A 72,089-nucleotide genomic window follows, 5' to 3' on the forward strand; every position below is an offset into this window, starting at 1 on the left:
CAATATTTTTCCAATATTGTGGAGCAAACGCGAAGAACATTGAAGGAGAAATAATGAAACTATTGATCTTCAAACATCTACGATGTAATGCGAAAACTTGGTTATCGACGAAACCGGAGTTGTTCAAGATGAGTTACCGAGAAGTTATCAATCAAATGAAGTTGACGTTCATGGTGTACACAAGCTCGTTTGAAACAAAAAAAAAACAACTAGAATTTCGCCAATGGAGTCCTGGAGAAACATTTCTGGAATATTTTGTGTCAAAAAGGAATCTAGCCATGCCGTTGAAGCTACATGAAACTGAATTGATTGACTACGTAATAGATGGGATTCCAGATGAACGTTTAAAGAATCAAGCCAAAATAAGTGGATTTTCGACAGTTGCAAGTCTGCTGAAAGCCTTTCAAGCAATCCAGCTTTCCACGCTCGCCATAATGGCGGATGCTATAAAACAATTTGACAATATCTGTGCCCCAGCTAACGTAACGACTTATTTCATCCATAGCAACCGCTGATAAACAATTATTTTCCTTGTCAACGAAAAAAAAACAAACTCTGAATTTCATTATCATCACCAGACAGAATTGAAACTTTTAAATAATCATCGTTAAAATACCACTTCGTAAGGTAATGGATTTATTGATCCTCTTTTAATGTTCTCTGCATATCTCTAAAAAAATCATTTTTTAAACATCTATTTATCTTCCAGCCTGAAAACTTGCCATATGTCCACATCATTATGTTGTTCCCGTCTAACAGTTTTGGTGGGAGACCTTTAGCCGACCGGCTATGTCGAGGGTAATGACTTTGAGGCGTCGGAAGCCGCGACCGGTGGATGATCGGGAGCCAGCGACGACAGTGGCTCGAGATCATCCGGATGCTGTAATGGCGGCTCGTTATGTGGTGTTTAGTGTTACGGACAGTCTCGTCGGTACGTCGCGATACAACCAGCCTTCGTCAGGGGGGGGGGGGAGTTTTTCGTGGAGCCTGCGACGTGGCCAAAGTTAGGAATTGACCAACAATATGACTTTCAAAAAGCAACATGGCATGTGGATTCGGAGATGATGTATGCTATGAGCTGTTGCCTGTCGCAACAGTGGGCCAGTATGCCAGCAGCGGTGCCCACGAGCGGCCATCAGGCGGTCTGCAATGGCGATTCACAGGAGAGAGGATCAATACCGAGGTTACGAGCACAGCAGAAACAAGCGGGAAACTCTCCGGTGATTAGCCAGGGCTATTCCTGATCGTCGTGAACAGGAATTCGGCAAACAGTTTCGGATGTCCCGGAGCTAGAGCAATTACCTTGAGACAAGATACTAGTGGCAATGTATCAAAGTCTATATTCAATCTTTACCACATAAATATAATCATAACTTGTGTACCCCGAAGAAATTTCTACCAGTTTACTCTGCACCTCATAAAAAATAGTTAATTTGTTTAGATTGTTTATTGCATTTCAATGAACGACTTCGCAGTACTAACCCAGGGCTATATTTTACCACAGGGAAGATTCAAAAATTACGTCCATCGTTTTTCGGGATTTCTAGACCCCCCCTCCCCCCTCTGTCACGCAATTTTCCTATACCCAATACACGTACTGTCACACTTTTCTAGACCCCCCCCCCCCTCCCCCAAATGTTGGACGTAATTTTTGAACGTTCCCACAGACAAACATACGTAACACTAATCATTCCCATCTTACACCGATTTAATGACCGATTCTAAAATTTGATAGTTGGCCAATTGTCCACCCGCGGCGCTCGCATAGGTTTTGTTCGAATTTGACGTTTGCTTGCTAACGCAACTTAGTTCATGGTTGGCCAAACACACGCTTAAAGATACACCGCGATGGGTGGCGGTCTCCATTGAACTACAATTGAGTGTAGGCGGAATAGGCTGACCCAAGAGAGTGAGCGCCCCTTCGAAGGGGTGTTAGGCTTGACGAGAAAAATCATCGAGACAATTTAAAGATAGTCGTAAAGGGAAAAACGATACAGATTGAATACCACTGTACTACATAAATCCGCCAAGTTTTGAACGGATAGGAGTTTGTTTGACCTTCCAAAGCCAGTTAGTTGCCCATCCGTTGATTTAGCGATTCGGCTGGATACCCGTCGCAACCCTTGAACCACGATCGAGAACGGATTCAGGATTTTGCCAGGTATCGTATTGTTAAGAATAGGATTTGTCAATTTCGGATCACCCTAGTTTTAAGCCAGTCACCTCCAACTTCTCTGCATAACACGATCAGCCTCTCTGATCATCCAGCCGATAGGTGAGCGAAAGCTCTTGTGTGTACTCAATTTTGCTCTGTACCTATAATAGATCTCTTGTAGAATAGCCAGACCAGCCAGTTCAACCCCGATCACCGAACCGCTAAGATCATTTGTATTTTCTCGCTAATAAACGTACCCTTTTCAAATCAGATACCGAGCTAATCGAGTTTCATTTCGCATACACGTATTTCGGCGCAATCCCAAACCTCGTGACTCGTAATCACGACCGGCTACTCTAGTTGTCAGTGTACACCAACGGCCGTTCAAAGTCCCAAGAAATCGACGCACCTCAGCCGCCCAGCCTCTACGGTCCACTGCACGAATTTATGCTGGCCTGCTTAGTCTCACGCGAAATTTGACGTTTGAGCGGTGTCGGCACCGCTCAAACGTCAAATTTCGCGTGAGAGTAAGCAGGCCAGCATAAATTCGTGCAGTGGACCACAGGTCATCTTCCGGACGGTCCTCGCGAAGTGCACGACAGAATGTATGATTAAGTCTTATAGATAACCTTTGTGGAAGTGCGTAAGCGAATATACCATTTCGTCGGTTTCCGGCCATGGCAAATATATTTCAAGTTTTCAGGCTAAAAGAAAAATAAATGTTATAAAACTGTTTAATTTTGTGTAGATAGGATAACGAAACGCAAAAGTTTTGCCTCTTTCGTTTTCCGTTGGCAGGAGAGACATGTGTTTATAAAAGGTTGCTATGGATGAAATAAGTCGTTGCGTTAGCTGGGGCACAGATACTGTCAAACTGTTTTATAGCATCCGCCATTATGGCGAGCGTGGAAAGCTGGATTCATCTGCCAAACCGAAGATTCGTCCGTACTCCTGTTTGTTATAACTGTGGTTTTCCTGGGCATATCTCAACAAACTGCCGGAAGTCGAGAAATCAACGTTCAGAAGCCTTTAGAGAAGAAGCATTCGGAAGGATCCCTATTCATAAGAAAACAACTAGCAAAGAGAAATCGACGGAAATTTCAATAGTTGAAACTAATCAAAAATTAACAAAAAAGACTACAGACGTAGAGCATGACGGACTAGTAGCTATACAATTAACAGATTTAAACATTGATTTGAAAGCACTTTTCGACACAGGCAGTCCAGTTTGTCTTAAACGCCTTGGTTTGGTAAAACATGGAAATATTTTTCCTTATAATTCTAATAGATCTTTCAAGGGTATCCAGCTTTTTACGCTATGCTGAGGGGTGATTCAACTTTGACAATTCTTGCCGACAGCCCTTGCAGCATCAGAGCACATCAGAGTAGCCAAAAAAATTTCAGTTCAATTCTATCAAAACGTCAAAAATTTTCACCATTGTTGTTGGCTTGTGTTTTTTCTGCAGGACTTAATTCTTTTCTCTAACTTTCTTTTAATTTTAGGTTCATAATTGCCGTCACCATTTGGGGTACCGAAATTAATGGAATCGTAGATGGGCAAAACCATGAGCTGACTTTAATGGGAAAAATGATTTTGTTAAAATGACCGGAACATCCATCCATTCACTCGGCAGTGCATGCTACATTATGAACCATAAATATTATCTGCAACGTAGGGCTAGACGTAGGGAGTATAAAAAATATTTTGATTACTTAAAAACCTGAAGCACAAAACTCGTCCGAATTTTTTTCTCCCCTCTCGAGAGGGGAGATCTCCCCTCTCTCTTCAGAACCCTTTTTTTTCTATGTTTTGATTCAGAGAAAAAGGATTCCATAATAGATTAATTGCATTGACCAATTACATTCTGGATCAGCGAAGAAAAGGATTATAAGGAAACGTTGAATATGCATAATGTAATGATATACACAATTTCTTTGGAAACCTTTTTCAAATGCGTTGCGTGGCTGAAGTGGTTATGTCGTTGGTGTGTTCGACTGTATTTGGAAACTAATGTTTTGTGGCTTCTCAGTCTTGACAAAATCAAAACACTGTTATGTTATTTTGTCCGACGTTTCGGTCCGTCGGAAGAAGGACCCAAACGGACCGAAACGTCGGACAAAATAACATAACAGTGTTTTGATTTTGTCAAGACTGAGAAGCCACAAAACATTAGAAGTGGTTATGGTATAGAAGACAGAGTGACCACTTTTTGTGACCTTGAACAATAAGTATGGTTTATTTTCAATAACTTAATCCTACCTTCCAGCCTTTTCCAGCAAGCTAGAGCTAGAGCTTTAGAAAAATCATTCCATTTTTGTAGGATTTCACCACATAATAACGGTTTTATACTTTCATGCATTCATTTGAAACATCGACCTAGAATTTCTGGATAGGTAAACTGGCAGGGAAAACGATACAAGTTTAGATATTTTTTTAATTGCAGAGCAAGTTGGATATGTCTTTTTGGATGATAGCCCATTAATGTCAGCTCATGGTTTTGCCCTTCTACATGTTCGATTCCATTAATTTCGGTACCCCAAATGGTGACGGCAATTATGAACCTAAAATGAAAAGAAAGTTAGAGAAAAGAATTAAGTCCTGCAGAAAAACACAATCCAACAACAATGGTGAAAATTTTTGACGTTTTGATAGAATTGAACTGAAATTTTTTTGGCTACTCTGATGTGTTCTGATGCTGCAAGGGCTGTCGGCAAGAATTGTCAAAGTTGAATCACCCCTCAGCATTGCGTAAAAAGCTGGATAGGAGGATCTGAACTAAAGATTGTGGGTAGATTTGTTTCTAATGTAAAAATTCAAAATCTATTTTTCAGAATTCAATTTTTGGTGGTTCCTGATTCGACGGTTCTCTCATATGACGCAATAATTGGCAGATGTTGTTTTCGATCCTGGTATGAAAACGATTAGCCAAATTCACATATTTCAATCTCCTTCAATCAATGCTATGGAAAGTGATTCAAGTGGAGTTGAAAATAAGGTAAACATTATGGATACGATTTGCAATTTGAAATCAATAGAAAATGTAGGTGACATCGGTAACGCTCATTTGGCAACTTTGAATAATATTTTGGAAGAGAATTATTTTAACTTTAATCGACCAACCCGTCCTGTAATTGATTATGAAATGAAAATTATGTTAAAGTCTGGCGCACCATTTCACTTTAAACCAAGACAACTTTCACATAATGATAAAACTAAAGTTAACAAGGAAGTTGATAAATTACTTAAATCAGGAATTATTAGAGAATGTGATTCACCTTTTGCTAGCCCCATAGTAGTTATTCCAAAGAAAGGCGATGATATAAGATTATGTGTGGATTACCGAAAATTAAATAAAGATACTTATCGCGACAATTATCCTTTACCGTTAATAGAAGACATATTTGATAGACTTAAACATAAGTCAGTATTTACCATTTTGGATTTGAAAGCTGGTTTTCATCAAATTAAAATTGCTTCTGAATGTACCAAATATACTTCCTTCGTAACACCAAGTGGGCAATATGAATATTTGCGAGTTCCTTTCGGTCTGTGTAATGCACCAGCTGTGTTTCAGAGGTACGTTAATAAAATTTTCAAACCTCTTATTGATGAAGGCAAAATTGTTGTTTATATTAAAGATATTTTAATTGCTTCAGAAACAATGGAAGAACATTTTGAAACATTAGGTAGAGTACTGAAAATTTTGAGTGATAATTTATTGGAGTTAAATCTTGAAAAGTGTAAGTTTTGTTTGGATGAAATAGATTACTTAGGTTATACGATCAATGAATTTGGCAGAAAGCCAAGTAAGTCACACATTGAATCCATTTCAAATTTTCCATTACCGAAAAATTCAAAGGATGTTCAACGGTTTTTAGGATTAACAAGCTATTTCAGAAAATTTATCCAAAATTTTGCATCGATTGCTAGACCATTGTACAATTTGTTGAGAAAAGATGTCGAGTTTATTTTTAATGAAACTGAAATCAATGCGTTTGAACTTCTTAGAGATAAATTGTTATCAGCTCCAGTTTTGGCGATTTATGATCCAAAAGCTGAAACTCAATTACATTGCGATGCGAGCTCTTACGGATTTGGTGCAATTTTGCTACAAAAACAAAAAAGTGGAAGTTATCATCCAGTTAGTTTCTTTAGCAAGAAAACAGATGAGTATGAGAGCAAGTTACATAGCTTTGAGCTAGAGACTTTAGCAGTAGTTCATTCTGTAAAGCGATTCCATGTATATTTGTCAGGTATAAAATTCAAAATTTTTACAGATTGTAATGCTTTGGCACAAACGTTAGCTAAAAAAGAAATAAATCCTAAAACAAGTCGTTGGGCAATGTTTTTGGAAAATTATAATTACAGTTTAGAATACAGAGATGGAGTTAAAATGCAGCATGTTGATGCTTTGAGCAGATTGGCAATGGGTGAGGTTGCAAAGCATACAGTAACACAAAAGCCAATGCAAACTAACCAAAATGAAGTATGCTTGCTAGATACAGAGGACATTGAAAGGAATGTAATTTTGGCACAAGAACAAGATGAAAAGATAAGAAATATCAAAATTCATTTAGAATCTAATACATTTCCAAATTTTGAACTAAAGAATGGAATACTATTTAGAAACAATAATAGAAAGCTTTTATTGGTTGTACCAAAAACAATGTATGACAATATTTTGCGAATTTGTCATGATAAGCTAGGTCATATTGGAATTGAGAAAACCATGATAGAAATAAGGAAATTTTACTGGTTTTCCGGTATGAGAAAAATAGTAAAGAAATATATAAGTAACTGCTTGAGTTGCATATTTTCTAGTCCGTTAGATTCAAAGAAGGAAGGATATCTAAAAAATATTGACAAAGGACAAAATCCATTTCACATAATTCATATAGATCGTTATGGCCCAATTCAGCTCCAATCATCAAAAAAATTCAAATTTATTCTATTGATTGTTGATGCGTTTACAAAATATGTCAAATTTTAGGAGGCGAACCAGCTCTCAAGCTGAAAACCTCTTAAATAAAGATAAAAAAAAAAAAAAAAAAAATGTCAAATTTTACCCTACTAAAACAACCAATACTAAGGAAGTTATTGAAAATATTCTTTTATATATGAATCACTACAGTAAATCATTGAGGATCATAACAGATAGAGGTAGTTGTTTTACATCTACAAGTTTTAAAAAGTTTTGTGCGGACAGATATATTGAGCACATTAAAACAGCATCATATACTCCTGAAGCTAATGGCCAAGCTGAAAGAATGAATAGAACTCTTACTCCGATGCTAGCTAAGTTAATTGATGATACAAAACTCAAATGGGATAATTTGCTTCCAAATTTAGAATATGTTTATAACAATACGTATAACAGAGCAATCAAAAACTTTCCAAGTATATTGCTTTTTGGTACACATCAGAACAATATTAATAACTAGCTGTCCCGGCAAACTTTGTCTTGCCAAGCTGTGGTGGTTTGACAACTGTTGAGGTCATAACGTCACCGCACTCTAGATTGGTTTCATTTCAATCTTGTTGATTTCCTTCCCAGCTCACAAAAATCAGTACTTTATCAATTTTCCAACTTTTCGAGTTGATTTTCGTAACTTTTTATACATATAAACACAGCCACCATGAATACGAATCGAAACGTGCAAGGGTCATGCTGATCGGTTCGGTCGTTCGTGAGTTTTGTTGCCTCAAAGAAGCTAGAAACTCATTTTTATATATATAGATGAAACCAATAACTTAGAAGTATTTGTAAAAAATAATCAGCTTCCTTCAGAAAATTTAGGTCTATCAGAAATAAGAGCACAAGCTAAAGATAATATTCTAAAACTGCAGGCTTATAATAAAGGAATGGTGGACAGAAAACGGAAAGCAGTTTAGATTATAAAGAAGGCGACTTTGTAGTTATAAAATGTAATGTTGATAATAAATTGTCTAAGAAGTTTAAAGGTCCTTATGTTATAAAGAAAATTTTGCCAAATGATCGATACCTTGTTGTCGACATTGACGGGTTTCAAGTTTCAAATCTTCCATTCAGTTCCGTTTGTTCACCGAATAATATGAGAAAATGGCTCACAGATACCAGATTACTCTCTAATTATAGTGTCGATGAGGGCATCGACGAGTCAGGATGACCGAATGTAGTATGAAGAAGTGTACAATGTTGAGTACCTACATTAATTACTAAGCTACTCCCAATCTTAAGTAGGCCATGACTTAGGAAAGACTTTGACAGTTGACTTAAGCCGTTCATACCGTAATAAACGTTCAAAGAGATAACACGTATTTTACTAAAGCAACTCATTAGTTGATGAAGAAGAGATGAAGAAGACTGAAGCGACTCCTGTAAAAATCCCTGAAAAATTCTCCTGTAGGAACTCCTGGGAGAATCCCTGAAGGTGTTCCTGATGGAATCCATGGATTACTTCTTGAAGAATCACCGAAGGAACTCCAGAAGAAAGGCATCGTACACAAATTACGTAACGCTATAGGGGGAGGGGGGGAGTCTAGCTTAGCGTTACGAGCCATACAAAATATTTTTGGTGTCCATACAAAAAGCGTTACATGGGGGAGGGGGGGAGTCTGAAATCGCTGATTTTTGCGTTACGTAATTTGTGTACCATGCCAAACCACAAGCGGAATTTTTGAAGAAATCATAGAAGAAACTTCAGAAGGAATCCCTGATACAACTCCTAGAGATATCACAAAAAAAAATCGGATAAAATCGCTGGATTAGCTTCACGAGGAAGCTTTGAAGGAACTCCTGGAAGAATTCCTGAAAGAATCCCTAAAGGCGTTTTTGGAAGAATCTCTAAAGCAACTACATGAAAAATCTCTCCACCAATTGGGAAATGTCTCTGAAGGTATTTCCGTAGGAATCCCTAAAGAAACATCTAAAGAAATTCTTGAATGAACTCCAGGAAACACCCCAAGGGAATCCCTGCAGGAAAACCTGATGAATTCCAGTGGAAATTGCTGATGAACTAAATCGCTCAAAAAAAGTTCCCTGAAGATGTTTCTGGAGAAATCCCTGAAACAGCCCTTGAAAAAATTTCCTGGAAAAATCTCTCCAGGAGAAATTTTTCAAACACCTGAGAAAATCACTGAAACAGCCCTTGAAAAAAATTCCTGGAAAAATCTCTCCAGGAAAAATTTTTCAAACACCAGGGAAAATCACTGAAGATATTCATAAAGAAATCCTTGAATAACATCTAGAGGAATCCCTGAATGAATTCCGAGGGAAACCGCTGATGGATCTCTTCCAGAGGGAGGCCTGAAAAAACTCCTGAATAATTTCAAAGATAAATCCATGAAATACTTCCAGGGTGAATCAATGGAGAAAATCCTGGAGAATTCCTTGAAGGAATAGCTCAAGGATTTACAGAAGAAATTGTTCAAAGAACTTCAGAAGAAATCTCTCAATTCCAGTAAGATTCCCTGAAGGTATTCCTGGAGGGATCCCTCAACGAATTTCTTGAGGAACCTCTGAAGAGTTCCTGTAGGAGTTCCTGATGTAATTACCGGAGAAATTCCTGAAAGAGTTCATGGAAAAACTCCTGGAGGATTTCCTGGAAAAATCACTCGATTAATTTCTGGAAAAATCCTAAAAGGAGTTCCTAAAACAATTCTTGAAAAAATCATAAGTGAAATCACAGCAAGAGTTCTTGGGTGAACCTGTGAAACAATCTCTGGAAAAATCTCTCCAGCAATTACAGGAGAAAATTCTCCAGCAACTTCAAGAGAAATCTCTCATACAATTCTAGGAAAACCTCTGAAGGAAAATCCTTCTAAAAATTCCAGGAAATGCTCCGCAAAATTCCTAGAAGAATTCCTACAGAAATCATCAAAGGGTGAATCTCTGCAGGAGTTTCTGAAGGAATCCTTCTTGGGTTTCCAGGTAAATCCCACAAAGAATGCTAAGAGAAATCCTTGAAGGAGTTCCTGGAGAAATTCCTGGAGGAGTCTCAGGGGAAATCTCTGACGAAAATACTGGCGAAATTCCTTGAGAAATCCCTCAAGAAATACAAGAAGAACTCTTTTAAGTAACTCTAATAGAATTTCCTCAAAGAATTTTCAGGAGAAATCTCTGAAGGGAATCCTGGAGGAACCCTTGATGAAATTCTGAGAGGAGTCTGAAGGAGGAGACCACGATCCTGGATGGAAACCAAGATTAAATTCCTGGGTGAATATATGGGATCTCCAATTAGCCTTGTGGTGAGGGCTTTGGATCGCCAATCTGAAGACGGCGGATTCGATTCCTGTTTCAATTGGGAACTTTGCTCGACTTCACTAGGGATAGTGTATAATTGTATATGCTTCACAATATTAATAGCTGTGAAAGTGCTCAAGGAAGACAAAGTTAAAGTACACAAAGAGAGACAGGCCAACTTCCAGTGAGAACGAAGAATCACAAAGAATAAGAAGAACCCAACAAACAGAGATAGCTGAATAACAGTTTCTTATGCTGAAGTTTGCTTGAGAGTTGATGATGATTAACCTGGGCTTGTTAGGGAAATATCTGTAAATACAAAGAAAATCGGGTTAAGTAAGGTTCCTTTGAATTCCACTAAGAATTTGCATCCTTTGACAGATACGTATTTCGACCTCAACTGTAAGGTCGTCTTTAGTGTCTTGTCAAGTACAAGACACTGAAGACGACCTTACAGTTGAGGTCGAAATACGTATCTGTCAAAGGATGCAAATTCTTAGTGGGATTCAAAGGAACCGTACTTAACCCGATTTTCTTTTTATTTGCTTGAGAGTTGTTTGTTCTTTCTATAATACAGCTAAATCAATAAATCAACTCTTATTCAGCTTAAATATTTGTTGGGAAGAGATAGAGAAAAAGGAAGAAGAAGTAGAAGAAAAAACCTGGAGGCATCAATGAAGGAAATTTGAATGAATTCCAGGAGAAATTTCAGATGGAACTCCTAGAAGAATGTCTTAAAGAATTTCTGAATGAATCTCTGAATAGATTCCTGAAGGAATTGAGCTGAAGGAGTTCCTGGAAGAATCCTTCACGAAATTCCAGAAAACAACTCTCAAGAAACTCCAGGCGAAATACCCATAACAATTCCAAGAGAATTTTTTGAAGGAGTTCCTGAAGAAGTTCCTGAAGGAGTTCCTGGTGAAATCCCTGAGAGAATTTCCCAGAAGAAATCCCAGAAGAAGTTCCTGGAGGCATCCTTGAAAAAGAAATCCCTTATAAAGAATGCCAGGAAAAATCCCTGCCGCAATTTCTAGACAAATTCCTCAAATAATTTATGGATAAATCACTGATGGAGCTCCTGGAGGAATCCCTTAGGGAGTTTATAAAGAAACTTTTTTGTTTTAATGGTTTAAAAAACAGACAAACGATCGTGTGCAAAGTACGATCCTTACAAGCTGATTAAGATCGAGCCCTGAGGAAGATCGAACCCAAGGATCGAAACGTTGGTAATGATATAAAATTATCAACACTTTCCCCGTGACTGAAAGCCAAAAAATGCCATAGCTATTTATAAAGAAATCTCTTAAGGAATTCCGGGAAAATTCCATACAAAGTTTCAGAATTTTGGAGGAATACCAGGATAATTCCTTGACAAAATATGGGAAGTAATTTCGAAGCTTTGCTAAATTCTAGCAAGAAGCAAGTAAGAAATTCCGAGGCTAAAAATCTTTAAGAGAGTTCTTGCAAAAACATCTCTTTTTTTTTAAAGAAGGAATTCCTAGAAGAATCCCCATAGAATCCATGGAGCAATCACTGAAAGAGTTCCTGAAGGCATCTCTGGAGGAGTTTATGAATAAATCCCTCAAAGAATTCTAAGAGAAATTGATGATGAGTTCCTGAAGAAATCCCTGGAGAAGTCCCCGGAGAAATCCCTGAAGGAGTTCCTGAAAAATTTCCTAAATTAAAACGTCCGAAATGTTTGATGGAATTGATGAATTCATGAATTGAAGAAATTTCTCAAAGATTTCCTGGACAAGCCATGAAGAAATTTTTGGAGGAATTCAAGAAGAAATGTCCAAAGGAATCCTCTAAGAATTCCTGAAGAAATCACTGTAGGTGTTTCTGGAAGAATCCATGAAATATAATATGAAGAAATCCCTCAAGGAATCCTGGAAAAAATCTCATAAGGAATTCTAGCACAAATTCCTGAAGAATTCTCTGAAGAGTTCATGTAAAAATCCCTGGAGAAATCTCTGAAGAAATTCCTGGATGAATCTGTATAGAAATTTGTTGAGGAATTTCGGAAATAAATATTAGCGGAATCCCTGAAGAAATCCTTGAGGAAGCTCTGAATGAACTTTTAGAAGAATCCGTTCGTAACGCCAAGAAAAACCTCTAACATAACTACTAGAGGAAGGTTTGAAACTCTTGAAATTCCTGGAACCAAAATCACTGAAGAACTTCCTGTATCAATGTCTTATGGAATTTCTGGGAAAATCATTGACGAGATTTCTGAATGAATTACTGAATGATCTCTACGAGAAAGATCAGCAATCCCTGAACGAAACTTGTCGAGAAATCCGAGAATAAAATCACGGAAGAATCTCTCAAAGAACTGTGACAGAAATCTTTGAAGTACCTTCAGTAAAATTTTATGACGGAACATCAGGATAAAACCGTGAAGGAATTATCGCAAGATTGGCAGGATTTTCTTTTGGAGAAGCCCAAAGTAACCAAAAGTTCCGAAAAGAGTGTACTTTTTTAGCTAAGCAGCTTGTTCGAGGTTGCTCATTAGCCTTTTAAGCAGCTTCGTTTTTTAAATAATTTTGGAACTTGAAAGTCCACATAAGATTGCTGGATAGCCTTCTAAGCAGCTTCTGACAGAACTGTGACAAAACAAACCCGCTGTTCGCACGATCGAAATTGTAGTACTGTGGTAAAGCATAGGGCACGCACGCAGCTGCTATCGGTTCAAATCCGGTGAGCGGCATATTTTTTTTTGTTCGAGCCTATTATTCATTGATTTGATAAATTCAAATGTGTCTTCTATTCGTGCTTCAACAGTTATTTTCTGCAAAATGATATTTAATCTTCATTGAAGCACAATGCTAGCTACTGAACTGAACTTCTATGAACTTGATGTTCAGAGTAGCATGTTAAGCAGCTTTCAAGCTGAAGGGTAACAATGAGTGTTGCTGGAACTTGTGTCTGAAGCTCCAGCAAGGCTTATCGTTAGCTTCTTAAACAACCAGAATAAATGTTGAATTTGTCAACACGCTAAAACCGCTCAGCACTAAAGTGCATAATTTCCAGACTACACCACACATTCACAAAACCAACTCCTGCGTCCACAAAATCGTGAAATTCGCAAATAAAAATTGTACCGTAATCTAGCAAGGTTTACTAGTGACATTGGTAAACAAAAAAATATCGACATTTCGCATCTAGAAGAGTATACGAGCTTTTTTTGTGAAGGTGTAACTGTTACACATTTTTGGTGTGGTCTGAAAATTATGCACTTATAGTAGGTTTTACACATTCTAGGTGCTGAGCGGTCTTAGCGTGAATGATGATTACTTCGACTATGCGATGAAGCGTCGCTGTTCTGCATCGGCTACACTTTTCTTCATGGTTGCTGAGGGGTTGCTCACACTAGCATAGGTGCCAACTAGCTCTCCAAAATTGGACAATATTCAACTTTTTTCAGCTCAATGTACTAGCACAGAGAAACAGACGTCACACTCTCATCGGTTCCCATCGATCACCTTTTTAAAGTTGATTCAAATATTCAGTAGTAGGTTGATTGACCACTCGCGGCGGTGGTATCGTTTTAGCTCCTGTTTGACGTTTGCTCACTACCGCCATCTAGTGGTGGCCCGGCCAAGCACAGTACATTTAGCATTGAGCGATTAAGTTTCCGTGACGATGTTTTTTAATGAAATTTGTTCCAAGTGTTACGTCTGGTTCTCTGTGGTACTAGTTTTCATGTTAATATGCGTAAACAATATAAACTGCGTTGACATTTTCCGAATATCATTGATTTTCTGAGGCCTCCCCCCCAACTACGTCACAAGTTGGCGCGTATGCACACTAGTGAAAAAAAATACTAGTTGATCTGCACAAACTTGCTAGCTGTCATTGGGTTTTTCAATATGGCGGATTATACAATCTGGCAGATTGTATTACCTCCCTTGGGCAGCGTAGTCGGTATTGTAGAGTCTAGGAACACATTGCCCCTTTGGATAAGCAGATCAGGTGTGACAACCATGTCAAGAGTAGATCGACAGTGTGTGAGATACGTGTCTACAGTAGACCGGCTCACATTTGTAGGCGTTGCGTTGCGTGGTAACGGAGTAATTCGTAAATTGCATACTGAAAGTTGTCATGTTAAAACTTTAATACTCCTATTCTAATTGCTTATGAAATGCTATTTGGGAAGGAATAGCTATCCAATTAGAGGTTGAAGTAAAAAGACACGAGAACTTCCATTGCCGGCCACGCCCATGTTCTCCGTTACGAGGATAGGAAAGGATGTGATGATATGACACCTACTTTATGAAAGGCCCGCGATTCACCGGCGCCCAAGTAACATTTTTAGTTTTTTTATTGCCTAGTAGCTGTTGTTAAGCTGTTGTTAAATTCAAAACAATAAAACTCATTTTAAAGCTTAGTAATCGTAACAGCTCTGATAAAACCACGATAAAACCCTATAAAGCTAGAAAGGGCCCATCCTACAGGAGGTCGTTAAAACCATTTCTTAAAACGTTTTACATGCTACTTGGCTTTATGACACATTCCTGTAGTTTACTATACAGCATAGATAAGATCTGTTGTGTAGGTAGCAAAAAGAGCAACAAGCCGTATCAAAGTTGGTAAATCATCTTGAATGATTTGAACCTAAAAATGAATCCGAAACTTAAGAAATCAAATGGATTGGAGTAAATTGCAAATTAATATGACGAAATAGGAACAAAATCATGTCAATAATATTTAGTCGCAAATTTCGACGGAGAAAACTCTGTTTCCATAACAGAAAAGCGCATGCCATAAAAGTTTTCTCATATAATGTAATAAATTAATTCTGAATGTATGAAGCGCCTCGTCAGTTTGCGGTTTTTGTTATATCAAATATAAAAAATTCAATCCCGCCCTCAACATTATGCATGCAAATATCAACATGGCGTATACAATTTGCAAGCAGGAATAAAACATCATGACGAAAAATATGGATGCTGTCAAGTTAAACCCTCTTGGTTTTGATTCAGATTGTTTAAGATCAGTTTGTGAACAAGCAACATACTCTAGAGCTGCTGTTTTTGAGGAATACGAAACAAAGCTCACCATACGCCCTATTCTACTTAGCACATATGTTTTGCGCTACCTAAACACTATTTGGTTCTAAGGATGGCGTCTACAGATTGATTGTTCTTAAGAACTTTCCGGCTGGCCGATAGCCGTCAATACCCGAGCAGAAGGGCATACCTTACAAATACCATGCGAAGAGCAACATGTCCCAAGCAACACACATGTTATAATAGAGTTACGACAGCGCAAGTTTTGGTTGTATAGAAGTTTATTTTACGTATTTCTAACATTGTGTTGAAATAACGTAAAATAAACTTCTATACAACCAAAACTTGCGCTGTCGTAACTTTTATATAACATGTGTGTTGCTTGGGGTGCTCTAATGCCTGAAATTGTTATTGCAGCGTTATTGTACGAAATGTTATGAGAACATCACAATAACAGTTGGAGGTATTTGAGCAGAGTTTGGTATTGATGTAGTATTTGCTAGTTTAGCAGTGAAAATAACCGAAGAACAAGATTTGTTATTACATCATGAAGTCATCGAATATATGAAACATTTAATAACAAGAAATGTTATGAGTTTGTTATTCAATAACTTTGGAATAACAAATACAGCAATTGAAATTTTAGGTATGTATTTATTATTGAAATAACAAGATTTGTTATTTTCTAGGTGTTATTTATACAAAATTTTGGTATTAGTTTTTGTTATTTTGCCTCTTATTACCACCTAATGAAGGGCATATCAAGGTATGGTAGTATTAAAGATAAATACCTTGATATGTTATTCACTTGTTATTTTCTTCTGCTCGGGTAATGTAAACAAACAGAAAGTTTTTTTTTGCAGGTTTCTCTGAGGTGTTTCGTGCTTTTTTTAAGCTGCTGTTTTATCTGCTCGAGTATTAGGTAGGGATAGTATGAGAAAGCACAATAAAGATAAATAAGGTGTTTAGTTCATATAGTGAAGAGTGAAATCATACGTTTTCGTTCGTCGTTCGTCTTAAATCTATTTTCCTAGGGAAGATCGCACAGCAGCTACGTTCCTGATCTTGTTTTGATGCTTACACAAGAAATTCCTACAAGGTTTAAGATTGCTTTATTATGACTTTATGCAGTCTATTACGTTTTAAGGCCGAAGCGATACACCATACAAGCGGCTTTAAAACAAGTTTTAGGGTTAAGTCTTACTATGTTCTTAACAGCCCGCTTAGAATAAAAGTTTTGCTCGGCAAAAGGTCAAGCAAACTAGTTTTATTGAATTGACTTGTAGGTGTCTATAAAGTGTTTTAAAGTTACAAGTGTTATTGAAACTGGTTTACAATATAAAATGCTTCATTAAACCTGGAAGGGTTTTGCAAATCAATGGCAAAACCTCCATAAATAATGTCTAAGAGTAGAAAGCATAGAAATTGTTACTTGGGAGGTGTCAAGGAGTTGGATATTTGTTTAAGAAGCGAGTGATACGACAAAATTTTGTGAGTGTATTTGAAGAGTATACCACAGACAAACAGACGTAACACTTCGAACATTTTTTGAATCAAATCATAGTCACGGAAACATGTTCGCCCAATACTAAAAGGACTGAGTTTGGCCGACCATCAACTAGGTGGCGGTAGTGGGCAAACGTCAAACTCGAGCAAAAACGATGCGAGCGCTACGGGTGGTCAGTTGGCCAACTATCAAATTTTCAAATAGACCGTTAAATCGGTGTACGATGCAAAATATCAGAGTGTTACGTCTGTTTATCTGTGAGTATACAGTGATAGACATTCGTTTAGCCGAGCCCAAAAAATTTTCAAAAAAGTGTCAGGAAACTAATACAAAAGATTTTATGATAATTTTTTTTTATCATAGTGATAGTATATCTAGTACCTTACATATACACTGAAACAAAAACGAGGGTAAAAACTCTTCAAATGTCATTTTTTGCCTAGACATTCGTTTAGCCGAATTGTACAATTTTGGGAATTCCATAATAAAAAACTAAAAAAATTCGAAAAAAAATAAAACAAAATCAATTTGTATGGTGACTTGCATTATAGATCGACTTGTAAATCATGAATTGGATCGTTTTTTGGAAGTGTTGTCATATTAATTTTGCATGCATCTTCTATAAATATGTCATATAATTGTAAATGTTTCCAAATTGAGATTTGATGTAGTTATTTTTATCGGAAGTGTTTCAAAAGAATCTAATGAAAGTTTCATGACGAGTGCAGGTTGAAAATTTACGAAAATTTACAGAAAAAAATAACGCAAACCATCAAAAAATCATGTATTTAAGTATTGTTTTGATGAAATATGATGGTTTCACTTGCAATAATCACAGCGTTTACTACTATTACGTCTTCTAATAGCTCCCAATATCTTCTAGACTGTATTCTGGCTGAAATAACATACATTGGACGGCTCACATTTCGAGAAATGGCACCGAAAGTATTCAAATTTCTAGCATAAACTACTTGTTTCATAATTTAGACGTTCTTTTCAAATAAATCATGTTAAAAATGAATGTGGTTCACAACTAATACTCATTTATAATATATTTTTTCAAATTGAATGGAATAAGTCAATTGTTTGACCATATCTTGCATTTTTGTATGAGCATCTGCTATTAAATAACCAGAGTACAAAAATTCTAACAGTTCTTCCAGTTCTTCCACTTAGCAATCTTCTAACTCATTAAGTTATGCTAGTATCAAACAGGTATACTCCACAGGCATTAGGGCACGTTTTTATTTCAACGCAGAACTATTTATTTTAGCCTTTATCAATCCCATTTTAAGGTTTAACCAGCCAAAAACCAATATACTTATTTTTTTTCATGACATTTTATGCAATAATTTGAACATTTCTAACAATAATTCTGTGCCACATTTTCAAAACTGCTAATCTTGCTTACGTTTGAGTGTTTACAGAATGGCCAAATTTTGGTCTACGTGGTTTATGAACAGCCCCTAGAGGAATTCCTGGAGGAATATGAAAGAATGCCTGGAGGAAGTCCTGGAGAAATGCCTGGGGGAACTCCTGGATACATTCCTGGAGGAGTTCTAAAAGGAATCCCTGAGGGAATTCCCGGAGGAATTCCTTGAAAACTCACTGGAGCAATTCCAGTCGGAATTCCTGGAGGAATTCTTGGAGGAATCTCTGGAGGAATTTCTAGAACAACTCCTGGAGAAACTCCTTGAGGAATCCCTGGAGGATTTACCGGAGTAATCCCTGGGGGAATTCCTGGGGAAATTCCTGGAAAAAATAACTGGAGAAATCTCAGGAGAAAGCCTTACGAGCCCCTAGAGCAGTGCTGAAGAAATTGCAGAAGAAATTATTTTTAAAATCCTGATAGAATCCACGAAGAGTTCGTGGAGGAACTCCCGGATGAATTCCTGGGGGAGTTCCTAAAAGAATTCCAGGAGCAAATCCTGAAGGAATTCAAGTAAGAGTTCCTGTAGGAATCATTTGGAGGAGTCCATGGAGAAATCATTGACGGAATTTTTATTATAATCCCTGGAGCTGTTCCTGAAAGAATCCCATAAGGAAATCCCGAATGCATCCCTGGTGAAGTTCCATTGGGGATCCCTTCAGAAATTCCTGAACGAACGAATACTTGAAAAAACACTGTAACAATCACTGGAGGAACCTCTAAAGATATCTCAGGAAAAAGGAAGGTTGTGTGGTGAAATCCCTAGGGGAACTCTTGATGGTATCCATAATGAAATCACTGAATTCCTTGAAGAAGTAACTGTAAAAATTTCTGAAGGAGAATCTCGACGTTCCATTTTTGGATATTCTTCATGAAATCAGGCGGATCAATTTTGAGGAGCTGTCTACGACAGTCCACAGTAGTGGCACAGACAAACAGACGTAACACTTGTGAAATTTCCATCGACCACGCTTTTAACGATCATATTAAATTTTCATAGTTGTGACTTTCACAACCAGAGGCGCGCGCATCGTTTTTCTATGCGTTTGACGTTTCACACTAGCGTCTTCTGTTGACGATATTGCACAACACAGTGATTCGTGCAACATTTCCACCAGGTGATGGTAGTGTGAACTGGGCGATGGATTTCCATGAAAATCGTTCAAGGTGTTACGTCTGTTTGTCTGTGGTAGTGGCCTTGTCAACAACGGAACACGCTGCACAAGAAGCGATGTGGTAATGAGGGCTATGGCAGGACCTTTCGGGAGTGTCCGAGAGGATCAGCATACTTACGCTGCGACAATGCCAACGCGAAAATGACAGTGTGCTGCCATAGTGACGCGGTTGCGGGCGCGAACAAAGGAATTCCTGTTATTGATATTCTACTTTGCGGGTACATATCGCACAAGCTCACGCTTCGCTTGACGCGTCACTATGGCAGTGCTCATAGCTGGGACACGGCATACAATATCACAAGGCAAGCTATGTATGAAGTGTACATTTTGATCAGACCCACTCTTCCCGTAAGTGTCTAAGTAGTTTATGGACAAACCCATGTGTAAACTATACAAGAAGGCGAGTAAGTATGACTTAGACCAAATAAGAAGTGACTTCTTGAGAATGATATTTTGAATCGACATTAACGGAAAGTGTTAGTTACGAATCGATAGTTTTTATATTTAGTTTTTGAATGCTCTTCAATAGTCCACTAATGAAACAATAGTTAGCATAGTTAGGATATAATCATATTCTTATAACTAGGCTGTCGAGTCTAGCCACTTGAAGAGTGGTAGTATTTTGGGCACTTTTCCGCTGCAACTCAGTCAAGTTCAAACCGATTGACTTTAATTTTTGTACATGGCAAGATACTATGCGAATCTAGATGATGAAAAGGAACACTGAAGGCATTTTATATTATTCACGGTGAGTTCTTTCCTATTTATATTATTGCGCTTGTATTATTTTTTTTTAATGTGAATCCTGTATTTATTTAATGTTTCCATGCATTTTTAACTTCAACTTGTAAATGAAGGGGGTAAGGGGTACTTTTCTTTTCGTTTCAGAGAGCGAGTATAGGCGCTTAAGCCTTAGGCATTAGGGCCAGGGCACTCGATGTAAATATCACTGTCCCATCCCAGGAAATTGCGCTGATATGGAGTGTGCATTAACTTTCTTAGCCACGCCACTCCCACCGATTCAACGTACAAAACTCATTCCCCTAAAAATGAAACGGTTGGTACGGTTGTCCCCGTTTCTTCAATTATCAAATTCAAAAGCATGCGTCAATCATGTTATTCATAAGTGGATAATCTGATTGCCGTAAATTTTTGAATTGTCTCCAAACCAATTAGTCTGCACAGTGGGCCTGGCCGTTTTAATATTTGTGTCATCTCGCTGATATGCTACAAATATTAATGCTGACAAGAAAATATCGGAAGAAATTCCGGTATTTCCAGGATGCTTTTCAACACTGGCTGTGCAAGCACTAGAATAGAATAGAATAGAATAGAAACCCATGTGTAAACTATACATGGGTGGGGTACTGTCCTAGACCATAGTAAGAGGACAGCCTCCTCCTTGACTTCAAGACAAAACTGATGCAATCCTTTAACAGTCGAGAGCGGCTTTTTCAACGTCTTTGCGACAGCTGCGACAAAAACTGGTCCCACTCTTAAGTCAAAATTTTGACTAAAAAAAATATATTATCTCAGGCTTCAGCCAATATTACATTGGTGTCTAGCATTGCAGTAGGAATTCCTCCAGAAATTATTCCAGGCAATCCTTCAGGAATTACTCCAGGGATTCCTACAGGAACTCTTCTAGGAGCTTCTTCTGGAATTTCTCCAGAAATTCCCCTAAGAATTCTTCCAGGAATTATTACAGGAAATCCTCTAGGAATCGATCAGGAAAACACTCCAGGAATTCCTCCAAGAAATATTCCAGATATTCTATCAGGGATTCTTTCAAGAATTATTCTAGGAATTCCTCCAGGAATTGCTTCAAGAATTTCTTCAAGAATTATTCCTGGAAATCCTAGAGGAATCACTCTAGGAAATCCTATAGGAATTCCGCCAGAGATCACTTCATGAATTCTTACAGGAAATACTGCAGGAAACCCTCCTGGAGTTCTTCTATGAAATCCCCCAGGAAATACTTAAAATTTCTTTTTTCACACATTACCACATGAATTTATTCAGAAAGTACTACAGGAATTCCTTGAAGATTTCCTCCAGAAACATCTTGAAGAAATTCCTGTAAAAATTCTTGTAGGAATTCTTGATGAAATGCCTGAAATAATTCTTCAAGGAATTTCTGGAGAAATTCCTAGAGCGATTCTTGGTGAAATTCTTGAAAGGAGTCTTGAAGGTATTCCTGAAGAAATTCTCGGAAGGGAATTCTGGAAGGGAATTTGGGAAGGAATTGTTGGAGGATTTCCCGAAAGAATACCTGGAGGAGTTCCTGGGGGGATTCCTTGGAAGATTTTCTGAAGGATTTCCTGAAAGAATTCCTGAAGATATATATTGAAAAATCCCTGGAAGTATTCTAAAGGAGTTTATGGATGCCAAATTCTTGGAGGAATGTTTGACAGAAGTACTGAAGCAGGTATTGGAGAAATTCTTTTATGAGTTCCAGAAGGAATTTCTCAGGTCATTTTGGCAGACCACACACATGCACGAAAAAGACGGATCATATATTCTACTTTATCGATCTTGTTGCCGTTCTTTTCATGCTCATGTTACATCTGTCAAAATGACCTGAGAATTGTCAGTCATTTTGAGGTTAGGTTCGTTGGTGTAATAAAGAATTCCAGAATAGTTTGGAAAGCCTGAACCCAAATAATGGTAGATCCAGTAAATCTTAGGAAAATGAATTCCAACCGAATGAGTTGCATTATGATTTATAATGCAACTGTTTGATATAGTGTGGAAAAGTAGGCTGTTCCGCTACCGAAACGGTCAGAATAAAAAAGAATTTTTAGTGCCAAATTAAAAAAAAAAAAAAATAATGTATATGAAATAGCGCCCGAACTCATTCAGCATAGATCCCTACTACTGATAGGAAGTGATACAAATAGGTCACATTGACGTCTGAAACGACCGTCAAAACACATGTACGCTCGTATGCGGATGTGAATTAATTCACCCGCTCAGGACATTATCATTCACGCATCGAAAAATGACGTAAATCAGGTATTGTTTACCACACATACGGACACTTGAAGGCAGGGCTGCCCAACGTACGGCCCGCGGGCCGGATCCGGCCCGCGAGGATATTTTGTGCGGCCCGCGGCACGATCGTAGACAATGAATAGAATTTAGCCCGAGGAATAATAATTCTGAATATTTTCCTTATTCAATAAAAATATTTAATTATTTTAAAAACAAAAATGACTGTGTATTTGTAGTGTATTTTATATTTATTTAAAAGGTTTAAAAATATTCATGCATTTGATTTAAATTTCCTACAGATTTAAAAAAAAATCTCAACAATAAAATTGATAGGGGGATTAGGGGCATAATGGGCACCCTAAGCAAATGAGTACGTTAGGCCTGTATAACAGAGTAAAACTTAACTTATTATCTGTTGACTTACAACTTTAACTTGTTTCTTACGTCTTTCAATCATTTAAAGGAGGTAGAATGTCTTTATTGTGAAGAAATAATGAATTGTAAACCGTGTGTTTTTTAGGACTGGCGGGTACGGGGTGAAATGGACACCCATCGGGGCATAATGGACACCCCTGCATATTTTATGCTAATTCTTTGGTTACATGGACCAGTTAAGTAATTTGCCAACGGAGATCAATACCACAGATATAATACTCCATCTTAGACGAGTTTACATAACATCAAAGTTAATTAAATAAAATTTAGGCTAAAATAATCAAATTGATTTTTTCCAAACTTTCTAAAACGCCTAACAGTATGCAATGCGCGTACATCCATTCGTAATTGCCAGTGTTCATTTCGCTCCGAATCGACTACAACAATAAAACTGTTATTTTAGGTAAATTCTGATCAAAAATATAATACTTCATCCATTCTTAAATCTGCTTATACTTGTAGATAAGGTAACAATTCACTTGTTTTTATATTGGACATACTCCAACACTCGTTCGTAATACCTTATTAGATGCAGCTTCGAAATTATAAGAAATTCACCATATGAAAGACATATTTCAATTTCAATGATATTTTGGTTGTTTTGGAGCAATATATATGGTACTTTTGAAAAATAGAACCATGACTTGTTCCTTTACACTTATGCATTAAAAGTTTTACATAAAAGTCAACGGTTTCGGTAAAAACAGGGGTGTCCATTTCGCCCCGGGTGTCCATTATGCCCCTAATCCCCCTATGTTTGTCAAAATTCTCTTGATAAGATTGTTAAACAAAATAAAAACATTACGTCATCAACTTCGAGTAATTTTGGAAAAAAAATCAAATCAAATTTTTTGAAGCCTTCTGAGATTTTATTTTGTGTCAATCAATAGCTCTGTCTGGTACTACATAGAAACATGTCATTGAAACTTCCTAAATACAGTTCCAAAATGCTGGAAGAAATTTCAAAAAAGCTTTGAAATTTCATTAGAAACAATAAACTGAAAAAAACGTGTCATTGTCATCTTAAAATTTTTGAATATTTGTTGCTATTATCTAGGAATGCTCAGAAAAAAATAAATATATAGTATATATATATATATATATATATATATATATATATATATATATATATATATATATATATATATATATATATATATATATATATATATATATATATATATATATATATATATATATATATCAAAAGCCTACTGTAACGGAGACTCAAGCGAAGCAGGCTTTACATAACCAAAATCAGGCCGAATTGCCTGGGTTTGTCATCATCCGATTGCACCAGCAGAGCAGTGGAGAGCAAATGCAATGGATTCGCCCCAGAAAAGCAACTCCCGCTCACCACGGAATTCGGTCCCCGATCGGCGGACGCTGATGGGCCCCCGATGGGGTTCGATAATTTATGGCTTCACTTTCTTCGACACAGATTTCACTGTGGCGCCACTGCTCGTCACTGGCCCGCCCCCTTGGACTCCTCTATCCATTCGGCCGAGTGAGTGCCGAGTGTGAGGGGTCCTTGGGCTTGGGCGGGTAGAAAGCCGGACGGATCAGGGCCCGCGCATTTGGCATTCCAACGGGGACACCGCGTTCATGCGAATTCCGACGAAATCCATGTGATGCAATGCGTGGAATGATCGAAGCAGGCCACGGGAATCAAAATTCGGTTTCACCACCCTTGTTCGTTGTGGTCCTTTCGGAGAGACGAGTCGGAGTAGTAGGCGCCGTTGGCTGGGATCGGTGATTGCATTTGGCGGTTTCATTTTCTGCAGTCACTTTCATTTGGGTTTCTTGAAATGTTGCCCTCGAAGGTGGGTCAGTCAGAAGAATGGATACGCCCCGAGGGATAGATTATAAGCGACCTGGCAACAACCTGGGAATCGCGGAGGTGCAATGACGTCTTTGCCGATACTGGTTCGCTTATTTCACTAGGAGATGCGAATGACGTGCAACAGTTCCGGGAGCCCCAGTTTTGTCAATCCAACTGTCAGAGTGGTGAAATCGAATCAAAGCTAGGTTTTGCGCTAAGTATGTCAATGCATGCTTACACACAAAATTAGTTTGTTGGTAATCAGTTAACTTTGTTGATTTTTGTATGCTGAATGTATTTTGCAACACGAATGGGTGACATTATAATATAGCTAAAAGTGCTTCAAATATTCAAAAGTGCTTCCAAGATCTTTTTATTTGCGGTTTCGCAAAATCTCAATAACATTAATTTAATCTAACATGTTGACCCAAATTTGTTTTGTTTTTAACAATATTATGATTAATAAAACTTAGTAATACAATAATGATACGGGGACTTGATTTTCGATGGTTACACGCACATTATAGGTACGAAAAAACAAAATTCTATTCGGAGTTCTTGAGTATTAAATTAGGACTCAAAACAGATGGCCGAATGACAGTTGGTCGAATGAGAAATTTCCGATAAGACATATTTAGGCTGTGCATTTTAGGAAGCCAGCCAAATGTCTTTCGGCTATCAACCCTTTCGACCATCTGTCATAAGTCCATTAAATAGTTTGATATTATTTTTTTAGCACAAATCAAAGATCAAGGAAGATCAAGCAAGATCAAGGAGGTCGTAGCAGGCTGTGCGCGCGAGCGGCTGCGTTTTCTAAACTGTCACGCTCTTTCTTTGCTCTGCGTTGTTTTGATTATGACCGGCCGAATTGAGAAATGGCTGGTGGTGCTATGGGTCCGCAAATTTTGCCTAGGAAAGTTCTTGCAAATTTATCTTCGGATATATCGTGGTTGTTGTGAAAATTGGCTTCATTCCCATCGGGGTGCTGAAATTTATCTTCATTTTTGCGTGATTTCCGTGTGATTCTTGATGATTGTTGCTGGATGTCCGGGAGGCGCAAATGGAAGTCAACAATTTTGTCTCGAGAGTAGTGGACCCAACATTAACAACACCCAAATTCACGTGACACCTCCGCCTGAGAGGACGTTGAGGTCTCTACTTACATTTTTAGGTGTCCAACTAATCTTCCTTTCTCATCCCTCAGTCAGCTGTCGCAAGGACGTGGCCAGAACAGCTCTCGATCGTTGGAGGATTGCGTCAATCTTGTCTTAGAGTCAGTGATTAGCTCCAAATCTCTATACTTGAGTAATGGACGGAATCAAGGCAATACTCTGAACAGCGGTCTGGGACTATTCCACCTACGAATTTGTGCGACTTGCTTAATGCTAATGCTAAAAATTCATGAGAAGGGAGATCAAGTGTACCCATTTTCAAATACAGTGTTTATTCAAAAAAAGAATTGTAAATTCACCATTTTGAAATACACGATTACCGTCTTACCCCCGTTGGTTTGAACGACACCTCATGCAAACCAACGGGGTTCATTTTCTTGAAATTGAACTTCTGGTAACCCTATAGGCATTGGAAAACACTGATGGTAACCCTTTTTGCTGTTTTGTTTTGATTCTGCGTTCCGTTTGAACGATGTGCAGATTAGTGGGGGTCAAATTAATAAGTGTTCAGATTAGTGAGGTCAAACCAACGGGGGTAGATGGTGCAATTTAAAATACAACTTAACTGTAAGCACAAATGATTTAATGTGAAACACCAGAAAATAAGGTTTAAATTGTGCATACGAACTTAAGAGGTACGAGAGATTTCTGAACAAATTCCTAGATGAATATCGAATAAATTGAAATCGAAATCTGTGAATTGTTTTTTGGGACGTTTCTGGAGGAGTCCTTGGATAAATTGCCGATGGTATCCCTGGAGGAATTTACAAAGGAAGTTGGGAGAATTTCTGAAAAAAAAAAAACTCTGAAGAATTTAGGAAGAAATCTTTGAAGGATTTTATAAAAGAATTCCTGTATCAATATTTAAAGGAATTCTTTAATCAATCTTTATTCAGACCGAGATTGTTGAAATTAGTCGTCCAAACGCTAGTCTTTTGGTTGTACAATTTTTTTTTCCTTATTAAAGAGATTTTTAGCCGGCGGTTAGTTCATCTCTGCAAATGTACAATAATTATTATTGATAACTTGACATTGATTTCCCCTTAGAACCTAACTGACATTGTCGATTCCTCTTAATCGATCCTCTCTTTGTGTAATTACAGAATGTGTACAGGTCGGACTCGATTATCCGGAGTCGGATACGGATGCTTCTCAAACATATATCTAGGGAACGGAATAATTTATAAAGCTGAAATTTTGACATTTTGTCAAGCCAACTTTGATTAGTGATCAGTCAAAATTTCAGCTTCTCACAAAACTCCGTTTGCGAGATACTATTTTGGGAAACGCCAGAACTCGACTCCGGAAAATCGAGTCTGACCTGTATTGAGTTTTCCAAAGATTGCTTGGTTAAAATGCGAAGGAGACGATTACTTTTTGAGATAGAAACAAGAAGAATAACGATGTATGTAGTTTGTTTTGATCAAGTTATTAGCGAAATTAAGAGTCGACGAAGAAAAATCGATCAAGTCAGTTGGGCCACATTCAGCAATCATGCATTGCGGGGTTTCCAGTTAGAATAGTGGATGAGGCTTTTGATCGCCATATTAACATAGCATGTTATATAAACTTGACTGTCACAAGTGGCAAAATAACAAATACCATAGCAAAAGAATGTTCCTGGAAGACCAATTAAATAACATGTTTTGTAAGATTCAATAACAACTTAGTAGCAATGAACTTTAAAACTTTCTGTTGTTGTTTTATTGTTCATAACATATTTTAGCTATTATTATTGTTTATAAGCTAAAATGTTGCTATGTTTAGGGCTGATACGAGACTCGCGAAGAAGGTCTTCTTTTTCTCCAGTTTGTTATTTTTTCTTCTTCCTATCAGTGTTGACATTATGTTTTGGGCTGGTGGTTCAAACACGTACGTGACCGCATCATCTCGCATGCAGTGTGACTGAATCCCATTCACGCACAACATTATGTTGAGGTGAAATTTTGCATCGCCAACAATCGCCAAGCAAAGTAAATATTGGAATATTTTGTTTTCAATTTATTTTTGACAGTACACGAGAAGAAAATGCTGCTCGGAGTGATTTTTTGCTTTAGAATTTATCTCGGATAGCAATACTTTTCTCGTTTTAGGTAACGTAATCAAACGGGCCACAACTGACAGCTCAGTTGGGCTCAGGCTTGTAAACAATCGACACTTTTAATTACCTTCGTTTCGTTGCCGCGGTCGGGTGTCAGCTTGCTTTGTTTCATTCGAGCGCGACCGCTACCTCTTACACACAACGCGAGCGGTAGAACGAAGGTCAATAAACAAAAAAGTGGATCAAATCAACGTCGTCTGACACGATGATATTTGTCTAATTCCAACTTTTCGCGTGATTTCAGCTGATTTTGATGATGATTGGTATAATATTATGTTTCCAGTTCAAAACCGAATTAGCGACATTTTTTCTTTGACTTCCGCTGCTTTTGCCTTGCGTTTAACACAATGTCGGAAGTGGGGCGCTGTATAGAGCACCAGGTGTACAATACAGCGCCCCACTTCCGACATTGTGTTTAACGCAAGGCAAAAGCAGCGGAAGTCAAAGAAAAAATGTCGCTAATTCGGTTTTGAACTGGAAACATAATATTAGTTTATTAGTGTGTGATATATCGATTACGACACATACATTTAGCCAAAACAGCTCTCCTAATAAGAAATACAGGAATAACAAAAACCGAAACATCTCCCGAAGACGCAATCGTGGTCAAGGGCATTCATTTGACATTTTTGTTTCGTACAGTAGTTTGATCGCTTGTGTTGCGAATGTTGGAGACAAAGGCAGCCGAATATCGACGAAAAGGTGTCAAAGACTGTGATTGCTAACAAGACTGGTTGGGCTACACTTGAGTGACTTGACGTTGCTTTTTTTCCTCTTCGCGAGTCTCGTCTCAGGTTTAGGGCATCTCCAGTACTTGCTCCAGTATTGTCTATCCGGTTGGAATCAAGACCGACATTCAATCAAAAATTGCCATTTTCTTGGTCCATAAGTGTCGCAATTGTTTCGCATCTAGTGCGCTGTGTTGCTGACAACAACGGGAAGGATGCGCACTACCTTTGACATGATTTAAAAACGTCGCGAGTTGGGTCGCGTCGCGACTTGATTGTGCGAAGTCCGGTTTGGTGGCGGCCCGACAATAATGATTCGGTTGCGAACACTATGAGCAGCGCGAACATTTTTGCTCGGGCACGGCCGACGTCCGACGTCGACTCAACCGTCACGACCACGTGAGTGGGTTGCCGTGGCAACGAACGAACCACGCGAGCCGCAATCGCAGCAAGCGGGTTCAAATTTGAATTAAAAAAGGGAGAAGTGAAAATTTCCTCGTGCGAACAGGACGCGCATGGTCGATTGTTAGTATAATAAATTAATTTTTAAACGTGCTTGTGTTAAATTAATTTAACAAATTAAATAGGCTAAAACTCATATGCGTGGTTGTAAATGATTTCTGAAGTGGCTTTGGTGACGGAAGAGTAAGTTTGGTACTGTCGTTGATTAGTGGTCTTTCTCCGTCCTACCGGTGATCCCTCTGACGACTCGAGCGAGTTCGAGCGAACCTTCTGGAACAGATTCAGTTTTAATTTTGTTTTTAAAAACAGGTTTCAAAATTTGAAACTATCAACAGTAGAACTCGACATGAGGATCTTCAGCAGTTGTTCGAAATCCTGCATTCTTTATACGGTTTATCGATAAATTTAATTGTCCACAACTTAATAAACTGTAAATCACGTTGGACTCGGTAGAGTTATTTTCCCAAAGGGCAAACATGTAATTTATCATAGCAATAAAATAAATAGAACTCGTCAATATTTTGTTTCAAATTTGTGCAAAAATAACGAGTTTCAAGTGTTGGAACAAAACTGTTCGAATTTACAAATTTGAAACGCCTGCTGAAGGTACTCAAGATGCATTTTGAAACGCCCATATATTTTGTAACTCTCCTGAAGATGCTCTTATGTGTAAATAGTTCAGTAATTGGTAAACGCAGCATAAACAGCAGCATTGCATTGTGATAACGCTGCTCTTGCAGTGTTACACTGTCAGAAAATATTACCGTTTGATTTCTACTATTTGTCTTCTGAAAGATATGCCATAACTTCTAAAAAAACCATCGATGGCCGACGATTTATGAAAACGTTAATTGTTTGAGAAATTAATTAGATTATTATTAGGAACCCCCTTCAAATTAGATGCAGATTTTCGAAATACTCAATACGAAATGTTGACATTTGAGAAATCATTATAAATTCAAAAGATTCTATAATCTGTGCTTCTTTTCATTTTGCAAATCATCCTAGAGAGCGTTCTGGTTCTGGAGAATGACGCAAAAGGAGCGATAGTTCAGCGCGCGCCCTACCGTGCACGTCAATCATTGTCTTTGGTTGAAAAGGATCTATTAAGAACCCACGTCTGCTTCTTAGAGGGTGTTGCCTTCGCACCGGCGAAATTGATATCTGTTCTAAGTTCAATCCCGATAACGGGATTAGCAGAAACTGGATTTCCACCCGTCAGCAGTCTTGGACTCGGACAGTCGGACGTCTGTCGGGTTGTTCTGGTTCTAGCCGGAGAGGTCGTTCCTCCTTTCTGCACGTGAGTTTCGAAATTAGGATCATCAATCTAAGCAAACGTTGGCATCGTGATGCCGCCGAGATAGATGAAGCGCAGCCTGCTGGTTTTCTTCTTGTGCTGGGATCTAATTTTGCAACTATGGCTACGATCGCAGCAAGCCAGACGAGCTAGGAGCAAATCGGCCGAAATCCATTAAAATGTCCTCCTTGCTCTCTGCCAGTCGCTCGCATGTGAGTCGTTGGCCTCGCTGCCTAATAGACGTTTTATTCCTTCGGAAAGCGTCCTCGCGGTACACACGACTGACTGGCTGGGGCACACACAATAGAGAATAATCAGCAGGTGTGTAACGATTGATGTTGAGCTAAGAGGCTTGTCACTGGCGCGATGACTGGCAACAGGTTTGCTTCCTCTGCGAGAACCTTGTCCGTCTCCACTCCATTCGGGGTTGCGATATCATTTTTTTTTTCGACTCCTTTTATTCGCTCGCTACCCTAGAACCTGAAATTCGGTTGCGCAGAGCTCGCTCGCGGCTTTCGATTTTAATATGCGTTAACGGTTGCCGATTTTGCCGGAAATTGCGTTGATCTTGAGAGCACATGGGCTCGCGCACATGCTGCAGGCAGCAGCACTTGACTGTGTGGATGCCCTTCGAGCCAGAGTTGGATTCAAAGGATTCGCAGCTCACGATCGATTGAGATCTCCGATGCCCGACGGCGACAACGACGACGCATGTGTCCGTCTGGAAACCGGTAACGGTTGTCTAGCTGCAAGTCATGCCTACTACTATATATAGAATGATTCACTTTTGACACGATTGGCGATCGAGTCAAAGTGGGCGTTGCGTTTTTTGCTGCTACTGCAGTCGTCTAGACACTTGTGTGGTCTAAGTAGTAGGTAGTCTCACGCTTATCTAATATGGGAAGCTGTTTGGTTGTCAGATCAGGTTACCGAAGCTGTCAGATTTGTGGTTTCATTTGGGATGCAACCTGCTGCTGTGCGGGCTAGTATGTTAGTAGAAAAACGCAATGACCAATGTTTTTTCTCGTTACTTTTTGTGAACTCCACAATAATGAACATAATCTTTTTAATAATAAATTTCACTATTATAGCGTTATTAAGTTAGGGCCCATATAGCCGAGGCGGTAAACGCACGGGTATTCAGCATGACCATGCTGAGGGTGACGGGTTCGATTCCCGGTCGGTCCAGGATCTTTTCGTAAAGGAAATTTCCTTGACTTCCTTGGGCATAGAGTATCTTCGTGCCTGCCACACGATATACACATGCAAAATGGTCATTGGCAGAGGAAGCTCTCAGTTAATAACTGTGGAAGTGCTCATAGAACACTAAGCTGAGCAGCAGGCTTTGTCCCAGTGAGGACGTTACGCCAAGAAGAGGAGGAGGAGCGTTATTAAAACAAATTTTTGACGGCTGTTGATTAGTTGTTAAGTTTTTCAAATATAAATCAAGCCTAACTCACGTGATAAAATACAATACCAAGATACAACAATGTATAGATTCAAGAACGAGTTGTACTGCTAGCTGACTGTTATGTGCCCGACAAACTTTTTGCTTTTTTCTACACCGTGCTTTTTAAATGAGCGCTGGGTACCTGGGTACCCTGTCGGTCACGTAAGGGTTAAACTCAGTTGTCAATCTAGTCTAGTCTAATATAGACTCAGCAGTTCGTTGAAAGAATCCAAAAATGGTAGAATCGACTGTTTCAACATTTTTCTTGTCATTATTAATGTTTGCAATACACCGGGAGTGCAATACAAGCATTATAGCGGCCGGCCTACTGTGTAGCGTTATTGAAACAAAAAAAAAAACACATTTGAGTAGGTGGGAACATCGATCGGAGTGACGTTGCTGAGAAGGTTAATGTCACTCCTTGGTCCATGGCTTCCTAAAGTGGAACACAGATATTTAATCCACGTGACCTGGCGGTTATACCTCATCTTAACGTCCAAAACGATGCATCATCAGCTGAACGGTGTTCTGCAGATTGCTTACGGTAGATTGTCTTAAAAGTGTGAATCCCCTAAACGAATCTCGATGGGAAATATGAAAGAATGCCGGAAGAAATTCCTAAAGGAATCCTGAGAGCAATCCATGATGAAAGCTCAACAGGAGTCCCTGTGAGAATGCTGGAGGAATCCCTTAAAGAATTCCAGATAATTCTCTGAAAGATTCTTCGGAGAAGGAATATTGGGGGAAATCCCTAAAGAACATCTGAGAAGAATCTATTCTGAAAGGATCCAGGAAAAATTCCTGACGGAGCTCCTAAACAAATCTCAAGAAGTAACCTGACAGAATGCCGGAAAGAATCCCGAAAGAAACCTTCAGAGGAAACACCTGAAAGAGTCACGGAAGGAATCATTAAAGGTCGCCTGCGGAGATTAGTGAAACAATCCCGACAGAAGTTAATAAAGGAATCCTGAGATGAATTTATGGAAGCCCGGGTGAAATTCATAAAAGAAACTTAGGAAAAATGCTGAAGGAATCCCTGAAATAATCCCGGCAGAAACCCATAAAGGAGTTCCTAAAATAATTTTAGAGTAATCCCTGAAAGAAACTCCAAAGGAGTCCCTTTGAATATCCTGGAGGAATCAACGAAAGGATCCCGAGAAAGCCTTATAAAAAAATCCCCGGAGAAATTGTCAAAGGGATCCCTGGAGGAATCCCAAGGAACTACATAATAGAGAAAAACAAAGCTTAAGAATACTGAATGAATTCTTGACTTCTGATACAATCTTGGCAAGAATCCGTGGAAGAATCTCGGGAGAAAACCAGGAAGGAATCAATGAAGGAATCCCACAAAGACGGTATTCCGGAAATGAATATCGAGTAAGAATTCTAGACAGTATCTGTGTGATAGTGACTACGCATAGTAATGCTGCGAAGTTCGTTATCATCGAGTCCGTAAAATACAGTGTTTTTGAGTGTTTTTGAGTGAGTGTTTTTGTTTCGCTTCATTCGCCTTGACGGAGGCTCTCTGAGAGAATTTCGCTTGCGTGAAAACAATTTTTTTTAACATGGGAAAGGATAGGAGCTGCATTCTCAAATGCTTCTAATTCTTTATAGAATTTTATTCAAGCAAAACGTTCTTAATGTTATCGAATGAGATTTTGATACGCTATAATATAGACATAACATTGTGATTTACAAACTTTTGTCTAAAACCAGTTATAATGTAGCTAATTGAAAGTATATTGCAAAACATTAACACTTTTTTCAATCTGAAGTCCCTAAAATATTTTAGAAGCATTTGAAAATGCAGCTCCTATCCTTTCCCATGTTAAAAAAAATTGATTTCACGCACAGCGCAATTCTCTCAGAGAGCCTCCGTCAAGGCGAATACTCGTAAAACAAGCGGGTGCGAATAAACTCACACACGGCTTACTTTGACAACCGCTACATGAAACTTCTTCTCCTCCTTCCTAATGCGTCATATCCAGGTCACGTCTAGCAGCTTTATCACTGTTCTAACCTTCTTATTTTAACTGTTCTTCAAATTCTATCCAGGGTTTAACGGGAAAACGCCTTTCTTCTCACGAAATGCAAATTAACACGGTTAGCAGGTCCAAGTAACAAAACTACTGATTATTATTACGCGTGATACGAAAAATTAAATACATCGAATAACAAAGGATTATCTAATTACGACCGGCTAGGCCGCGAGGAAGCCCACTGCTCTAGGCGAGTCCTCAACCACACTAAACTCTATCGTGCTGCTCGGTATTCTCCCAACTCCTTTCCTCATTAGAACCAGGGTTGAAGTTCAATGGGTTACAGCTCCCCCCCTCAGCAAACACAGCGTCGATGGAAGTTTGCGGTTTCCAGGGATGTACGAAGGGTTTCAGCAAATTGATATGGAACATACCACGACACTTTACTGAATTTGGGTACTGCAACACGAAAACATCTGGCTGCACGACTTCCTTGACTTCGTAAGGACCTTCATATATGTTGAGGAACTTTTTGATGATGGAGTCCGGTTCTGATGACGACGGATTCGCCCTTAAAAGAACCAGATCGCCAATTGAAAAAAAAAAAGCTGTCTGCTGTGCTGCATTTCTATTGCGGCGGTTCGCCTTTCGTCGTAACACAAGGTGAACACGTTGCAGATCCACGCTATCGTCGCCTAAATCAGGAAACCGGAACAGATCTTGAAGCACATCATTTGGTTTCCTTCCGTATTGTAGCTCGTACGGTGTAGTTGCAGTTGTTTCATGGTATGCACTGTTAATCCAGTTTGCAAACTTTCCCAGGTTTTTAGCCCACGATCGATGGTTTTCTTGGCAGTAGGCCCGGCACATCCGTGAAAGTTCTCGCATACTACGTTCTACCGGATTTGCCTGAGGGTGTCGCACTGATGTAAAAAGCAGCTTTATATCATTCTCTTTCAGCATTCTTCCCCAGTATTTCGATGTGAACTGTGTCCCTTGGTCACAAAGGACTGCTTGTGGCTTTCCCAACTGGTGCACCCGTTTCACTAACTTGTTCCAAAGGACCGGAGATGTAGGCTTCTTCACACTATCGAAAGTAATAAACTTAGTGAACACATCAATGATCACAAAAACGTACTTAACACCCGCTGGTCCTGGAGGCAACGGTCCAAACAGATCGACAGACCACAGTTCATTCGGCTCCTTAGGTATTATACTGCGTGTCGTCCCCAGAAGAGTGCGCAATGAAGGCTTTGACTTTTGACATGTGAAACATGCACAAATGTAAGCTTTTGTCTGTCTTCGCATTCCCTTCCAAAACACTGAACGCCGGAGTGCTTGGAACGTCTTGTGTAATCCAAAGTGTCCAGAGTTGTCATGGTAGAATCGCAAAATGGCTTCTATCCTAGTTTTCGGGACTGCTATCCTCCAATACCCTTTCCCGCCAACGTTGATGAACAAGACCCCGTCTATTTTCTTATACTCGTTCCGCCCCTGCTTTATAATAGTCTGCTCTGCTTCGCTCCATACCTTCCCCAGTAATTCGTCCTGCGATTGTTCTTTTGCCAGTCCAAACATAAGTTTCCGAAAATCCTTGACTTCGCCTTGCAGCCTGGCGACGACGAGACGCCTCTCCAACCCACGGGAAGAATGTTCTGGCATTTCCGGAAAACGGGATAAAGCATCCGCCATTTGATTATCCTTGCCGCGGCAGTAAACAATGTCGAAATCGAATTGTTGAAGAAACAAAATCCAACGAGTCAGTCTTCCAGTAAGGAGCTGGCAACGTTTTAAAAACGTTAGAGCTTTGTGGTCGGTGTACAAAGTGAAACGCCCTCCCAGAAGATACTGTCGCCATTTATGGAGAGCCCATACCACAGCAAGGCCCTCTAACTCGGTAGCAGTATAGTTGGCTTCCGCAGGCTGAAGAATACGGCTAGCATAGGAAATTACTCTTTTGTCGCCTTGGCCATCCCATTGCACAGTGGGAAAAAACCAGTGCAAACCTACACTAAATTCTGTATCTCACGAACGCATCCGGCTTTTCTGATGAACAAAACGGTTTTAGGCGTAAAATTGTCTGGAGAATTGAATGGAAGTGTTAAAACAGACCGCACGGATCATTATCTTGCTCATTTTGCCCTAATTTCCCAATTTTTATTAACATTTATATGAAACTAGCTCTAAAACAATTATGAAACATGAATGCGGTTTGCCTTGAAGGACTTTTGTGAAGGATTAAGATGTAGAGAATCGATTTGAAGGGATTGCAGTGACCGCATGAATGTATTTATGCTTATTTTACCCTAATTCCCCTCATATATAGAGTTTTGTATGAAATTAGCTCCGTAACTCGCAAGGTAATTATGAGTGATATGCTAAGAAGGCTCTCTTTAGTGAATTATGATACAAGGAATTGATGAGAAGTGATTGCAGTGACCGCGCGAATGTAATTATGCTCATTATACCCTAATTCCCCACATATATTGAGTTTCTTAATTAAATTAGCTCCTTATTCGCAAGAAAATTATGAGTGGTGTGCTAAGAAGGCTTTCTTTAGTGGATTATGATACAGGAAATCGACAAGAAATGGTTGCAGTGACCGCGTGAATGTTATTATGCTTATTTTACCCTAATTCCCCACATATATTGAGTTTTTTATGAAATTAGCTCCATAATTCACAAGAAAATTATGAGTGGTATGCTAAGCAAGAGTTTTTTAGCGGATGATGATACAAGGAATCGATGAGAAGTGATTGCAGTGACCGCGTGAATGTTATTATGCTCTCTTTACCTTAATTCCCCACATATATTGAGTTTTGTATGAAATTAGCTCCTTACTCGCAAGAAAATTATGAATGGTATGCTAAGAAGGCTTTCTTTAGTGGATTATGATACAGGGAATCGACTAGAAATTGTTGCAGTGACCGGGTGAATGTTATTATGCTTATTTCACCCTAATTCCCCACATATATTGAGTTTTTTTTATGAAATTAGCTCCATAACTCGCAAGGAAATTATGAGTGGTATACTAAGAAGGCTTTTTTAGTGGATTATGATATAAGAAATCGATTAGAAGTGATTGCAGTGACCAAGCGAATGTAATTATGCTCGTTTTGTCCTAATTCCTACATATATTGTGTTTTGTATGAAATGAGCTCCAAAACTTGCAATGAAATTATGAGTGGTATGTTGAGAAGGCTTGCTTTAATGGATTATGATACAAGGAATATATTAAAAATGATTGCAGTGACCGCGTGAATTTTATTATGCTCATTTTACCCTAATTCTCCACATATATTGAGTTTTGTATGAAATTAATGAGGCACGTTCGGTGTAGTACTAGATTTGTAGTAATGAGCTGAATTTTAGTATGGTGAGAAGGTCAATTCTCCGTTTCTGCAATGAAATGGTGCAAAAAGTGTGGGTATTATGATTCCTTGCCTAATTTAATGATGTTTGAGCAAAACTTTGGATAACTATGTTGTTTATGTAGCAGGAAATGGAGAAAACAACAACATTGTTGCCCAAAGTTTTGCTCAAACAGCATCACATTAGACAAGGAATCATAATACCCACGCTTTTTGAACCATTTCATTGCATAAACGGAGAATTGACCTTCTCACCATACTAAAATTCAGCTCATTACTACAAATCTAGTACTTCATCGATATGTCCTATTCTATAGCTCATAAGAAACTTAAGAATGGTATGCTAAGAAGGGTTTCTTTAGTGGACGATGATATCGATAAGAAGTGATAACGCGGTCACTGTAATCACTTCTAATTGATTCCTTGTATCATAATCCTTCTTGGTATACCACTCATAATTTTCTTGAGAGTTATGAAGCTAATTTCATACAAAACTCAATATATGCGGAGAATTAATGTTTAATGAGCATAATAGCATTCACGCGGTCACTGCAATCATTTTAAATGTATTCCTTGTATCCTCATCCTCCAAATAAGCACTTCTTAACATACCACCCATAAATTTCTTGCGAGTTAAAGAGTTAATTTTATACAAAACACAATATGTGTGGGGTATAAGGGTGAAATAAGCATAATTACATTCACGCGGATACTACATTTACTTCTAATCGATTCCTTGTATCATCATCCACTAAAGAAATACTTCACTACATACCACCCATTTCTTGTGAGTTATATAGCTAATTTCATGCAAAACACAATATATGTGGAGAATTAGGGTAAAATGAGCATACTGACATTCACGCGGTCACTGCAATCTTTTTTCATCACCGTGTATCATAATCCACTAAAGAAAACCTTTCTTGCATTCCAGCCATAATTTCCTTGCGAGTTATGGAGCTAATGTAACACAAAACTCAACATATGTAGAGAATTAGGGTAAAATGAGCATAACTACATTCGCATACACACTGCAATCACTTCTAATCTATTCCTTGTATCATCACCCACTAAAGAAACCCTTCAGAGCAACACTCTCATAATTTCCTTGCGAGTTATAGAGCTCATTTCATACAAAACTCAATATATGTGGGGAATTAGGGTAAAATGAGCATAACTACTTTCGCACACACACTGCAACCACTTCTCATCGATTCCTTGTATCATCATCCACTAAAAAATTCTTGCTTAGCATACCACTCATAATTTTCTTGTGAATTATGGAGCGAATTTCATGAAAAAAACTCAATATATGTGGGGAATTAGGGTGAAATAAGCATAATAACATTCACGCGGTCACTGCAACCGTTTCTAGTCGATTCCCTGTATCATAATCCACTAAAGAAAGCCTTCTTAGCACACCACTCATAATTCTCTTGCGAGTAAGGAGCTGATTTCATACAAAACACAATATATGTGGGGAATTAGGGTATAATGAGCATAATTACATTCGCGCGGTCACTGCAATCATTTCTCGTCAATTCCTTGTATCATAATTCACTAAAGAGAGCCTTCTTAGCATACCACTTATAATTTCCTTGCGAATTATGGAGCTAATTAACTCAATGTATGTGGGGAATAAGGATAAAATAAGCATAATAACATTCACCTGGTCACTGCAACAATTTCTCGTCCATTCCCTGTATCATAATCCACTAAAGAAAGCCTTCTTAGCACACCACTCATAATTTTCTTGCGAGTTATGGAGCTAATTTCATACAAAACTCTATATATGAGGGGAATTAGGGTAAAATAAGCATAAATACATTCATGCGGTCACTGCAATCCCTTCAAATCGATTCTCTACATCTTAATCCTTCACAAAAGTCCTTCAAGGCAAACCACATTAATGTTTCATAATTGTTCTAGAGCTAGTTTCATATAAATGTTAATAAAAATTGGGGAATTAGGGCAAAATGAGCAAGATAGTGATCCGTGCGGTCTGTTTTAACACTTCCATTCGATTCTCCAGACAATTTTACGCCTAAAACCGTTTTGTTCATTAGAAAAGCCGGATGCGTTCGTGAGATACAGAATTTAGTGTAGGTTTGCACTGTTTTTTTCCCACTGATTGGAACAAAATAGCTCCCAACCCGAACGATGAGCTATCGGTCTGCACGCAGAATTCTTTACTCTGCATGGGATATTGTAGCGTAGTGTGATAAACAAACAGACCCTTTACAGATGTAAATGCGTTGCGCTCTACGGGTCCTCACTTCCAACCAACATTTGTTCGCAGCACAGCGTAAAGCGGTTGGGCGACCTGGGCATAATCATGCGTAAATCGAGAGACGTAACTTACTAGGCCCAAAAAACTCTTGAGTTGCTTTAGGTCTTCCGGTTCCGGGTAGTTATCAATTGCAGATAATTTATCCGGATCGATCGAGACCCCATCCTTCCCCACAATGTGTCCGAGAAATTTCAAGCTCGATCGGCAGAACTTGCTTTTTTCCTTGCTGATTGTCAGTCCTGCTGCACGAAGTTTCTGGAACAAAGTTCGAAGATGCTGAAGATGCTCCTGGAAGGTCCTTGAATGCACTAGCAAGTCGTCCAGGTACTTTTCTATAAATTCCAAAATTTCGGGTCCTAGTATCAGATCCATCGCTCTCGAAAAACTGGCTACCGCAGTATTCAACCCAAACGGCAGTACGTTGAAGACGTAGCTCTTCTGATCAAACAGAAATCCCACGTATTTTCGATGCTCTTTTTTAATCGAAATTTGCCAGTAGGAGCTGGTCAGATCTATCGAAGAGAAAATCCGAGCACCTTCAAGCTTTTGTAGCATTTTCTGAATCTCCGGCGGTTTCTCGTTGTCCCTTTCCAGCACGCGATTGAGCCGCCGGGCATCTAGACAGACTCGAACATCTCCTGACTTCTTCGCTGTTACCACCAGAGGGTTTATGAAGGCGGTCGGTTCTCTGGAAATGACTCCCCACTCTTCCATCTTCTTGACTTGTGACCGCACGCTATCCATATACCGGAATGGGATCGGGTATTGTTTCTGGACAAATCCGGTGTCGTCCTTCACACGTATCTCGTGTTCGTATTGGTGTGACCGTCCCGGTCTATCCGAAAAGATATCATCGAATTCCATCAGTAATTCCTTTAACTGCAAATCGTCCGACTCGGTCAATTCTAGCTCGCCAAACACAGGTGATGAAGCTCCAACTTTATCTGTTCGGTCATCTGTTGCTAATTCTACTTCAACCGCATTCACCGCGCTAGACTCGTTTGTGCCTGTACCGCTACCTTGGAATGGCAAGATCAAAGTTTTCCCGTCGATCTGGATTTTGAGTTCACGGGATTCAAACTCAAGCTGTGCTTTGAGATAGTGAAGCGTGTCCATCCCAAAGATCAACGGATTACAGAGCTCCTCAACCACGATCAGAGCTACGTCGAAGTATTCCCCTTGCACTTGAACCGGTATGAAAACTTGGCTGGAAACTGTTTTCTTTTTTCTTCCAAAAGCACCGTGTATTGTCGTCCTTTGCACAGGGAGCTCCCCAAAGTAAGCACCTCGTGTCTTCAGTTCGCGGAACAAAGCTTCATCTATACAGCTAAGTTCGCTACCACTGTCGATCAACGCTGGTTTGGTCAAGCCATCCACCTGAACTGCTATTAGCGGGGACCTCTCGACAGGGTTACCAGCGTGGTAACTCTCGGTCTGCTCATACAACAGCTCCTCCGAATCGACAAATATGTTGGCAACGGGAACATGATCATCCTCGCTTTCATCCACGATTTCAGCAGTAGTCGCTCTCACGGCACGATTGTTCACGTCGCTTTGTGGATTTCCGTGGTTTCTCCCATTTTCCGCTGAATTCCTCCAATTTCTGGGCCCAGCAGATTCTACGGTGTGTCTTCCTTCTACACGTGGTCTTCCAAAGGAATTGGCAGGATTTCTTTGGCAGCTATTGATAAGATAATCTTCCGTCTGTAGCAGTGTAAAGGCGCTTTTAATATCCACGCAAGTGGCTAATTTGGTAGCAACATCTTGCGAGAAATGTTGGCTAATGTGGAATACTAGCTCAACTTCTGGGGGTGCTGTGCTCAAATGGCGGGCTTTGGCCACAAGTCCGAGGAAGTATTCTGCCATTTTTGATGGGTCTCGCTGTCTGTAGTTGCCATGCATGAGCTCGTCTCGAACTAATCTTTGGGTCCTTTGACCCCAAAATTGCTGAAGAAAGTGGTTGTGGAAGTGGTCGTAGTTGATGAAAAGGTAACTAAAACCTCTAGCCCAAACCCGAGCATCCCCTTCCAAACAGGACATCACAAATTGGATCTTGTATCGTGGATCAACGCCAGAAGAAAGGACGTACTGCTCTACTTCCTGAAGAAATACGATCGGATGCTGTACTTCGATATCGCCATTGAATGTAGGCTTTGTAATGTCGTAGCCTCTCCTCGTTCCATTTTTGCTACCCGAACGGGCAACCCCGTACGAAAGGTCCACCTGCCTGGATCCTCCACGAGATGTAGGCTGCGTTTCGTAGTTGTTGCCTGGCCAAAAAGAAATATTAGCACCGGTTACGGAATACGTGGAGCTTGGCATACAGTTTCCCGGCCAACTCGGTGGATGTTGGACCCGATCGTCTTGTTGGAATGGATTGCTCTCGCTGGGCCGATGCCATCCTCCTGGTGTGGGTGGACGTGGTGTGGGTTGACGATAATTCCAGCTCAAAAGTTGACACTGTTCCATTGCAGTAATCCTATTTCCGAATCCTTCAAGAGTTTTGGTTATTTCACCAAGGGCTTGCAAAATTTGGGGTTGATCGGGTAGTGCCGACTGGTCTCTTTGTGCGTTCTGTTGTTCGTCGACGAAGTGTACTCTTGGAGCTGATGAGCCCACCCCATCCGGAATGTTTAGGAATGGATTCACACCCGTCCTGTCTTCCGGTATATTTAGCTCAAGAACGGACGAGCTCGCCAAACTTGCAGCACCCATCGATTCGCGAAATTCGTCAGCCTCTGCTGACTCATTGACACCCAGATTTCGCGCAGCAGTGCCGGAATTTCCTAAAGTTGGTATAGGAGGCCTTGGGACAAGTCTCGATAGTGGACGGCTGTACTGGTTTGGCTCCATGGCTGTCGATGACCAAACATTGGGCGCACCTTGCAATCGTTGATCAAGTCCCCAGTCGGAAATATCTGCAATATTATCGCTGTTCCTTGGCCCAGACATTGCGAAAGTTTGCGACGTGATCCTGCAAATAATAGACCCGGTAGCTCCAACAGTTTACTGTATGGCATGAGGAACGCTACTCACCTTGGACAGGCTTTCGCAAGCCTTGTATGTTCTCATGCAATCTCTGGATCCGCAGGAAAATTTTGTTGCCCAGTGTATCAAATGTGTAGTGCTCTATACTTGAGCAGACAAAACAAGCTCGAATAATGCAGTATCACGTTCGGTTGAAACAAAAGAGTGTTTCTCGCTCACCACACAGCGCGTGGATCAGTTATGCAGGTAATTTATACTGCCGGCTTTGGGATTGTATCCCGGTTGAGCCCCCACGTTTTAACGGGAAAACGCCTTTCTTCTCATTTCATTTCATTTATTTAGTATTACATCAAATTCAAGATAAAACTGAATCAACAATATTTCTCCATAATACACGGTTCGTGGCTGCCGCTCTCCATCCTCGGTCGCGCCCAATGCTCGCCAAGTCACGTTCCACCTGGTCCGCCCATCGTGCTCTCTGCGCTCCACGCCTTCTTGTGCCAACCGGATCAGTTGCAAACACCAGCTTTGCAGGGTTGTTGTCCGGCATTCTTGCAACATGCCCTGCCCACCGTATCCTTCCGGCTTTGGCCACCTTCTGGATGCTGGGTTCGCCGTAAAGTGCAGCGAGCTCGTGGTTCATTCTTCTCCGCCACACACCGTTCTCCTGCACACCGCCGAAGATCGTCCTTAGCACGCGTCGCTCGAAAACTCCGAGTGCTTGCAGGTCCTCCTCGAGCATGGTCCATGTCTCGTGCCCGTAGAGGATTACCGGTCTTATTAGCGTTTTGTACATGGTGCATTTGGTGCGTGGGTGAATCTTTTTCGACCGCAGTTTCTTCTGGAGCCCGTAGTAGGCCCGACTTCCGCTGATGATGCGCCTCCGAATTTCACGGCTCACGTTGTTGTCAGCCGTCAGTAAGGATCCGAGGTAGACGAATTCCTCCACCACCTCGAAAGTATCCCCGTCTATCGTAACATTACTACCCAGACGGATCCGGTCGTTTTCGGTTCCGCCTACCAGCATGTACTTTGTTTTTGAGGCATTCACCACCAGTCCGACTTTTGCTGCTTCGCGTTTCAGGCGGGTGTACAGCTCTGCCACCGTTCCAAATGTTCTTGCAATAATGTCCATGTCGTCCGCAAAGCACACAAATTGACCGGATTTTGTGAAAATCGTTCCTCGGCTGTTGAGCCCGGCTCGTCGCATCACACCTTCCAGAGCGATGTTGAAGAGTAGGCATGAGAGTCCATCACCTTGTCTCAGTCCCCGGCGAGATTCAAATGAACTGGATAGTTCACCCGAAACCCTTACGCAGTTTTGCACACCGTCCATCGTTGCTTTAATCAGTCTAGTCAGCTTCCCAGGAAAGCCGTTTTCGTCCATGATTCTCCATAGCTCTGCGCGGTCGATACTGTCGTATGCCGCTTTGAAGTCGATGAACAGGTGATGCGTTGGGACCTGGTATTCACGGCATTTCTGGAGGATTTGCCGTACGGTAAAGATCTGGTCCGTTGTCGACCGGCCGTCGATGAAGCCGGCTTGATAACTTCCCACGAACTCATTTGTTTTAGGTGACAGGCGACGGAAGATGATCTGGGATAGCACTTTGTAGGCAGCATTCAAAATAGTGATCGCCCTGAAGTTCTCACATTCCAAATGGTCGCCTTTCTTGTGAATGGGGCAGATTACCCCTTCCTTCCACTCCTCCGGTAGCTGTTCGGTTTCCCAGATCCTGACTATCAGCCGATGCAAACAGGTGGCCAACTTTTCTGGGCCCATCTTGATGAGTTCAGCTGCGATACCATCCTTACCAGCTGCTTTGTTGGTTTTGAGCTGGTGAATGGCATCCTTAACTTCCCTCAGCGTGGGAGTTGGTTCGTTTCCGTCCTCCGCTGCACTGGCGTCGTCGTTCCCTCCGTTGCCGTGGGCTCCCGCGCCTACGTTCTCCACGCCGTTCAGGTGCTGATCGAAGTGCTGCTTCCACCTTTCGATCACCTCACGTCCGTCCGTCAAGAGGCCTCCGTCTTTATCCCTGCAGATTTCGGCTCGCGGCACGAAGCCGTTGCGGGATGCGTTGAGCTTCTGATAGAACTTCCGTGTTTCTTGGGAACGGCACAGCAGTTCCATTTCTTCACACTCCGCTTCTTCCAGGCGGCGCTTTTTCTCCCGAAAGAGGCGGGTCTGCTGTTTCCGCTTCTGTTTATAACGTTCCACGTTCTGTCGAGTCCCTTGCTGCAGCATTACCGCCCTCGCTGCATTCTTCTCCTCCAAAACCGTTCTGCACTCTTCGTCGAACCATTCGTTCCGTCGATTCCGTTCCACGTACCCGATGGTGCTCTCGGCTGCGTCGTTGATGGCTGCTTTCACTGTACTCCAGCAGTCCTCTAGAGGGGCCTCATCGAGCTCGCCCTCGTCTGGCAACGCGGCTTCGAGATTCTGCGCGTATGCTGAGGCGACATCCGGTTGCTTCAGTCGCTCTAGGTTGTACCGTGGCGGTCGCCGGTACCGTACATTGTTGATGACGGAGAGTTTTGGGCGCAGTTTGACCATCACCAGATAGTGGTCGGAGTCGATGTTGGCGCCACGATAGGTCCTGACGTCGATAATGTCGGAGAAGTGCCGTCCGTCAATCAGAACGTGGTCGATTTGAGATTCCGTCTGCTGTGGTGATCTCCAGGTGTAACGATAAGGGAGGCTGTGTTGGAAAAAGGTGCTACGTATGGCCATATTTTTGGAGGCGGCGAAATCAATGAGTCGTAGGCCGTTTTCGTTCGTCTGCTGGTGGGCGCTGAACTTACCAATCGTCGGTCTGAATTCCTCCTCCTGGCCTACCTGAGCGTTCAAATCACCTATGATGATCTTGACGTCGTGGCTTGGGCAGCGATCGTACTCACGTTCGAGCTGCGCGTAAAATGCGTCCTTGTCATCATCAGTACTTCCGGAGTGTGGGCTGTGCACGTTTATTATGCTGAAGTTGAAGAATCGGCCTTTGATCCTCAACCTGCACATTCTTTCGTCGATCGGCCACCAACCGATCACGCGCCTCTGCATATCACCCATCACGATGAAAGCTGTTCCCAGCTCGCGTGTGTTGCCGCAGCTCTGGTAGATGGTATGATTACCTCTAAACGTTCGCACCATGGATCCTGTCCAACACACCTCCTGCAGCGCTACGATGCCGAACCCGCGGTCCTTCAGTAGATCGGCGAGTATGCGGGTGCTCCCAATGAAGTTGAGAGATCGGCAGTTCCACGTACCGAGTTTCCAATCGCAAGTCCTTTTCGTTCGCTGGGGTCGTTGCCGTTGGTCTCGGTTCGTATTATTCTGTTGCTGATTTTCCGTTACAATGGTTTTTTACGGCTGGCTCGTAGGGCCTGACACCAACCCCCTACTTTCCGGAGGACCATAGTGCACAGTTGAGCTTAGAGTCCTTCCCTGGCACTCTTTCTTCTCACGAAATGCAAATTAACACGGTTAGCAGGTCCAAGTAACAAAACTACTGATTATTATTACGCGTGATACGAAAAATTAAATACATCGAATAACAAAGGATTATCTAATTACGACCGGCTAGGCCGCGAGGAAGCCCACTGCTCTAGGCGAGTCCTCAACCACACTAAACTCTATCGTGCTGCTCGGTATTCTCCCAACTCCTTTCCTCATTAGAACCAGGGTTGAAGTTCGGTGGGTTACAAGGGTAGACTTTTTTTCGTGATTGAAAGTTCGATAATCCCTATCGACGGTAGCTGTCGAATTTCAAATCTTCAATCCAAGCTTCAATCATTATTTTGCTCTTGTATTTGAGATTTTCTTGACAGGTAACTTGAAATCTTCTTTATTCTGACCTAGGATAGGATGCGTCACGTAGTCAGCCAATTTGAGACCAATTTGCTGTCAAACGGAGACCATGCGCTGATTGGTCGAAATTGACACCCGTTTTCTGCGATCAGATCGCTTTGTTGTTGGTTTGGCCGTGTTGCTAGTTTGTAGGTTTGGCATTTGATATCAATATTCAAAATCTTTATATTTTATCATTCAAGCTTTATCACCTCAAATATGTCAGCATTCAAATGTAAATCAACCTAAGATGACTCCCATGCATGAATATTGATAGAAACGATTGATTTGTTCCGAAATTAATTCAATTTTCGATATATTGCACTGTAGATGAAAGAACCTTGCGTTTGAAAGCAATTTTAGTTAGTTGCGAAATATGCATCAAAATTTCAATCGTTAAATTCAAATTGTTTAAAAGATTTGGAATAAAAAAAAAGTGGCAGCACTGGATTTTCACCGTCGGCGAAATCAAACGGAAAAATAGCAAGGCAGGCGAATTTCTGTTGTCACATGCTATCCTAGATTCTGACAACTTACTTACTAACTACATCACGGCCTACTAAAGTTGTATGGACTAAAACACGACTAGTTCCGACTATCTCTTCCTTTATTTTGACAACTTACAATCTATTTCTATCATCGCCTACTCACTTGCGTGCACATATTTTTCTTTTTTCTTTTTGATACACGCAAGAAAAAGCGAGATAAAAGAGGGGGCAAAGTGCCCCCTCTTTCATCTGTTTCTTTCTTGTGTTTGTTTACGAAAGTGAGTGAGAAAAAAAAAAGCTGCGTACGCTAGAGCGCCTACTACAGTTGTGGAAGGTTCGACTGCAGGCTGAATCGTTTTAGGCAGATGTTGCACCGTTGCACTGCCACGGTTGCGACGGGATATGCGCCTCCATGTGATCTCGGAACTGCGCCGCGGACGAATTGTGTTTGTTGCAGATGGCGCACACGAAGACTCTTGAACTTATTTGCGTTTGAGAGGAGTTACGGAGTCAAGGAGAAGGAAACGTTGCAAAAGAAGTTGCACACGGCGTTACAAAGTGGTAAGATTAGCAAGAGCAGTTGCATTACAACTCTGAAGACCATGACTGTGTCATCGAGTTGGAGTTACCGGAGAAAATTCCGCTGGAGAAAGTGTGCACTAGGATAGGATGCGTCACGTAACCAGCCGATTTGAGACCATTTTGCTGTCAAACTGAAAACAGTCGCGGATTAGACGAAAATGATATCCGTTTGCTGCGATCAGATCGATTTATTAATAGTTTGGCCGTGTTGCTAGTTTGTAGGTTTAGCATGTGATACCAATATTCAAAATCATTGTATTTTTCTATTCAAGTTTTATCGACTTAAAAATGGCAGCATTCAAATCAATGGTATTTCACAATGTTCAGACATAAGAGCCACTTTAGGTTGATTTATTTAAATCAACCTAAAGTGGCTCTTATGTCTGAACATTGTTAAATACCATTGATTTGGTGCAAAATCAATTAATTGTTTGATATATTTCACTGTGGCTGAAAGAACCTTTCGTTTGAAATCAATTTTACTTACAAGCAATGCTATTCGAATTGCAACTAATGGTTTACGGTGCGAAATCTGCATTCAAATTTCTATCGTTAAATTTATATCGTTTGAAAGATTTGGAATAGAGAAAAGTGGCAGCACTGGATTTCCATCGTCGACGAAATCGAGCGAAATAATAACAAGGCAGGCGAATTCCTGTTATGTCACATCCTATCCTAGGTTGTGCACTAGGATAGGACACGACAACTAGTCAGCCCAAAAGAGACCAATTTGGGGACCAATATTCTTAGCAACGCGGAAAAACAAGACAGCAAGCTGTGAAATTAGACAGAGAAGTTGCAGGTGTCACATCCTATCCTAGGTTGTGCACAGGCTTGTCCACACTCAGCGCATGAAAATTCTGCTCTTTTGATTTACATCCCCTAAACCATCGTATTTATTCAATCTTTCTATCTTACCTGAAAGAAGGATGTTGAAATATCCTAAATGTCATTTCGAACTGTCAAAAAATCGCACCGCAGTGCCACACTGTGCGCGCAGAGAGAATTTCACCCGGGTGAATTCACCCCAGTGAATTTCTCTTTGCACGCTCAGTGCGGCACTGCGGTGCGATTTTTTGACAGTTCGAAATGACATTTAGGATATTCAAACATCCTTCTGTCAGGTAAAATAGGAAGATTGAATAAATACGATGGTTTTGATGGTGTAAATCAAAAGAGCAGAATTTTCATGCGTTCAGTGCGGACAAGCCTGGTTGTGCACATCGATGACGATGTGTGGTTGTCAAGATGGCCGAACTGTAGCAGGCTGTGATTTATAAAGTTACCAAAATGTCACAATAAAGATCATCGTAGTCTGAACTGGATGTCTTTCTCTGAAGTCCCTACAAGTAGTGGCTGGATCAGCCTACTGCGATTGTCACAACGAAGTTGCCAAGATTGTGCACCAATAGCTTGCTTTTGGGCACAACTTGGTCGACAGATTTGTACCCTACTACAAGGACGAACCAGACCCGGTGCTGGAAAATAGTTGCATAAAGCTGTACTGGGATTGCGAGATCAATACGGTCGTCCTCATAATGTCCAATCAACGTTCTCAGGCAAGATAACCAAGTACCACGACCTAGCGGAGGAGCTGAAGCAGATGTGGCACCTGTAGGACGTCCGTATAGCTCCGGTTGTGCTCTCGGCAACTGGAGTTGCCCCTTAATATCTCCTAAGGTCCCTAGACGAGCTGGAATTGAAGAAGGACTTGAACTGCATCCTCAAAGCGTTGATTCTTGGAATCTTTAGTATGGTTAGACGGTTCCTGTATCATCACAACTGAAGCTTAGAGTACAATGATGCTTCCAGCTACTTCTGCGTGAAGTTTATGTCAATCAAATCCATATTGTAGTGAAACCCGAAACAAAAAGCTAAAAGTTAGTATAAGTTTCCTACATTTCTCACATAAAATATACATTGAATGTTTATGTTTGGCATATCGATGCTATTCAAACGATTCTTCAGGCTAAATAAAATCGGTACTCTATTCCGTTCAAACAATGTTTTATAATAACAATTTTTGCATGTCATAAGTAATGGATGTTCCCTGATTCCCTGAGTAGTGACTCAAACTCAGCCACTTGAGTTCCTGTAGCCGGTGGGACGCCAACGATTCTTTTTTTGTACATTCTGTTCTTAATAATTCATCACCCCGCAGGCAGTCCGTCCGATGCGCGATGGCGGAAACCGGTTGACGTCTAACTTTAGCGCTCGTTCTTCCTCTTAAGCTCCGATCTGAGATCACACACAGTCAGGATCAGAGCGCTGTGGCTCTCGTTATGTAAGACACACTAATGGCTATTCTGCCCGACCAAAAAGGGGGTTATATAATCCTTGACAGTGACAATCGGATATATCAAGTAGGCTGTGGTGCGGCAAAGCAATCCGCGGTTTTTTTCTCTTCTGGTGGTACTGAGCAGCTGTTCTACGGGCTGTGCAAAAAAGCGGTTGCTTCGATTAGTCGTTGAAACCGGTTGGTGTGCCCAGTATTCTGATCGGATTAGTTTTTTTTTCTTTCCGTTGGGGGCAAATGCTAGACAGCTTGTCCACATTTTGCATGACTTGAAATTTAGTTCCGATTTGAAGCAAATGATGGCAACGTCACGCGATAACGTCACGAAGCTCCACTTTCATCGCGTTGTAATTGAAGACACCGATTCGTGGCGTCACATCGAATACTCCGAAACTACAAACGATACATGGGGACAGTCGTTTGGTTGTCAACGTCGATCGTGCGATGGGCTTGTTTCCACCCGGAGGTATACACATTTATTCCATATGTTTGAGCAAGTGAGTTCCAGTGAGTATCAGCGCAATGTTGCAACTCGATCGGTACAGCCATGGCGTAATCGCCTGGATATGCCGTCAAGAACTAAGGCATTTCAGCTGACGAATGCACACCTTTGGACTCTTTATTCTGCCGAGCTGCAGTTTCTAAGCACTGACGACAAATGCGGAACAATTCGTTGCAACGCGCGCTTGTGCCATTCTACGTCAGTGGAAATTTGACACAATCGAAAAAAAAAAGCGACAGCGCATAGATCCTATCTTCCGTCTATGTTGAGTTTTTTTGCTCGCTGAGCAAGATTTGCACAATTCCGACTCGCGAGGGATCACCTTCCGGAGGCATCCAAGTTGGCCTTCGAGGTCATTGCCAAAATCCCGATCGAAGCAATCGCCGACGCGTGCAACTGATACCGCGGTTGGAAAATGCTGCGATTGCTTCGATGGTACCCTTTTTTTCATCACACCGAACAAATGAGCCTCTGTTCTAGTAGGCGCTGATATCGACTGAAAAAATGGCGCGAAGGTGTTCGATTTCGATTCAGAATGATTTTTTTTTCTGGCACGATTTTTTGCAAAAAAGCATTTGCACCGTCGCCTTCGTCCATGGGCTGCACATATTTACAATCAATATTAGGGCCACTACTCGGGCTGCGGCCGATTGATGGCTCTGCCATGGTATGTTTGTTCTATCGTGGGCAAATTTCTCGTTCTGGGTATTTCGATCGTTTTTGCTGAGCTCGACCGGAGCTAGTGACCGGAAAGTCACGAGCACTTTGTTGTGGCTTATGCGAACGATGCATTGTCTTGGCGAACTCACCTGATGTCGATGACGGTTTCCTATACTTAGGGCCGAGAATTTCACTACTTGGGGCACTTGATCAGCACTGTTTTCACTTGTTATTAGTTACAGAATGGCACCAAACTCCGGGAGGAACGTGTACGTCCACGGCGGAATCGAATCGTACAGTAGCGGCGAGGGACGGCGTTCTATCCCGCATTATTGGGCACATTGCACATAGCGAGGGTCCGATTACATAAATTTTATACACTCAGGTGCATCGCGCAGTAGCCGGCGCCTTCTAGGTAGAAACGCCGCACCGCTTGCTGCGATCGTTCCGGGTGTAGGTGCCAAGATGTGCTGAAGGGAAGATCCTTTCCAAAGAGGAGATAATAACAAGGAAGCTAATAATGTAACCCACAGGAAGAAATTAATAGAAGAAAGGATGAAAACTTTTCTAATTGGACTGGTTGGTGTGGTCTGACTTCAAGGTTGTTTGAATTGGAAATTGATTCGCTGCATTTGAAAGGGTGTGCTAGACTGCCATATGTGTAGCAAGTTATGATTGAAGGCGCAAGAACTGAATTTTCAAATGATCCCAACATATTCTAGGGACGCTAGATTGAAAAATATTTAATTAATTAATATATTCGAATATACTTTCAATTAGCTGCAATATAACTGGTTTTAGGGAAAATCTTTTTGATTCACATTTTTATGTCTATAATGTAGAGTATCAAAATCTCATTTGATAACTAATAGTTATTTATGTAACGAGTTGCAAAAAGTTGATTTTTTCAGCACGAGTCGTACATTTAAATAAATACGAAGAGTGCTGAAAAAATCGAATTTTGCAATGAGTTCCATACAAAATTCTATGCAATGAATGAGTTGCATTATGAATATTATGCAACTATTTTTCATTATGCAACTCATTTCAGTTGCATAATGAACCAGTGCGGAAAAATTGGCCATTATGATACCAAAATTAGTACTTTAAAATGGATATTATGATACTGAATTGCATAAAAGAACTTTTTGAATACAAACTTTCAATAATGCTTTAGAAGCTTTTATAAATGGAGCTCCTTACGTTCCCCATGTTATTTTTTTTGTTATCACGCACAGTTCAATTCTCACCCATCAAAGCCACCGTCAACGCTAATTGAAAAGGCTCTCTCTCCAACAAGCGCTCATTCACCAATCGTATCCACTTGCAAAAGAAAATGCCTGCTCAGTATACACCAATCCACGTTTTCACCCGGTTGGCGTCTCAAAGCGGTGTCGTGTTATCTAGATGACCATGGAAACAAGTACATTTTATGTGAACACCAAACTTCGAATCATTGATCTCGTCACTGGAGACGTTATATCAATGAGGTACAAATACAGGTGGCGCAGATAAACATTGCGAACCACTAGTTGTCTCTTTTGTTCTACCGCTGGCTGATCTAATGCAACTCAATTAGTGATGTCACTAATTGAGTTGCATTAGTGACATCACTAATTGAGTTGCATTAGATCAGCGATGGAACAAAAGAGACAACTAGTGGTTCGCAATGTTTATCTGCGCCACCTGTATCTGTACCTCATTGACGTTATATTACTATCAGACGGAGAGAAAAATTTGATGCTTTGTTATTGATCCATGAGTTGAGGATAGAGAGAAAGAGAATTAACGTGAGTACTGGAGTGAGAGAATTTTATTTTTCATTGCATGCAATGATTATTTTGTGGATTTTTCGTGGATAAATTCGTGGATTATGATCACGTGAGTGAGACATTTGATGCCTGAGAATATGACCACACTTACTTAACCATGACACACTCCTTTGTAGATTTGAACCGGGTCCTCCTGTGTGATTATCTGCTGTCATACTGCTACGCAGCTATAGACTTTTGATATGGCAAAGCTAGCTGCGCTACTGTACACGTGTGCTAACCTACCTTTCGGTAGAGTATTGATTCCGGTTAGATCCCACTCTTTGTGTACTTTATCGCAATTATGATGTTGGGGTATGAGCATGGGGCTCTCACGCGATGGTTCTCGGTAAAAATTCGGTGAGCGTCACAGTTTTTTTTTATATCTGCAGTGAAATTCATTGATATGTTTAGCTCTAATTTACTGTACATAACAATGTTCTGACAATGTGTTTTTTGCTAAAAATATCTTTAATACATCAAGTTACTGAAGTGAACTTCTAAGAACTTGAAAGTTCCATTAAAGTTCCGAGTATCATCTTAAGCAGATTTTAAGCTGCGTATGAGGCTGATAATAACCCTTGTTGGCACTTATGGGCGAAGTTTCAGCAAGGCTCATCGTTAGCCTCTTAAGCAGAGATGCCAGATGAATTTTTGAAAAACTTTCCCATACAAAGTTTTGAGTGAAAAATCTGTTTCCCAGGCAAAAAGCAATTAGCCCATCTAGCTCAAAAATCTGTATTTCATACAAATCGAAATCAGTACGGATGCTCAAAAATCTGTATAATACGGATAAATCTGTATTTATGGCATCCCAAAAAATTTGATTTGCCAAAAAGTTTTATTTGGAACTTTATCTGAACTTCGTGGAACTTGAAAGCCCATTTTGTCATAGGAGGCGGAACTTTTGATTACTTGGGAAGGCCATCCAGGGAATTTCAGTAGAGTATCGAAGAGATTTGCATTGGATAGAGAGGACGCCCCTGAAATCCCCTGGAACGCCCCTGCATCCATGATACCCCTAGGATATCCCTGGAATACCCCTGATACCTCCCGGATTCTGTGAAACGCCCCTGGAACTCTTTTGTAAGCGCTTAAAACATTTTGAAACCCTTTTGAAACTCCCTGAGATTCCCTGAAACACTTCTTGGAACGCCATGAACCCCCCTAAAATCCCTCGAATGCCCCTGAAACACCTTCAAACCTCTGAAACGCCCTGAAATACCCCTTAACCAGGAATCTCGAAAACCAGTAGAACATCCCTGAAACTCATTGAAAACCCCTGAATGCACTGAAACGCCCTGAACGCTGAAAACTCCTAGAACACCCCTGATACCTCTTGGAACACATTTGAAACCCTCTGAACATCCCTGAATCCCCGTGTAATCTTCCTGAAACGCCCTTGAACATCCCAGAAGCCCCTTAAAAACTCCTGGAACGCCCCCGAAGTCCTAGAACGCCACTGAAATGCACTGAAGAACCCGTCTAGCAAATTGGGAGTCGTGAGTTCGAGTCTCACCGGAGTACGTGGATTTCTTTTCATAATTCAAATCTCAATTTGTTCATCGAGCACATGTTCTGTTGTGCACATGGATGTCAAAGCAATTTCAACAGTGTAATTTCCCACATGACTTAGTCAGCCAAATCAAAATCAAGAAATTGACATTTATTAGACTACTCCTGATATTCTTGAAAACCTCTGGAACGCCCCTGAAATAAAAAAAAGATGATGATTTTTTCAGCACGAGTCGTACATTTATCCAACCAGGACTACCGAGTTGGATTAATACGATGAGTGCTGAAAAAATCGAGTTTTGCAACGATTTACATACAACATTACGTACGTACGTCAAGATTAACACCACAAACAGCGTTTTTTCAAGTCAATCTGTGAAGTTGACGGGCTTTGTCGTCACACCTGGCAGATTGAGGATGGAAAACTATACGCGAATCTGGGAAGTGAGAATCTTCATAGGCCTAATCCCGGGTAGAGCTTACTGGCAAAAGAATGGCAAATTTTACCATTAAAACATAATGTTTGAATGGCAAAATGTGTTATTTGTTTGTTTGAAATAAGAGTTAAAATAACAAAAGTAATAACAACATTTTGGTAGCAGAAAAACTTAAAAATAACTTATTTTGCCATTGTAATAACAAAGTAATGGTAAAGCATGCGGATTAAATTGAAGAACAAAATAAGTTATTTTTGAGTTATTGATAACAAAATAAGACCCAAATTAACTGTTATCGGTGTATAACAAAATATGGCATTCTTGAGTTATTGATAACAGAATAAGAACAAATTTAGCTGTTTATGTGGCGATCAAAATAATGGTAGGTTTAGTTGTTCAAATTCAATTTTAAAACTGGGGGTTGCGAATAGGAACGGTTTTATTTTTCAAGCTATTCAACCCACACCAACACACTTTTGACGCTCAGTTTGAAAACACGCACGAGTGTTTAATTTTCATGCCACCGCCACCGTCGGTGCAATTGTCAAACACGCCGTCGTGACGCTAATAACTACAATAATAATAACAGTTTTTATTATTGGCCTTGCTTTCCACGTGACCCAGAGCACTTTGTCATGTCGTGTTTGACTTGTTCAGAAAAAATATTGTTGCAACACTTTTCTGACGGGTGGAATCGCATAAAAACAGTAGCTGTTGGAGCTGTGACAGTTCGACGGAGATATTTTGACAGCGGTGCATGGAGATATCTTGACAACCGTTTTGATTCTATTCGCATCCCTCAGTTTTAAAATAATGGTAGATTCAGTTATTATTTCAAAGTAGCAGAAAAAAGGTAAAATGAGCTATTTCTATTAATTGTTTGAGTTCTAAATTAACATGAATTGATGTGCATCAAATAGAATCCATTACGAATCAAACACACAGCTGAGAATTCGGATTTGTTTACTTTTGGGAGATACGAATTGAAAAGTTATGCTTGAAATATACAATATAATAGTTAATGGTATATTAAGAGTAAAATATGTTATGGTGCCTAATGTTTATAAATAATATCTCACAATATCAAAATAATGGCAAATTCAGCTAGGAATGTAAATTATGTTATTGTTTTGATATTTTATACAATTCATTATAAAAGGGTGCTAAATTGCAAGTTTTACCATGATAGTAATTTTTGTTATTGATGTGTTATTTGGCATTATTCATGAATAACATATCAATGACAAGATTTGCTATGATTGTATATTTTGCTATTGATTTGCCATTTTGAGTTTTTCATAATAACAGATGAATGGCAAAACGAGATATGATGGCAAAACCAGTTATTATTTTGTCCTTTGTTTGCCGGGATTACCTACATCGACAAGTTTATCCTGGATCGTGCAACGAAAACTGAACGTCTTCGGGCTCTAGCCAACGTGGATGGTTTCTGTGGTAGTTTGGTGACAATAATCATAACTGAGTAGGCCATGCCGTTGGTGAAGATTATTATCATTCGATCTGTCAAGCCGGAGAGTACCACTTTGGCGACGAGAAGAACCCATTTGCTGAACTCAAAAGCGGAAGTTTGGAGAATCAACAAGAAGATCATCTGGAAGAAGCGGATATTCCACTGGAAACACGGTGGCGATCTTTCGGCTACACACCTCGTGAAGATCAACGAAAACAAGGAGGGAAACGGCAAAAGAACAAGAGAGTGTTTTTCCTGCTGGTTCAAACTGGGTGAACCAGTTGAAGCTTTAGGTAACTATAAGAAGTCTGTTTTCCGACGGATAGCATCTGTTCGGATCAGACATGAGGGAAGTCGAAATGTCTCGCCTCGAAAGAGGGAGATGCCGAAACGACGGATGAAAATCCGGCCGTAGACGGCAATAATGTCTTGCCTCAGAGAAGCGAGACGCCAAAGCGGTGGATGAAATTCTGGCCGGGGCTGGCAATAATGTCTTCCCTCCAAGGAGGGAGACGCAAAAGCAAAAGCGTCAGTTGACAATTTAATTGGCTAGGCCGGGAGGTAGAAAATAAGGTTAAACTAGAAGAGGGGAATATAATTAACAATAGAAAAGTCTAATGAGATATATGTTCACTCATATGATAAAGCAATAGAAATGCTTCTTAAATAGTAAAGATAATTGAATTATTTATATCTTCCAACACACATGATCGACAGATGCAGTTATTTTTAAAACATGTTATGATTAATAGTGCAATTTTAAAAGATTTTGATAAACGAATTGCAAAAAACAGTGCAACTAGTTATACAAACTGGAGATAAAAATCCGATTTGACAATTGACTGATGCAGTGCAAAATCTATATATATAAAAATGGATTTCCGTCTGTCTGTCTGTCTGTCTGTCTGTCTGTCTGTCTGTCTGACCGCTATGCATTCGGAAACTACTGAACCGATCGGTGTGAAATTTTGTTTGTGAGTATGTTTGAGGCCGGGGAAGGTTCTTAGCTTGGTGTGAGACCTCTCCGGTCTCTAGAACGGGGGGCTCCCATGCAGATGAGTTTTCGGGGCACTTCTCTAAGAAGCTGTGTGTCAAAAAACACAGTAGGCAGGCAGTACGACGATTGCCGGGACAGCTATGTGCAATAAACATTTCAAAAGTGGTTCATTTTTAAAACAAAAGGCACACAAAATGGAACGTGAAACTCGCTTTAGACCCCGGGAGAATCTGTACGCTCCTGAAGGAAACGTCACTAGGCCCCAAGCAGCTGGCCTAAGCCGCGGCCGCTTTCGGGGTGGGCAAAGAAGACCGTTTATGCTCCCGGGTCCCAGGGCGTTGTAAGTGTGGGGAAGTTTTCGGATGTGGGTGGTCCTGAAGAGTGGTTAGATTCGCATAGTACGTACGTACCTATTTTATTTCTATCTATTCTACAACAGGGGAGTAATGTGACGTAACAGGTATCATAGGTGGTAGCGTCGTGGCGTCGAGTGGTGTTCAGTAACTGGCACCACGTAGAACTTGACGGTTCGGCGAAGACGACGCTGAACTCCTCTGGACTCGAGGCAGAATACATGGTCTGGTGCTGTAGGTCGGACTTCTGGACAAAACGAGGCATGGATTCTTCCAGACAAAAGCCCAGAATGCAACGGGACTCCAGACGAACTTCAGGTGGCCAATTATTTCACGCGGAATACAAGAGTGGTAAAGACTACAAAACCTTTCGGATTTATTTTAAACTCTGCTTGGAACTCCTCCAGAAATTTATTCGGGAGTTGTTCCAGGATGCCTCTGTGAATTCCTTCAAGGATTCGTATAAAAATTCCTACAGGGATTCGTCCAGGAATTCCTCTATAAAGTCCGCCAGAGATTCCGCTACATATACCTCAAGCAATTCCTCTAGAGATTCCACCAGGGGTTCATCCAGGAACTTCTCCAGGAATTCTTTCAGGGATTTGTCAAAGAATTCCTACAGGGATTCTTCCTGAAAGTTATCCAGTGATTATTCAAGAAAACCCTCCAGAAATTCCTATAGGGATTTCTTTAGAGATTTCTCCAGGAGTGCCTTAGAAGATAGCTCAAGGAATTTCTCTAGAGATTTCTCCAGAAATTACCTCAGGTATGTCTACTGGAATTCCTTCAGAAGCTCCTTCAGGAGTTCCTCTAGGGATTGCTCTTGGAATTCCTCCACGAATTCCTTTAGGTATCCCTCCAGGGATTTCTATAGGGATTTCTTCTGGAATTCATTCAGCCATTCCTTCTGGATTTAATTCTGGGACTCCACCAGGAATGCTTTTGAAAATTCCACCAGGGATTACCCCAGGAATTCCAGCAGATATTAACTCAGGAATTCCAGCAGAATTAACCTCAGGAATTCTGGATTTCATCCAGGCATTTCCTGCAGGATTGCCACCAACAATACCTCCAGGAATCACCCCAAGAATTAATCCAGAAAATCCTCCATCCTTTTTGAAATTCTTTCAAGAATTTCTTCAGTGATTCCTCCAGAATTTTTTCCGGGAATTCTCAAGAAATTTCTCCTCCAGGTATTGCTCAAAGGATTCCTCAAGAGATTTCACCAGGAATTGATTCATGGGATCCCTCCAGGAATCCCACCAGCATTTCCTCCAGGAATTCCTTCAAGAATTGGTCCAGGTATTTACCAGTAATTCCTTCAGGGATTCCTCTAAAGATTCTTCCAGAGATTCCTCCAGGAATTTCTTCGATAATTCCTCCAATAATTCATCCAGATGTTCTCCTAAGATTTTTTCCTGGAATTCCTGCAGACATTCCTCTGGAAATTGCTAATGGAATTTCTGCAGGAGATACCCCATGAAATTCCTGTAGAAATTCCACTAGGGATTCCTCGGGGAATTTCTCCAGAAATTATTTAATGGATTTCTCCAGGGTTTCTACCTGAAAGTTTTCCAAAGATTCTTCAAGAAAATCTTCCAGAAATTCCTCCAGGATTTCTCTAGACATTCCTCCAGGAATGGGCACAGGCATGTCTCCAGGCGATCCTTCAGGAGCTTCTCTAGGGAATCCTCTAGGGATAGCTCTATGAATTCCTCCAGGAGTTCTTTTAAGAATACCTCAGGCATTCCTACAGGAGTTCCTCAAGGGATTTTCATAGGGATTCCTCCAGGGATTCATCCAGGCATTTCTTCAGCATTTGATTCTGGGACTCCTCCAGGAATACCTTTTAAGAATTCCACCAGGAACTCCTGCAGAAATTATTCCAGGAACTCCTGCAGAAATTACCCCAGGAATTCTTGCAGAAATTAATGCAGTAATTTGTTCAGAAATTACAACGGCAATTTATCCAAGAAACCATCCTCCCGGAGTTTATACACGCATTATTCCAAGAATCCAGGGATTCCTCCAAGAATTGGTTCAAGGGATTCCTCCAGTAATTCCACCAGGTTTTTCCAGTAATTTACCAGTAATTTCCCAAGGAATTTACCAGGAATACCTTCAGGGATTCCACTAAAGATTCTTCCTCCAGTAATTCATCCAGATATTCATCCAAGAATTCTTCATGGGACTACTCCAGAAATACCTCTGGGAATTTCTCTAGGAACTTATTACTCGCGCTGTCTAACTGACCCGTATGAATTCGGAAACTACTTATCCGATCGGTGTGAAATTTTGTAGGTAGATATTTTTGGGCCGGGGAAGGTTCTTAGCTTGGTGTGAGACCTCTGCGGTTTCTGGAACGGGTGGCTCCCATACCACTGGCGTAGCCACGGGGGGGGGAGAGGGTTAAGGGTTAACCCCCCCACCAGAGCCAAAATTTGTGGAACAAATTTTTAGTATAAAGCGCTTCGCGACGAAAAAATTTTTCGGCTGCGCCGCTATTTTCAAACTACGAATACAATTGCTCATTACTGTTTATAAAATGTAAGTGTCAAATCAAAAAAGGTATCATTGACCGTTGAAAACCCCTCCCAGAGACAATTTCTGGCTACGCCACTGTCCCATACAGATAACTTTCAAGTCACACAGTTCCATTTTCTTTACGGACCAATTGGTAAAATTTACAACATACCTAAATGTTTCCTTCTTTTTATCGAAAGTTTTTCTTTCGAGTGGCGCTGTTGTGTCGTTTATAGCAGTTGAACTGTAAATTCTATGGTCGAGTTGTCCGTTTAAATTACATTGATAAAAGTTGGTTAGCAACCAAACCACCAAACATAATTCTTTATCTGAGACAAATCTACCAAATGGAAGATAACGTACCTCTGGAGCCGGGCTTCCGATGTTTATACAAATGAGTTTACATACTCTTTGGAGCCATACAACTAATTATTAAATGAAATGATCAACAAGATTTTTGAACGGTTCAATTTGTCCTCATGGTGGGTGGCTCAGTTCATTGTTCATACGTAGAACAAGTTAAGAACATTAACAAAAACATTAGAAAAACTGTGCAAGAGCAACAATTAAAATGGGCAATACAAGGTTTGCCGGGTCAGCTAGTATAGAATAAATCTGTGAAGTAGGCCAAAATTGCATAATTATGTTGACAAATGAGATGTGGTAGTTTGGTGACAATAATCATAACTGAGTAGGCCATGCCGTTGGTGAAGATTATTATCATTCGATCTGTCAAGCCGGAGAGTACCACAGTTTCTATTGTACTCCCGAAGAAGATCGGGAGTTTTCAAGCCTGCAACACGGTGCCCTGAGCTCCATCAAAAAGCTGGAGTATTTTTGCGCTACGGACAGAACTGAATTAATCGTGGATGCCTTAGACTAGGGTCTGTTTTAGCCCAGTTCAACAAAGATGGCATCCCAAGGATCATTGCAGGTGTACCAAAGTCGTTGACATCCGTCGAACAGAGATATCCTTAAACGCACAGAAAAGGCATTTGCGAATGCTGCCTACAAGGTGCTATCCCTGATCGTCTTTCGTTGTCTGTCACCTAAAACAAATGAGTTAGTAAAGTCCGTAGGCCGTAGCAGACCCGAGTTTCGCTGATGATGCGCTTTCTTTTGTCAGTGATGTTCAAGGTAGACGAATTCCTCCACTACCTCGTTTTAACGTTACTTCCTAGACGAATACTGTAGTGTTCGGTTCCACATGTAATTTGTTTTTGATGCCTTCATCATCAGTTCGACTCTTTTCGCTTCGCGTTTTAGGCGGGGATGTACAGCTCTGCCATCCATGCCGTCCGCAAAGCATACAAATTAAGTCCATGGTTGCTTTGATCAGTCTGGGCAGCTTCTCAGGATAGTCGTTTTTGTCCATGATTTGCCATAGCTCTGTGTGGTCAATACTGCCTTATGTAGTCGTGAAGTCGGTGATGCGTTGGGACCTGGTATTCTCGGAATGTCAGGAAGATTTGCCGTACGGTGAAGATCTAGTCCATTGTCGGCCAGCCGTTGATGAAGCCGGCTTGATAATTTTCCACAAACTCATTCGTTTTAGGTGAAAGACAATAGAAGATGATCTGGGATAGACGTTTGAAGGCGCTACATCGAGCTTGAAACGTTGTTTCAAGTTTGTGCGCGTATTCTTAGGCGAATTTCCTAGATTAGAAGTGATATACGTACAATATGTGCAAAAAATCTAGTCAATGGATGGACGAGGGCAGCGATGAATTTTGAACAATGTGATACAACAAAGGGTTACACTCTCAAATAACTACTATTCAGCCTTCTAGAGTATTCGTCAGAACATTTGGATGAAGTTTCCTCTCCTTACTCCGGCCACCTTTGAAAACCTCATCGGAAATGTCAAATTCAATCACCCGCCCATCATGGCTTGCTGCGATCCAAAACTCCCAATCCACGCGCACACCGATGAAAATTCGCCGAACCGTGGTGGCCGCATAATCAAGGCATAAATTTCCAATCCCGCGTTCTGCCCTTCAGAACGCAGTGCACACCACCTCTGCTCTGGCTTAACGACCCGTAGAACGTTATTCATAAGCCTTTCTCTTTTGTTCGGGGGATATCGCGGCATCCACCGGAGGCGGTGGTGGTGGCCGCGCCGCTGCCAAACTTTCGTCGTAAATTCTGACCACCAGATCCACCACCAACACACTACTAACATAAATACTCACTGAGCCCATTACCAGTGTGGAGTGCCCGAAGTCATCGCGGTTCTTTCCGTGGTCATTTCGTTCATATTTTGGACGGTGCGTCGTCGTCGTTTTGCGCATTGATGCACAACCGGCATGAACGAACGTCTGCCTCCCTTCTTCCTTCTCATCCCTGGGGAACCGGCGCTGCGATGGTCAACTTTCGCCTGGGCCCAGCGGAGCCTACTTTTCCGCAGCGAAAGAAATCCCCAACCGTGATTTTTATGGATCCGTGCGTGGTAGGCTTTGATTTTTTTTTTATCTCGTTCTCCACCTCACCTTGGCAACCCAGCCCAGCGCCGCCAGCAGCATTGATAGGGAGCCTACTTGGTCGAGCCGGTTCCCGAAAAGGCAGAAGAAAAATGTGGGATTTAAAAGCGAGATTTCAAGTTGAAGTTTAAGTTTACATAATAAATTGAGTTTCGTTTCCTTCCTTCATTAGCATTCTGCGCTTTGCACACGAGAAGTCGTAATCGCTGAGTTGCCGTCACGCGGTTCTTGCGACGGATGATACCTACCTACCTACCTACCTACTATACCCATAGGCTGCTAGAGAGCATTAATTCTGCTGCTGGCGCTGTTTCCTCCTCACTTCTTCGGTTGTGTCTTTCCTTCTTCCTATCGACCGCAAGTGTTCTCGTACGAGAAAAGCGCGAGGAGAAAGAAGAGAAAGGAGAATGAATTTAATTTCAATATTTAACGAGGTGTGGATAATTCCGAACCTGGTTGAAATGATGGAAAACCAGTTCTCGTTCTGTAGGTTCGTTTATATTTTCAGCGAAAACCGATCATCGGTCAGCGATAAGGGATAAAATTCGCTCAAAAAAATCTTAGGACTCGTTTTCTTCTCTCCATGCCGCGCCGTCGCCTACTACGCCGAGGTGATTAGTTCCGAAGGACGGCTAGATCCTAGTAGGCGAGTCGATCGATCGCGAATATTGACCTCGGCTGGGTTGCCCCTTGGACGCGATATATCATTCTATTGAAATCAAATTCTGCCACGAGTGCGGCTGTCTGTCTGTGGTCCGACTGTCTGTGCCAAGTTCTCCTTCTTTTCATATTTTTCCTTTTTGGAGTCCGCTCGATCGTTGTCAGGAATAAGAACCCTGGATGAAGCGTCTCTGCCAAGGCAAGACCCAAACGAGGAAGGAATAGTCAATCGCGCTCAATTAAATGTGCTATTCAGGCAATTGAGCTCGACGGGATTCCTCATGTTCTGGGAAGGAGAGAAAGTCACAGCACACTTGGACCGCGGCGCTGAGAGCTGATCCTATTCGTTTCGGTCGGGATGCACTCGCGTGCAATTGCATGTACACAGTTGAAGTCAGCATCCTTAATTGATCGCTATTAGTCGGGTGCCACCCAGGGACGGGCAGCGCAATTGTGCACAGTCATTAAGATGCACCTCGGGAGAACTTATCTGATGGAAGAGGCAGAAGCATCCACCGAGAAGAAAGCCGTCAGTCCGGTTTTCAAATATGTTCTAAGGCACCAATATCCTCCCCCTGGCGCTCGAATGCAGCTCGTTCGGATTGATTGCAATGGATTGGGGTCTTTCCTAGAATAGAGAGAGACCTGCTGGGGATCATTAGATGAAATGAAGAAGATAGACGAAGCGTGCAAAAAGTACAGTCCGGCAGGGTTCGTCGCTGTTGCTATCGTCGCCAAGACCGAATCATATGTTCTAGCGACGCGACGCGACGGGGACTAGCGAAGTTTCTCAACCAACCCGACGACGGTTGCTATGATTGAAATTGTTCGTTTTACGATCATTGGAATAGAACGAGTGGAAAATCACCATGTCGCAAATGGGGCCGTTCTTGAAGAGGTTCAAACGTTTATGATTCTTTTTTCGTGATTTGAATTTTAAGGAAGTGCCTTGGTAGATTGAGACCGCCAGGAAATTTTATGACTCAAGCGAAACAAGTTTATTTGAAACGATAAAGGCAGTGAAAGAAGAAGTTTGCAGAAATGTCAATTTGGGTTGTGGCATGGTCATTACGGCCTTAATTTTCGGTGTTGAGATCAATCTAATCAAAATTATTTCGTAACGTAAATTGGTCCAGTGACTAGTGATTTTACGTAAATTTTAAATAAACAACATCTGTAAATATTACCTAAGGACGTTGACAGTTGGCCGAATGACAAATGGTCGAAAATACAGTTACGGAATTGTCAGTCAATCAGTGTCAGAAATGCATTCTCAGAAGTTGTATGAATATGTTTTAGCCCACCATGCAGATTTCTTAGAGTTAAAAAGTCGTCTATCAAAAATAAGTTGGAATCATTGAACAGGGATTGCTACTACCTTAAGGTTGTAAAAATATCTTTAAACCATGATAACACCATTACTGTTACTGGAAAATTGTGAAAAACTCAAATGTTCATAACTCATGCATTTCACGCACGATTATTAACCCGCCAAACTCAATGTCGTATAAATCATACACGAGTTGATTTATAGGTTTACCAAGGGTTTTACTCAAGCTTCGTTGGATAAATCGACACTGATTTTTCATTTGGGCCTAACTGACATTTTCAAATTTTCTTCATCGATCCTCTCTTTGTGTTATTTCGGAATGTGTATTGAGTTATCCAAAGATTTTTTGGTTGAAATGCGAAGAAGACGACTACATGTTGCTATAGAAACAAAAAGAATAATGATTTTGTTTGTTTTGATCAAGTTACATATTAGCGAAAGAGAGAGTCGACGAAGAGAAATCGATCAAGTCAGTTAGGCCCTTATGAAAAATCATTGTCGAAATGTACAACTCGTGCTATAAAAATCATTATTTTGCAACTCGTTACATAAATAACTATTTTGGGCAATAAATAAAAAAAAATGTCAAAAATGCAATTTTTGGAATTTTGCAAATTGCATTTAGGTTTTTGGTTGTTCATCAGAAGATCTTAGAGGTGCTTCAGGCGGTCCAAGCGAGTTTCAGACAGGGATTGGCGGCATGCACAGTGCGGTGCGAAAAAAGCGTGTGCTTCTCACAATCTCACAAGGGTTTGTCTCCCGTTTTGCCGAGAGACGGACACGTATAAGTGAGAGCTTGCGTAATTGTGCGAGAGACAAATTGCAGCACAAGCTCTACGGCGCAGGGAATACTGCACGGTGCTTGGGACTGTGCTTGTAAACAAACAGAAAAATCACCTAATAAATTAATTGGGGTGTTTGTGTTTTCGGCAAAGTTGTTAGGCTTGTCAAGGATTGACAAGTGATGGGTCGTTTGATTCGAAATTTCCCCAATCATGCGTAGTGTCAAGCAAAGTGCAAAGCACGGAGACAAGCACAGAGAGAGAGAGAGAGTGCATACGACAGAGCGTGAGAGACAGGAGACCTCCAGCGCATGGCAAAGTAAGCGGGCAACACACAACCGATTGCACGGACTCGTCTCCTTCTGATTTTATGTGCTGTCCCATAGCAACGTGTGCGGCACGCAAAGAGTTTTGAGTCGCACCCTATCCCTGATTTCAGAGGGCTACCTGGAGGTCTCAGGGGAGTTTCAGGTGGTTTTCAGAGGCCTTCAAGGACGTCCAATGAGGTTTCAGGGAGTTTCTGGAGGTCCTAAGGGGGTTCGAGGTGGCCTCAAGGGCGCTTCAAGGGGGATTCACGGGAACTCAGGTGGCCACATGTGATCTCAGGGGCGGTTCACGATGCTTCCAGATAGCTTGAAGGTGCACCATGAGGGGCTTCAGGGGATGTCAGAAGATCTCAGGGGCGTTTGAGGTCGTTCATAAACCACGAAAACTTTTTGGAGGGAGGAGGAGGAGGGGTCTGGCCAAAGTCTACGCTCCTTTCAAATTTCATTTTTTTTGTATGGACAAAAGTCTACGAGGGGGGAGGGGGGCGGGATGAGATGACCAAATATTGGTCTACGTGGTTTATGAACAGACTCTTTCCAGTGTAACAGCCGACTAGCTCAAGAGGGGAGCCTTCCTGAACTCTCTGAAACAACACCTCAGGGTCAGCGTGCTTCTCGACCAGCTTTTCGCAGACAGAGAGTCTTCGCACTGTCGTACATGAAAACTCACGTCATGTTACATTCTACACATCTTTATTTCGGACCTCTTTTTCACACTCCGGACTTTTCCGGCCTCTTCCCTAAGCTTCCTCACATTATTAATCCTACTCTAATCTGATCTTTCCTTTTTATCTGAACCCCTTCTACCTTCCACCTTTCAGCACCAGCTTCCACCAGATCGTGTACCCTGGCGGCATTACGTAGTAGCCTACGAGGTATTGATGGCGGCTACCGCGGGCTATCCGGTCATCAGGCTGCCGAGTGTGTTGACGGAATCGGTCGACGTCGAGACATGATGACTGCTTAACGTAAGGGAAGGGGGGGATGTTTCTTGTGGACCTACAGAACCGAAGTTCTGTCCAAAAACAACGGGTTCCTATATTTTTCGAAACACGGTGTTAATGTCACGAAGGTTGGTAAAGGTTCACCAGATTAGGGGCTGCCCTTCTTTGTTCCACTCTCTTTTTACACTTTTCTTCTCCTTCACTCTTTTGGCGGGTAACTTGCCGCATGATACACTACTTCAACCATTTGGGTTGGCGGTTCTTTCTCTATAGAGTTCTAGCATCATAGAGTGGAGTGTACACACTTATATCTGAATGGCTTGTTCGGTACTTTTTTGACGATTGATTGATTGATTTGTCTTTATTAGAGAGACTTTCAGCCCTTGGCACTTTTTTTTTTTTTTTTTTTTTTTTTTTTTTTTTTTTTTTTTTTTTTTTTTTTTTTTTTTGACGAGATTAGAACAGCAGTACGATTTCGGTAGTTTCGGTAATCGATTTTACTGAGGTTCAGTAGAACAACTGTCAAAATCGTATGGAAAGGTAAGCAATGCATTTTTGCTGAACGAGTTCGGTGCTCAGCAATTCTAATCTCGTCAAAAATTACCGAAAGTATGTATTTAGGTCACTGGCCTTCGGTGTTTGGGCAGTGACCCGAGAAATTGCGCTGCAGTACTCATGTCCGTTAACATGCTCGTGTGCAGACATCCTTCCATCTTGGTTCAGCGACTGTTACCCTTTTTAGGCTTCCAAAAAGACTTCGTTTTCCCTCTGGTGGTGGGTTTCGGAAGTTGCGTGGACTAACAGTAACTGACGGAGAAAATTGCACGACACTTACGGACACTACCAGTACTATTTTATATAAAACACGAATACATTTTACACAAAATCTCAACAATACTCCATACTGAACTGCGAACACTTACACCAGGGTGTTGGAAGGGTAACGGGGAGGTCTCAGAAGGCTTAAACGTTCCTGAGTTCTCATGTGACCCCCCGAAACACTCTGGGATCCTCTGAAACGATTCTTTGATTTCTTGGTACTCCCTGAAATCGCCATAAGCGCCCATGAGACCCTTTGAAACGGTCCTTAGGCCTCCTGGAAATCCTAGTGTAATGCAACCAAAACATTGCTAGAGGAAGTGTCGGTGTGGATTCAAACCGATACGTAGCTATCGGATACAAACAATAACCACTGGATTGAAGTGAAATAGAATTCAAACTGACTTTTTTTTCCTAGCTCAAGTATCTTATATAATACGATGACGCATTTACTATTCAAGTCTGTCGTCTTTGGTTCATCTTTCCGCTTGACTATCTTCTGGTATTATCTGTTTCTTTTATGACCAACCGATAGTTGAAGGTAAAAAAAAAAACTGAGCTATGCGCAAATTGTCAAAAGAAAGTGCCATGCGGCATGCAGGTTGCTGTATGGAAATGCCAGACGACGCGTTGCAAATCACTCACGCACAAATGACAATCAATCGTGCCATCGATTCCATGTTTTAATACTATCGCGTTCGTGGCATCCATAGACCGCTTAAAGTGCCCCTGAGACTTGCAGAAACGCCCCTGGAACTCCGTCAGACCTCTATGGAGGCCTTTGTAAACACCCTGAAACTCCCTGAGATGACACTGAGATTCCCTTAAACACCCATGACACCTACTGATATCCCCTCGAAACACTCAATAGATCACCTGATACCCCCTAAAACTCCCTGACATGTCCCTGAGATTATCTGGAACTTCCCTGTAACCTCATGAGGCCACCTGGTACTTACCTGGAACGCTCCTGAGCAGTGGCGTCTCGTCCATAGGTCCACTGCGTGCACTACACAGTTGACAAAAAATGAAATAAATCAATATAATTTATAAACTCTCCATTCGACCCTTTTGATGTTCACAACTTCTAGTGAACAAACCAGTGTGAGATATCAGTACGTATTCATTAGGAATTTAGTCAATTTTCCAACCTAATCTCACTATGCCACCCATGCCACCACCCAGCCGCTGCCAGAGTGCTCGACGCCGATGCATGCGATACGCACATGTGAGAGCCTCGCCAAAATATTTCTCGCCTCAGTTCACTTCCAGCAGTACACGGGAGCACTGTATATGCATTCAAGAACTGTGTTTACTTGTGTTGGACTGTTCTGTGCTGCATTGGCAATGTATTAGTAAAAATTTGGTTCACTTTTTCCAATGAACGTGGGCCTCATCGGTGGTGAAGGAAAGGGAAGATTGTGCTTGCGCTCGCAGGGCAGCTGCTAAGTTTGGCAACGTCGCATTTGAGCTACATGCTTTAGCAAGAGAGCCACGCGGAGAAAGAGCGAAGCGGTAGCCGCCCAGTCACTCTTTCGGCATGCGTGCATGGTTTTGGGTGGACCGTGGAATTTTCATTCAGTTCTAGTTGCGCGTCGCGTACGGTTTCATTTTCCTGCAACATTCAAGGGAAAATGCAGCACGATATCGTAGACAATCTACTCCCGCAATTCGTTTGTCAGGCGGAGGAAAAGCTTATATGTACCGACTTCTCGAGCACTTTAAGCAGAATAACCTCTTCGATTGAGTGTGCTCAGATTTGTATATTTAAATCCGCCCTCTAATGCATATCCTTGAAAGAAACGCGTATTTCGACTACAGTCATAGTTCAATCATACGGGTCAATTCCATTTGAATGGCATGGAGAACTGACTAACTAATAATTGTTACAGAGCGACCCATAACTGTGCAATGGTTGTTCCACTTCTTCCTCAGTGTCAGTTATCCACTTCTGAGTTGATTCTTCGAAGTTCAAAAGCTATTCCGAAAAAATCTCAAACAATTGGTGGGCAATGTCTACTCTCGCTTCTCCAATTTAATCCGATAAAGCCGATCGATGAGCTGATATTTTTTTTGGCAAAAAGTTTCAGAGATAACAATTTGGAAGACATCTTCACAGAAACGTATCCGCTTATTCCTCTGATTATGACCCTTCACTTCCGTCGACAACCAATGTTGTTGAAAGTGGCTTTTCCATCTTGATTAGAAGAATAAGGACATATTTCCGGTTGCAATGGGCGAGCAAAGGCTGGAGAGGCTTATACTGATGACGGTAGAACACCCCCTGTTTCATTAATTGAAACAACAAAGCAGTTTTATCGACGAAATCGTCAATAGATTTGCTCGTCGATCGGAGTGCAGCTGCAGGTTCCTGTTGTTTTCCATTTGCACTACAGTCCATTGTGAAAACTCTTCAAGTGCACAGTCAGCTCTACAGGTCACGAGACGCCTCTGCTCCTGAGACCTTCTTAAGCGCCCTGGAGATCCCCAAGACTCCCCTGAGATCTCCTGGTACTCTCTAAAACATCCTGAAATGCCCCTCAGACCTCTTGAAGCACCCCCGATGCCACATGGAATCCCATTGAGGCGCCTTGAAACGCCCATGAAATCCCATTAGATTCCCCAGAAGGCCTCTGAAACCCCCTGTTCGATACTGCACTTGTGTCACACGCAGCCGCGCAGCCCGAAATAGGTAGCGAGACGCCATCTCGACGTGAGCAGCATGCAACCATCGCCAATCAGCAAGATGACGACTGACTCCGACACCGTTTAGCGATGACATTAACGGACCTTCAGGAATGGCATCATGGAGGAAAATTGACTTCCGATCCCTCGACGATATAAAAGGATGGACAGACGTCATCATGGCCTCTTTCTCTCCCGCTGTCATCAGTGACGAATAGTGCGAACGTCAATGATCAATGTAGTAGTTAGTTTTTCAGTAGAGTAGTCTTGAATTAGTTGCATAGAATAAATAAGTGAATTGCACAGAAGTTGAATTTCAATACAGTGGTTGAATTTAACAGTAAAGTGTAGTGAGTTTATTCTGGACCAAATTCGTCATCCGAAACGTTACTCGAAGTGCATGGAGGTTGTGGATTCTACCGTCCCAACGAGCTGAGCTTAAGACACCCCCTGAAACGCCCCTGAGACCTCCAGGTGCCTCTCTGAAATCCGTTGAGACCGCCTGAAATACCCTTGTAACCGCCCTTTGTTCTCCTCTATAAACGTCCTCTGGCCGCCGAAGCCATAATTACTCTCTTACGAAAAAATAGATTTGTGCATACATTAAGTCAGCACATAAAAGGAGGGAACTTAGTTCTCGAGAGAACTATGGGAACCTAGAAGGAGGATGTACCAGAGGGTTTCAGGGATGTTTTGAGAGGCTCCCTGGGAAATATAAGAAAGCTTAAAGTGGTTTCAACTAGCGTTTCAGAAGCACACCAGGGGTTAAAGCCATTTCAGAGGCGTTTCAAGAGGATTAAGAGCTTTTCAGAGGAATTTACTGAGTACCAGAGCCGTACCCGAAGACCCTCTGAAACACCCCTGAAAATCATCTGAAACGCTCCCGAAACCCTCGGGATCATCGTTAGTTCATCAGAAACGCTCCTGAGACCCCCTGATACTCTCTGAAATGCCCATGAAACACCATTGGGACTCTCTGGTACCCCCCGAAACTTCCTGAAGCATTCATGCGACCGCCTGAAACGTTTCTGAGATACTCTGAAACACCTTACAATGCCCCTCAAACACTCCTGAAATTCCCATGAAAAGCCCCTCAAACGCTCCTGTACCTTTCCAAAAATCTCCTGAATCGCCTATTGGATCCCCTGGTACCTCCTTCAATCACCCTGAAACTCCCCTGAAAATCGCTTGAGACCATTTAGTATTCACTGAATCCCCCTAAAACGCCCCTGAGACGTCCGAACACTACTGAAACCCCCTGAAACACTCCTGAGACGTCCGAACACTACTGAAACCCCCTGAAACGACTCTGGAATTCCCTTATGCCCTGGAAAACGTCCCTGAGACTCCCTGAGGTCACATTCGTGAGACCCCAGAGTATTTCCCTGAAACGTCCTGATACCTCTGAAACGTCCATGGAGCCCACCTTATACTATACCCTGGGGTCCCATAAGCAGCACCTGAGACCCGCTGAAACGCCTCTGAGAACCCCTTGTTGCCCCCAAAACCTCTTGAAACGCCCCTGATACTCCTTGGTACTCTTGTTAAATCCCCTGAAACCCCCCTGGGGCCATCTGAAACACCATGAAACTTCTTTTAGTAAAAAATCCCGTAGAGCAGGGGTTCTTAAACTTTTTCAGCTTATGACCCACTTTTGATTGTTATTGAATTTGGCGACCCTCCAGCACGTATTCCCCCAACTTATGTAGGGTGCCTGTACCAATTATCGCACTACCTAAGGAAAAATATTTCTACAAAAATAAGAAGAAGATCGACGAATGTCATCGATGTGTCAAATGATTGATTAGTTTTCATACTTAACAGAAAAAATATAGAAACGGATCCAAAACCACTTTAACTATATATTACGGCGTGTGCCAATGGTAGGAACCCTGTACCAGTTATGGACACATTTGTTAATTTGGGTTCCACTTCGCACTATTTACATGCATTCCTTATGGGATTGGCCATAACTGGTACACTATGGCGAAATAGGGT

General features: G+C 41.2%; 1 protein-coding gene across 1 annotated transcript; it reads right to left on the reverse strand.

Annotated features, from left to right (window-relative positions):
- Window positions 1-5,263: 5,263 nt before the first annotated feature.
- Window positions 5,264-42,906, reverse strand: LOC134287994 (uncharacterized). The gene is made up of 4 exons (XM_062851443.1): window positions 42,638-42,906; window positions 41,926-42,575; window positions 39,674-41,871; window positions 5,264-5,281 (listed from the first exon to the last, which is right to left on the reverse strand). The coding sequence occupies exons 2-4, from the start codon at window positions 42,551-42,553 to the stop codon at window positions 5,264-5,266; spliced, it is 2,844 nt and encodes a 947-aa protein (XP_062707427.1). The 5' UTR covers window positions 42,554-42,575; window positions 42,638-42,906.
- Window positions 42,907-72,089: the final 29,183 nt, after the last annotated feature.

This window comes from Aedes albopictus, chromosome 1 (assembly GCF_035046485.1).
Source record: "Aedes albopictus strain Foshan chromosome 1, AalbF5, whole genome shotgun sequence".
Taxonomy (NCBI): domain Eukaryota; kingdom Metazoa; phylum Arthropoda; class Insecta; order Diptera; family Culicidae; genus Aedes; species Aedes albopictus.

Coding starts and splice junctions, on each gene's coding strand:
- LOC134287994 (XM_062851443.1), bottom strand. CDS start 42,553: ATGTCTGGGCCAAGGAACAGCGATAATATTGCAGATATTTCCGACTGG. Junction 41,872..41,925: donor ACCGAGTTGGCCGGGAAACT/GTATGCCAAGCT, acceptor CTTTTTGGCCAG/GCAACAACTACGAAACGCAG.